Source organism: Pyrus communis, chromosome 9, assembly GCF_963583255.1.
Source record: "Pyrus communis chromosome 9, drPyrComm1.1, whole genome shotgun sequence".
Taxonomy (NCBI): Eukaryota; Viridiplantae; Streptophyta; class Magnoliopsida; order Rosales; family Rosaceae; genus Pyrus; species Pyrus communis.
In genome coordinates, this window is record NC_084811.1 from 19637023 (window position 1) to 19697970 (window position 60948).

General features: G+C 37.1%; 3 protein-coding genes and 1 pseudogene across 4 annotated transcripts; 2 read left to right on the forward strand and 2 right to left on the reverse strand.

Annotated features, from left to right (window-relative positions):
• Positions 1–7885: 7885 nt before the first annotated feature.
• LOC137746194 (pentatricopeptide repeat-containing protein At1g05600-like) lies at positions 7886–10840 on the reverse strand. Its single transcript, XM_068486268.1, has 3 exons — positions 9355–10840; positions 8823–8914; positions 7886–8129 (listed from the first exon to the last, which is right to left on the reverse strand). The coding sequence occupies exons 1-3, from the start codon at positions 10825–10827 to the stop codon at positions 8006–8008; spliced, it is 1689 nt and encodes a 562-aa protein (XP_068342369.1). The 5' UTR covers positions 10828–10840; the 3' UTR covers positions 7886–8005.
• A 21440-nt stretch (positions 10841–32280) lies between these two features.
• Positions 32281–45802, forward strand: LOC137744469 (probable inactive purple acid phosphatase 16; annotated as a pseudogene).
• Positions 45803–48692: 2890 nt separating this feature from the next.
• On the reverse strand, positions 48693–49142 carry LOC137744471 (uncharacterized). The gene has a single exon (XM_068484275.1). It carries the CDS (start codon positions 49140–49142, stop codon positions 48693–48695), a length of 450 nt encoding a protein of 149 aa, XP_068340376.1.
• A 4064-nt stretch (positions 49143–53206) lies between these two features.
• On the forward strand, positions 53207–58507 carry LOC137746021 (probable inactive purple acid phosphatase 16). Of its 2 annotated transcripts, none has more exons than XM_068486069.1 (5): positions 53207–53582; positions 54383–54607; positions 54715–54985; positions 55218–55386; positions 58168–58507. In XM_068486069.1, the coding sequence occupies exons 1-5, from the start codon at positions 53324–53326 to the stop codon at positions 58378–58380; spliced, it is 1137 nt and encodes a 378-aa protein (XP_068342170.1). In that variant the 5' UTR covers positions 53207–53323; the 3' UTR covers positions 58381–58507. The 2 variants fall into 2 exon arrangements, with proteins under 2 accessions (XP_068342170.1, XP_068342169.1); XM_068486068.1 differs by having other exon boundaries at positions 53210–53582; positions 54709–54985.
• The last annotated feature ends 2441 nt before the right edge of the window (positions 58508–60948 follow it).

Consider the following 60948-nt stretch of genomic DNA (forward strand, 5'->3'; position numbering starts at 1 on the left):
GTATGACAACTTAAAACACAAGGGGCATAGAAGCCCAATGAACCCACATGGCCGGGCATAGAGAATGTGAGGGAGAGTTGGTTTTAATTTCAATTGTGTCACTCAATGTAAGTGGGTATATAAAGGTAATTATCCCATTCCCTCATTAGGGTTTCATGAGGCTTAGAGAGCAAAACGCATGCTTCTCATCCTCCATGAAGCTACTACACTTGAAGCCCTAGTGAAGAATTTCATCCCCAATGAGATGAAAAATTAGGCTAGATCCACCACTTGGGCTAGCTACTTTCTTCCTTGGGTAGCCAAAAATTAGGCTACATCTAGCCCTAAAAAGCAGTGGGTCCCACGAGAAATGTCACTATTCATGTAAGCCAAATTCTATCACTCTCCCCCTACTTGCGAATACACTTATACTCTCATTTTATTCTTTCTTTTATTCTTTTTCTTTACATATTTTTGTTCCAAAGGTCCTCCTCTATTTTATTTGTATGTTTAATGCTTAAGAGATAAAATGATATAAGATGTTTTACTAAAAGGGCTTAGTTTTATTAATTTCCAAATAAAAACACACTATGTATTAAAATGACATTGAAAGTTTAGAGACCCAAACTGAAAACATAAAAAACAACATACCTAAATTGCAAGGACATTACAATTTAGTTATGAGATATAAGACTTCTCGTCAAATTTTAGAGAAACAAATCAACGGATAAGATGAGATAAGGGAACGTAATCCAACAATTCATAAGTAATAAAATCTAACTTTGTTATATTTGGAATGTTTTAGGTTGAAATGTTCTAAATTTTTTTTAAAATTATTTTGAGATAACAAGTCCAAAAATTAACTTAAGAAAAATTAACACAAAAAAAATAAAAAATATCGCGTAATCAAATTATTACATAAATAAATATATACAGCCCCATATATAGCCCCAAAATAAATAGCCCATCATTGGGAGATATTCTTTTATAGAGCCTCAAAGATTCTTCAGAGCTCTCAAATGGGCTATATCCCCAATTTTCCAGCCTCATATAGAGCTCCTTATTGGGGATGCTCTTAGGGAAGATTTACTAGCATCAAATCCTCCCCAAAACACTCATCTTCTTCTTTAATGCATCTCCTAGGTGTGGAGACTTAGAGGTTTCCTCTCTTGGGAACTTGGAGAATCCATTCATTCATCCTCCTCCAAGCAATCCATGAAACAAAGAAGCAAGGAATGAAGGTCCTCTCTTATGGGTGATTAGCCTTTGATTATGCAAAGAGGATTCAACAAAGGTATAAGAAATCTCAACTCCTTTCTCTTTGATTGAGTTGAGTCTTGGTTAACATATTTGTCAATTCAAGGATATAACTCATTTCTAAATTTAGAACTTCGATTGGTTTGGTTGCTAAATAAGATTGTAACCAAGGATATAACTCATTTCTATTTAAGTTGATAGTCTAATCTTATTTATTATTGACATGTCGGTCTATAGGTTTGTCTAGTTTGGTTGCTAAATAAGATTGCAATTTATTATTTTTATCCAAGGATATAACTCATTTCTATTGTCAATTCAATTTTCTTTGTGGTCTTCCCATTACCTACGATGTAATTTGTGGAGCAAAAAATAATTTATAAAATTCTGAAGCTGACACATGAATTTTTGCCCACAAAAGACGAGAATGCTCTCATTAAATTGGCAAGGCCCACATTTGTTCTACGCTCAACTCAACCACCAAAAAGACCTGAGTTGCTGACTACGACTTCTCAAGCTCCTCTACTCATGGCAAGGAGATAAGGCAAGAGAACTAAAAGTATAGTTGATAACTAATCTCTACCTTTAAATTTTTCTCATTGAAGACATATTCCTTTATGCAGGGAAACACAATCACATCCAATCAAGGATTATCCAATTTAATTCTTAGGATATTATTAATTAACTTTTATAATAACTTTAAGGATTATTTGTGATACTGTCATTGCGATTTCAGTAGTAAAAATTTTTAACCCGAATTTTCCCATAATGTTCCAAACTTATTCCGATAAAAAAACCTCCGAAGTATTTTGATCTTCTATAGTTATTTACTTAAATTTTAGGGTAAAGTACAAAATACTACCTCAACTATTGGTGTCACAACACTTTCATACCTCATCTTTTAAAATTGACAATGTTATACCTCATCTTTAGAATTTCGTCCAATGTTATACTTTTCGTTACTTGGCCGTTTACTTTTCAGTTAAATGATGACGTGGCTTGATTCGGGACCCACTTTCTATTAAAAAATTAATAAAATATTATTAAAAACTAAAAAAAAATTATTTAATATTTTTTTAAGATAATAAAGAAAAGTAAAAAAAAAAAAAATTTGAAAACCCATCAACCTCCCCTGCGGAAGAAGAAGAAGAAGAAGGAGAAGGAGAAGCAGAAGGAGGAAGGAGAAGAAGAAGAGGAAAAAAAGGAGAAGGAGGAAGAAAAAATAAAATAAAAAAATTTAAAAACCCATCAACCCCGCCTTGCGAAAGAAGAAGAAGGAGAAGGAGAAGGAGAAGGAGAAGGAGAAGGAGAAGGAGAAGAGGAAGAAAAGGAGAAGGAGGAAGAAGAGGAAGAAAAGGAGAAAAAATATATTTGAAAACCCATCAACACTCCCCCCTGCAGAAGAAGAGGAAGAAGAAGGAGAAGATGAAAAAAAGGAGGAGGAAGAAAAATTGGATTGTTTTTTTCTTTTTTTCGGGGTTTGCAGGTGGGGGAAGAAGATGAAGATGGGGAGAAGCGAGAGAGAAGGGGGGAGGGGAAGGGACGAACTAAGCGTTATTTTATTTTTTATTTTATTTTATTTTTACTTTTTATTATTATTTTAATATTTAAAAAATATTAAATATTTTTTTTAGTTTTTAATAATTTTTTAATACAAAGTGGGCCTCGAATCAAGCCACGTCAGCATTTAACTGAAAAGTAAACGGCCAAGTAATTCTTCGAAGTGATTATTTAAAAAAAAAAATTTCTCGTGTGAAATCTTCTGTCTTGTTCTCCTACCATTTCTCTCCTCCAGATCCCTTTCCTCTCTCCATCTCTCTCCCGATCGTTCACTCCCCTTCTAACCTCTTGAGTTTTTTGCTTTTTCCAGGGAGAGGGGTTTTTTTTCAAATTTATCGTCGTTGTAGGAAAATTTCATATGGAAAAGGGGTTCATGCGTTCATTTCGAAACACAATCTCAATTTTTTTGGTGCTTTGTAACTAATTGGGTTTGAATATTATTGATAAATAACTGGATGAAATTGGATGTTGAAAGTTATGAGGGCTTTATGTAATTGGATATGCTGGGTTTTGATATTCAACGAGTATAGTAGGTTTTGCAGATGGAAGGGATTCGACATGACGTGAAATCTTTTCTCTCTTCTTCTTTTTTTTGTCAATTAGTAGTTTGTTTCCGTGTAATAGGAATTATTTAAGTTTATAACTTAATCTACATGAAGATTAATTTGAGAGCAGCTCTGTTTCCAAATATGCTGAAAATTACGAATTAAATTGTGACCGATACGATTCGATTTCAAAATTTTGGAACGAAAATTGGAAACATTGTTTCTGATCGAATCCTTCCAAGAAACACCTATAGGTGAAGAGCATAAAGTATCTCAAATTTGAAATATAAGTTTTAACAATAGGAAATTGTAGCAATAGTCCTTTAACTTCAACTCAAATGGAGAAATGGTCCCTCAACTAAAAATCATGGATCAATGATCCCTTAACTCATCAAAACATACGGCTATGGTCATTTTTGTCAACTCCATTAGAACTTTTGTCAAAATGAGTTACCTACCACGCACGTGAGGCTGAATCAAGAGGCAAATATGACAAACCAAATGAGAAAAATTGTAGCAATGGTCCTCAACTTTAAACCAATTGGAGAAATAGTCCCTCAACTTTAACCCAATTGGAGCAATGACCCCTCAACTTTAATCTAATTGTAGCAATGGTCCTTCTAATTTTAACGAAATTCTAACAGAGTTGACGAGAATGACCACAACTGCACATTGATGAGTTTTCTTTTTCTTTTCTTTTTTTTTGAAAAAAATGGGGACAAATAGTGGCAAGCCATGATTATCTACCCCTTCCAGGTCCGGAGAGGCTATGGAGAATTTCACCCTGCCCGTGGACACAATCAAGCAGACCCACTAGCTCGGAGCATTGAAACAATGGTCATGGAATTTTAGTTGAGGTTGAGGGACCATTCCTCCAAACAAATTAATGTTGAGGGACCATTTCTACAATTTTCACATTTAACAAAGTCATACTAGGATATGATGTTGAACAAAATTCTCGAATTGGGATTGGAAAACTTCTTTCATAAAAAGAAGACATATATTCTAACTAAATTGCAAGGAAAAAAATTCGAACTTGTGTACAATGAAGCGAGCACACTGCTCTGCTTAACTCATGTCGGCACATGAAACACATTCCTTGTATCTTGTATGGACTAAATTAAGCAAAGTGATTTGATGGAAGGGTCCGAGAAAAAATGTTCACTTTCATCTGTGACATAAAGATGGAATCTAACTGATTTGGCTTTGTTAGCTAGCTTATGTCTCCTTCATCCCTATTAAATCATGATATACACAAGTAATAAATGAATTTGGACCACACTTATTGTGTGTCTCTCCTCTGAGTATTTTGTATTATGTCTCTTTCTTCTTATTAATATTTTTTTTGTCAAGTATTTTGTTTCTCTATAACATGAATTATTTAAGTTGGTAGCTTAATCTACAATAAGGACCTCATATGTCCTCAAAATGAGGACCTTAGGAGAGCAGCTCTATTTCCGAATATGCTAAAAATCACGAATTAAAAAATTGTCATCCAATACGATCTGATTTTGAAAGTTTGGAATGAAAATTGGAAACGTTTTTCTGATCCGATCCTTCCGAGAAACACCCTAGGTGAATAGCATAAAGTATCTCGAATTTAGAATATAAGATTTTTGACAAAGTCATACTAGTATATGATGTTGAACATAATTCTAGAATTGGGAAGGGAAGACTTCTTTTACAAAAAGACGACACATATTCCAACTAAATTGCAAGGAGAAGAATTCAAACTTGTGCACAATGAAGCGAGCATGCTACTCTTCTTAACTTATGTCTGCACATGGAACACATTTCCTTATATCTTATACGGACTAAATTGAACAAATTGATTTGATGGGTCCGAGAAAATGTTAACTTTCATTGTGACATAAAGATGGGATCTAATTGATTTGGCTTTGTTAGCTAGCTTAAGTCTCCTTCATCCCTATTAAATCATGAATGCAAAAGTAACCGCTCTAACACATGGATTTGGACCACACTTGTGTGTCTTTCCGCAATGGGGCGTGGAGATTCTAGACAACATCCACTCAGGGGTCTCTTTGACAACCACTCTGGTGGACAATCCCTCCCTCAGAAAGCCTTTATTTCTGTGTATTATTGGCCAACCATGAAAATAGATGCAAAAGATTGTGATCAAACTTGTAATAAGTGCCAAAAGTAGGCTCCGATGAATCATCAGCATGCAGAAGAGCTCAACACTATATTAAGTGCATGACTCCTTACGCAATGGGACATCGACTCAATCGGTCCACTCAAGAAGGCTAACATATTACTTTGCCAAGTGGATCGAGGCCAAAACTTTTTAGCAGATAACGGCATCTATTATCAAATCCTTCATTTGGAAAAATATCGTATGTCATTTGGCATCTCACACATCATTATCTCTGATAACAGGCTGCAGTTCTCTGATTCAGTTGGTACGGATTGGTACAAAGAACTTGTCATCGAGCACTTAACGTCCACTTCAAAATATCCTCAGGGGAATGACCAAGCCGAAGCCTCTAACAAAACGATCCCTAATTGTTTAGTAAGGAGACTTAAAGCAAAGAAAGGTAAATGCCCAGAAGAACTTCCTGGTGTTCTAATGAGCAAGCCAAAGCTTCCAACAAGTAACAAGATGATCCTTTTTTGAAGGAAACGATAGTAACAAGATGATCCTTAATTGTTTAGTAAAGAGACTTGAAGCAAAGAAAGGCAAGTGGCTAGAAGAACTTCCTGGTGTTCTATGGGCCTCTAGAATCATTGCAAGGACGGCCACTGGTGAAACTCCCTTCTCTTTGACATACGTAACTGAAGCTATCATTTTGGTCCAGGTCACCACTATGCCAATATGCACGCGGAGAAACAAATGTAGATCAAAATTGAAGGAATACTCCGAGCGAAGCTGGACTTCCTTGAGGGGCGGAGAGAGCAAGCTAGGATCCGGCTAGCGACTTATTAACAAAAGATCCGTTTATACTAAATCAAAGGTGTTGACCAAGAAGTTTTCAAGTTGGGAATCTTGTTTTAAGAAAGTGTTGTCACATCCCGGTCCAAGGTCCACCACATCCCGAGCCCGCTCCACTATAGTAGCATAATATTGTCCTCTTTGGACCCCGACTACGTCTCACGGTTTTGTTTCTGGGAACTCAGACGAGAACTTCCCAGTGGGTTCGTGGGAGTGCTCTTGCGCGCTACTCGCTTAACTTCGGAGTTCCAAGTGAGCTCTCAAAAGGCCTCGTGCTAGATAGAGATGGGAATATACATATAAGGCTTACATGATCCACTCCTCTGGGCGATGTGGGATGTTACAATCCACCCCCCTTAGGGGCCCAACGTCCTCGTCAGCACACCACGACCAGGGTTAGGCTTTGATATCAAATTGTCACATCCCGGCCCAGGGTCCACCACATCCCGGGCCTGCTCCACCACCGTAGCACGATATTGTTCGCTTTGGGCCCCGATTACGCCCTCACGGTTTTGTTTCTGGGAACTCACAAGAGAACTTCCCAGTGGGTCACCCATCATGGGAATACTCTCGCGCGCTACTCGCTTAACTTCGGAGTTCCAATAGAATCCGAAGCCAGTGAGCTTCCAAAAAGCCTCGTGCTAGGTAAAGATAGGAATATACATATAAGGCTTACATGATCCACCCCCCCTGGACGATGTGGGATGTTACAAGTGTTCCAGAATACACAAATTCCCGACAAGTGCAAAGTCAGGGAAAACGAGGAAGGACCTTATCGTGTCATTGGAGTTGATGGTAAAGGCACGTACAACCTTGCCGCCATGCAAACGACGCTTTGAACCAAACCGTGGAATATCGCTAGGTTAGATGCTATCCGTTTGTGCTAATTAGTACTACAGTCTAGTGGTATTCCTCTTAGCCTGTAAGTGAGAAGACTTAGATTCGAGTCTAGTTAAAGGCGAATTTGAATCACATTATTGCTAGCCCATAACCCCTTAGTGTAAATAATTTCATTTGTTTGTTTTAGCTTTCAAAGTAGGAAGTAGGGCTACTCCGCCTAACTGTTTTAAGTCACCAAGAGCTGAGCTATCGGACTTTCCAAAAGTATGACAGTCCAAGTGATTGTGAAAACCAACCCTTAGCTCTGTGGTCAACAATCGGGATTAGGGAAACAGCCAAAATCCAGGACCCCAAGTCATGTCGCCTTTGAGCCAGCATGTCCGAAGAAGGTGATAAAGCTTTAAAGTGGAGTGCTCAAGGTGGACTCTGACTCGCAGACTGTTCCAGGCATCCGATTTAGAGTACGTCCAAGTCCGTTCAACATAGGATCTGACAAAAGGATTTCGATACATGTTTCCAATCCAAGGATTTTGATAGGTGTTTCCTATTAAAAACCTTCGGTATCGTGGTTACTAGGAGCGTTAAGTCAATCTGGTGCCGAGGGATGCCCCCTTAGGTAACCACGTTGCGAAGTCAGCCTTTGATGACAGATTAACTGAGCCCAACGCCGCGGTGTTCAAACGAAAGCAAGCAAGGAACAGGAAATCATGCTGATTGATCGATATTTATGCAACGGAGCAAGCCGAAAAGATTGGTTTTGTACCTATAAATTAAACAAAGTGCTCAGGTGAGCTTATGTCCGGATTACTATGGGCAGGAAGAGTTCTGTTCTCGACAAGACCAAATGATCACGGAAAGCATTTCTCAACCCCCGTTTTTAGTATATCTCTTCATCGGTTAGCCTAAATCCCTTGGCACTTACAAGTCCATCACCCGAACGTAGCCTTACTGAAAAAAAGGAGTAATTTGCCTCCGAATTTGTGGCGTGGTGTAATGGACGCCTAAAACAAAGAAGCAGCAGTGCAGCATCAGTATGAAAACATAATTATATTTCATCAAAACATTACTTGCCTGTAATCAAAGTTTCCGCGGACGAGCAGCTTGGCAAAATATTATGAAAACAACAAAATCGTAACTAGCTTCTTAACATTAGTGAATAAATAAATCTATGAAATTATGCCTAAACGTCTAAGTCTTAATTATCATATTATCTTGACATGCGTTGGTCCTTTCCAATGAAGGCAATTAACGAAATGGTTAAGATGTAAACGATAGATACATAGCAAAGTGAGATATTCCAATTTTTCTTTTTCTTTTTTTTTCTTCTACAGAAATAGTCCTTGCAGAAGGTCGTTCGAGATAAGCAGCAGTAGTTTCTATTAAATTTTGTTAGATGAGTTTGATTTAATCTATTAACTACACACCGAACGAAGTAAAATTAAATGTTGATGGGGCAATTCCGTCCCGAGGCTCTATTAGAGGAGTGGGGGTTGTCATCCATAATGAGGTAAGGGATTTCATAGGAGGTTGTACCTAGAAAGTCCAAGGTTCTGTTTGTGCGTGTGCTACAGGGCTGGGTTTGAATTTTGCAGCAGACTAGGGTTTCAATCACGTTAAAGTTAGACTATCAAACCCAAAATCAAGTCCAAGTCGTAGCATATCTACCACAAAATTGGTTATCAAGTAAGAATTACCAGTCTGATATGGTATCTGTTCCTGTAACAAGATGATCATGCATTAACGGTCTTCCAAATTCCGTCAAAACAAGAAGACCCTCACTGCAATTCTGCAACAAAATATGTTAGAACTTTTCAAATTTCATTTATTGTGTCCTTAAGATGAGCCACATTGTAATAAAAATCTCACCATATAGGTTGTGAATATATATTCTGTTCCCTAACAAATCAAATCAGATTTCATTGAACAACAAGATACCACAGCATCAGCATCCAAAACATAACAAAGAAGGATTAGATATCTTCAAAGCAAATCATACCCTTTTTATACAAACACAATCCTTCGAATTTGTTCCCTCTTTGGAATCATAAGAAGTATCATACGAAAGTGAAGAGCTATGCTGTTGTTATATAAAATTCATTTTTACAGAACAAAGAGGTCTTCTTTTACTATAACTACCAATTAGATGGTGTACACAAATGAAAATGCATAAATAAGAGCAAGAAACAATTAAGAATTTCGTAGTCGGTTATAGGTCTCATAGCAAACCTCAACATTGGCTATGTTAGAACACACAGATGCCACCAATGAGTTCCATAGCAAATGCTCCGGTAGCATAGCCCGACTTAACATCTCCTCCAACCACATAACAGCTTCATATTGCCTGCCCACTGAGCAAAGACCCCTAATCACTCGACTGTAAGTCTCAGCACAGGACCAATGTGACTTGATCAACATCTCTTGCAATACTTGACTTGCTTCCAGAAATCGTCTCTCCTCACAAAGCCCATCCACTAAAATGCCATAAGTTTTCTTGTCAGCAACACAACTCACCTGCTTTTCCATCTTCTTCAAATATGTAATGGCAAGAACCGATTGCCCTTCACTACAAAGGCATCTAATCACAACATTGTACACTCTTAGAGTTGGTACACAGTTTGCCTCCACCATCTCCTTTTCAATCACCTCCACTGCTTCAACGACTTTCTTTTCACTACTCAATGCAGCCACCTTTGCTTCAAAGACCCACTCTGTTGGCCTAAAGCCGTTATCTCGCATTTCCTTGAGTACTTTGTCAGCCTCACCAATCTTATTTTCATTGTAGAGATCAATTGCCATAGCACTATAGCTTGCCAAGCTGGGAATCCCACCTCTAACCAGAGCTTCATTAATCAACAGCTTCACGCCTCCCGTGTCTTTGCCATTTCCATAACAACTGAGATCAAGATTGTATCGAAACCGCTTAGGGGCCTTGAGCCCCTTCCTTAATATCTTACCAAGAATTTCGACAGCTTTGTCAATCTCCCCATTATCACACAAGGCATCCAACAAGGTTCTATAAATTACAACATCTTCACCACAACCCTTCTGAGAAATCCTCCAAAACATAGAGTACAACAAATGGGTTGCCTCATTGAGCCTCTTATCTTCACACAACCCTCTCATCAAAATCCGATAACTTTCCCTATCCGGATTACAATGCTGATAATCCATTTCTTGGAAAATTTGCAGGGCAATATCTGAACGACCCTTCCGGCACAAAGCAAGCATGAGCAAATTCAAGGACCGAACCCGAGAGCTCACCTCCCACCCACAACAATGCTCCACAAAAATGCGATGAGCAGCTTCAAGCTTGGACTCATTCACCATAATCTCCAAAAGGGTATTGAAAGAATGCGTCCAGTTCACACAGTTGAACTTGGAAATGTTATTAAACAGAGACACTGCATCCTCCAGCAATCCAGCTTGCGCGTAGGTTTTAATTGCAGTTGCAAAAACTGAATCTTTGCATTCACAGGAATCATTTTTCATCTTGTTAATCACGTCCTTCATCTCAGCAATTCGGCCAGAGTTTCCGAGAATGCTGATCATGGTGGCGTAGACTGGACCATTGTGACGGTAATTGGGGTACTTGGATTTCACTTGAGTGAAAATTTGGAGGGCCGTCAATGGGTTTTTCTGCTTTCGTATAATCTGAGAGAGATGTGTGGGTGTTAGCAGCCTCGGCCATCTTATACCCATGCTTCGAACTTTGAACTTTGAACTTTCGGTCGGGCAATTTGTCAAACAGTTGGTGTGCAACTGCAAGAGAGGCTATTTCAAGAGACTGAAAGCGCAGCCATTGAATCACCGGGGCGGTGCCATAGTACCTGTTGGCCTGCTTCGAGATCCATTTTCGCTCCGACAGACTCCTCCTCCTCGTCCTGTCGAACTAGTTGCAGTGTTTTTTTTTATTCCCAGCTAGTTTTTGGTCGAGCTGCTGTTGTGTCGTCTTTTTGCTGCCGTGTTAAGTCAACGAATAATTGGGTGCCGCAAGAAATTGCCTCGGATCATGAATATATATGTCAAAGATGGGTTCGTTAATCATGAATGGGCATCGATTTGGATATTGCGAGTCCCAAATAAAATAAAAGTTTTCATCAGCCGGTACTGCAACAATATCTTGCGGATGATGTAAACTTATTTATTAGATTTTATTCAATAAAATCTGTTCTTTGATAAAAAAAATTAATAAAGATTCGGTTAAATCACATAATAGACACACTCTGGTTAGAATACGCCAAAGTAGACAATCGAATATAAAATCTTCTACTCTGTAATTAAAAGAAAATTGTGATATTGCATTGTGAAAAAAATAAATCCAAAACAATTACAAATCCAGTGATAATTTCGCCATTTTAGCCTCTTTCCCACCAAAAGCCCTTAAGACAATTAGCCATGTCCTTGCCTCATAAGGAATGAAAATGCCAACAACACCAAAGCGCGCCTGCTGTGCTGCCTACCGAGTGATGACATTGACAGAGATTGGACATTTCTTGTTCTTCACATCACGTCCGTACATCATCATCTTCTTTCTGCTCATCTTCACCATCATTGCTGCTCTAATGATTGTTTGCACTTAAAATATGCACAATTTTACTTATTTAAGTTTAAGGCGAAAATATGAATTTTGAGGGATTTGTGTGCAAATAGACTAAAAGTTGCATGTGGTAATGTTTCTCTATATGGTTTGAAGCGGTGGCCTTATTGCAAGTAAGGATGTTGGTAGACTTGGGAGATGGACATGTGATAAAAAACCAACTTGCTTCTTTTAATATTATTTCATATGCAAGTTGGCTTCTTTTTCTATTCTTGCAAGTGGAGTCGGCGGTGGAACTTCTTTGTACAGGTTAAATGTCTTCAGCAAAAGAGCTCTCTTAGTTCTCTATATAAAGAAGCAAAGGTAAAAGGATTATAGAAACTCAACCAATCAATCAAACAACTCTACTCAAATCAATTCCTCAATAGATTAGCTTAGCACCCCTTTTTAAAACTTCAATTCCCTGCACAAGCCTTGTATTTCCTTTCAAAGCCTTGTATTTCCTTTTAAAGCTCTGTTGTTCACTTGGCAGTACCGATTTCTTTTGTATTTTCATTTCAACCTTCAAACCCATTCCCCAAACCACCATAAATTACCCTCAAGACTAAAGCAACTTGCCTGATTCCTTGAGAACAAGCTCCAACCTTGTATTTGGCATCTATTTGTACTTCTAATGCTTTGTACTTTAAATAATTATATTTATGTACAACTACATTTCCATTCATTTAATTTACAAACAATCTACAATACTAGTCATTCATTTTCCCTTGTCATTTAGCAAACCTACCATTTACATATTGTTACATCTCTCCTCATAAGTAAAGTCCTTATCATTAAGGCACAGAAATAACCTTGATTTGAGCCACTCTCACTCAATGGTGCAATCTCTTGATTAGAAGTTGAACTCAGATGCAATCTTAATCATTTAAATCTCGTCTACTAACGGCAACTAGTAGTGGGCACGCTCGCAACCACTAGTTTTTTGTTCGAGTAAATTCCCAGTATACTCGCAAGGCCCATAACGAATTTAGGGGGCGAACACCGACCAAGCCGAAAGGTTACGACTAGCTACATCTGCAGCCGTTGTCATAACTCGGTGTTGGTTTTGGACCACAGAATTTTGGGGTTAACTATATTTTCATTAATGTTCTAAAAAACGGCCTAGGCGCTGGGCGGTGATGAGCCGAGGTGTTTTCTTGCAAATCGGTGGGAAAAATCGGATGGGCTCTAGGCGACTAGGGGGGCTAGGCAAGGCTAGGTAGTGCTAGGCGAAGCTAGGTGGTTTTTTTTTAATTTTTTATAATGAAATTAAAAAATAAAATAAAAAATCCTATCTAAGTCTAAGTGGCTTAAAATTATGAACTTGTTGTACATGTGTCATTCTACAATACTCCTCAATATGGTTATGTGGCATATATGCTTAATGTGTTTTTAAATTTTGGACTTGTTGGATACTCCTTTTGCATTTTATCATTATTTTATTATCATATCCATAGATTTCATACAAGTATAATTTTTTGTAAGTGTCAATATGCACTTATTTACAAAACATACAAGAAATTTACCTAAATCCACCTAGACCCCTCCTAGCCGTCTAGGCGCTAGGTGCCAACCCGCCGCTCGACTAGGGCCTAGCGTTTTTTGGAACCTTGGTTTTTATCATTACACCAATGTTCATATGGCAATCATATATATCTTTGGGTATTTCACTTAACTACGGCTTTTATTTACATTTACAAACATTTCTTAGAAGATACTCAGTCTCCTTCACCAATTTAGATCTAATTAACATAATGATAAAAGCTTAACCATCATACAACTTCCTTTTTCGACAAGCCTTCTGCAGTGCGCTCCTTTGGATCCGACCAATATAGAGGCGAGTTCCATACAATTTAATCTCAATTCTACATTTTCTTAATTGGAGGGGAGTTATTATTACTCAATATACTAGTGCATTCAATCCTCAAAAAAGAGGATTTAATTGAGTATCGGAGGGTCAAGGAATTTAAGCCAAAATATCAAATGAAAGTAGATCGATTTTTTTTCATTCCCGGGGAAGTGCATATTTTACCCGAGCCTTCTTCCATAATGGTACGGAACAATAGTCATTTTCAAACCAACGTAAACATTGGGTGACCATTAGGTTAAGTTGATGTCAGTCACTTTGCAAAAAGACTGGCTGTTACTGCTTACTGGTAGACGTTTTGTAGAGTTGAATCTGATGCTACATGCAATGCTATGACCATAGATGTCATAAATGAAATGAATATAAGAGTTTGGTGTCTTGTTTTCTATAAACTACATTCTTCCCTTACACAGAAAAAGGTTTAAAATGAAATATGTACACCATTATGTATCAAATATATGTTCGTTTTTCACGTTTCTGTTGTCGTGAAGCTAGTAAAAACTTGAAATTCTTATCTGGTCTAGCTTGTGTATACATGCATGTTTCAAGGAAAGAAGGAATGAAACATTGCACTGTCAATTATTTATTGAAGGAAGATTTGTGAAAAACAAGTTCATTTGAGCAACATCAACAACATGCAATTAACAATTAAAAGGCGGAATCATGTTTATATGCACTCAAAAACAAAACTTAACCCATGAACTTCAAAGCCTAGTAGATAGGTGAACCAAGACTCAACTCAAAACAAAGTGAGTTGAGAAATCAATACCTTTGTAGATTCCTCTTTGCATAAGCAAAGGCTAATCACCCAAAGAGAGGGCCTTCATTCCTTGCATCTTAGATCCATGGATTTGGATGGATGAAAAGGTTTCTCCAAGTTCCCAAAATTGAGAACCTCTAAGTCTCCACACCAAGGCATATTGTAGAAGAAATGAGTGACCTTGGAGGAGTTTGATTGCTAGATGATCCCTCCAAGGTGGCCGGCCTCTTTGAGAGCAAAGGGAGGTTTGTGTTCTCATCTTTACTCCTAAGAAAACCCTTAGGATGAAATGGCTATAAGGATGTCTTTATACCACCTCACAATGGAGTGGCAAACTTGCAATTAAGCCAAGTTCACTACCCTCCTCTAAATGGCCGGCCTAAGGGGATTTATTGGGCTATTTGGGCCTTTGTGAATCATTATTCATTAAGTTGTCATACAACTTAAGTCAATGGACTTGACGTTCGAAGCCCATTGGGCCTTAAGGTCAAAACTATCCCGAGGTCTTTAACGAACTTATTCGTTTGATTAATTAACATATTAATTAATCCTTGCCATAAATAATTAAACCATTTAATTATTCTTACTCATCTTCGTTGAATCTTCAATCTCTACCTTACACGGTGTACGATCCATTAGGTTCATTTTAGCGAGGTAGTGGGCGATTCAAACTCTTTCAAATCGATTGTGAATTGAAACTTACTTTCAATTCTCCCGTTAGTGATAATACACTTTTAGGGCTTCCACAAACCATGGTTGACGCCTAGCAGCATGTCATGGTTACCCAAGCTATTCAGAAGAGGTGGAGAACCTATTCAGTTTTAGGATTACAAATGCAATACGGTCTTTCTCTAATACAATACTCTTGACCACATTGTTTGGTTTGATAGTTTATTCATGTCTACTATCCAATGTGAGTCTTGTGCTTATATGATTACCTTGAATGTGATTTGGAACACATTCCTAAATCTCATTCATACTTTGGCCAAAGATTCTTAATCATATCATAGAGTATTCTCCCTCAAACAGTTTGAAGGTTAGAGATCCCTTGTTGCGCATTCACTTGCCTCCATGGCTAAGTGGCTTAACCCCAACGATGCCGTGGACACCCTCCTGATGGAGTGACTTTGACATAATCAAAGATTAAGGACCTAACCACAAGACAACTGTGATGCCTCAGGTCAAAAGACTAATTTGCATTATCCCAACCATGAGTTCTCATGTGACATGAATATGAGAACTCTTCGTTGATCGTGTTCAGTGAACTCATTCTCTATTGAGCACCTACGTACTTGTCTTGATGTCACACACACCAATGACTCGAGACTAGTCACTCTCCCTGAAAGAAGACATAGCACGTACTGATCTTAACGGACTGTCAATGCCCAATTGACAATCCTATGATCAGGAACGTTTAGGATGTGTCAACGAAAGAATGGTCTCATGAATCTAACTTCTTTAGATCGCATTCTTCCAATCACATATTCCTTGGACTTATCGTTTAAGCATATAACATTTATATGAGACGGCTCAAACAATAATGTTTGCCCTTAATATTAAACTAGATTAGTTTAACATGTGAAATGTCCATAAAGTATCATCATATGATTGGTTTTAGGGCACATTTCCAACAATCTCCCACTTGCACTAGAGCCAATCAGCTTAGTCATCAGTGATGATACCTCTTGTGTAGTCATTTCATAAATGGCTGAGTAGTAGGCCTAGACAATGGATATCTATATGTTATCCATAGAAGCAACCTTGAGAATAACGACGTCACCATTATACATGATTCTCAATCATGTGGTTCAGTCTCTCATTTGAGTTCGAACCTTGATGAGACCTTGATTCCCTGGCTTGAGCTATCGCCCCATTAGTGTCATACACTTTCTGGTTGGAACCGAATAGAGAGTTCATAAATGAACTTTCCCATCCAAACAACATTGTTGTAAACTTCTATATGGCAATATATTTTGCAATCATAATGGAACACACTAAAGTCATTACTTTAATGTTTCCATCCAAATACCTTTTTAGTCATAATAAAAAGATATCTGTTTATCTCTTCATTCATAATGAAGAAATATCCAATGATGGATTAGATTCATAATCTAATACATTTACGCTTCCATTACGTTACTCTAATTCTTTCTCAATTATTGAGTAATATATCCTTTAGTATTTCTCAAATACTTAAGGACTCACTTGAAAGTTGCCATGGTTCTGATCCTGGGCTTGCACTGATATTGTCTTGTACCTTTCTAGGTACATCTTATATCAATGTTTTTCATACAATATGAAATACATAAATCACCTTTCTGCTTATGCATAAAGGATTCTATTTACGCATTATTTCTTTGGGAGTCAAAGGGTACATTCCCTTTGAGAAGAACAACTTCCTAGTCTCACTAGAATTGTCATTCTAAGTGAAGTTTATCATCAAATGAGAAACTTCCTAGCATCTCTTATCTATTTTAGGGATTGATATAATCCAATTATATCTTGAAATATATCATTATAGATTTCCATTCCATTATATAGACTATATCTCCCATATACATTCTATCGTTATAGAATAACTTTAACGAAGAAGTACTCTTTTCATTTCCAAAAATTAATATATCATATATATATTTAAATTTAGGAATAGGATTAACTCCCACTAATCTTTTGTAAACCTAGTAAACAAAAGATTCATTTACATCTTTATGAGAAATCAAACAATTAATCTTTTCTCATAAGACGCTTATAGCTCCCACTAGCTTGCTAAGATCCATGATGGATGGATCTCTACAACTAACCTGCCTTGTGATTTATAGTTTTAGACATATATTATCAAGACTATCTTAATAATGGTTTCGGAAACCCATATTATGTCCAAACATTAAATCACCATTTAGTTGTAGCTAGCAATCTTCAAATTAATTGAAACCAAGACTACGTCAAAGATGGTTTCTTCAAAGTCAACCATTCTCTTTGAGTGTAGTCACCTTAAGCTACCAATTAGCTGTGAAGGTTTCATTATTTCGTGTCAAATGGTACTTTACCATTTCCTTGAGTATATATCGTATATACACTCAATGTAGTCATAAGGATTTTCATTCTTATTTCTTTCGAATTAAGAGGTGCAACTCTATGACATAGTCATAAAGTTCAAACCATTCAACTGAGACGGTTTATAAATCCTTCTGGACTACCTTGGAGCTTGTGGTATAGGAACTAGGTTGTCTTAGAAGTATATATCATATATATATGGGTAATTGATAATGTCCAACGAACTAAATCTTATTCATGTTCATTCTTCTCCTAATGGAAAAATTCATTATCTTACGATGCTACTTTCCTTGATATTTTTCAAGGAAATTAATCTAAAGTGTTACTTTTTCCTTGGATCAAATCTAAGGAGGTAAATACTTTAGACGTCTTACTCATCTACTTACATTTCTTGAATTCTTTGAAACCTTTTGCAAAGTATTCGGACTTGTGTTTATTCAAAATAAACTATAGTCCAACCGAGAGTGATCTTTGGTGAATGTCATACAACATGAGTAGTATTATGTTGTGGACAAGTGCCACTAACATCTAAGTGAATTAACCTTAACAACTTTTTGATTCTTTCTTCTTTCCAAAAGAATAAAGATTCGAACATTTCGCCTCTATACAATTTTAACAAGAAGGTATTGGATCCGGATCTAACGATCCAAAGCATCCATCTATGACCAACTCGTAACTTATGTTTTAGAGGTATCACAACTCAGTTGGGATTAGTCACTACCTTGCAACCTTTTTGGGTTTTAAGCATCATCGTATTCTAAACAGTTAAACTACCACATCATCTCTACTATAGAGACAACCAATTAAATTACAATAATCTAATTATTGATTAATAAAGAACAATGTTTTGTCAAACAAAACATTTATCCATCTCTACTATAGTGACGGATTTAAGTTCCTTAAAATTGGAATGTAAAGACAATCTTTAGTATTTTCCAATTTCTTTGGTAGTTCATATGAGGAAGTAAGTACAATCCGCTTTCGCAGAGATCTATATTTTATTCACTTTCCGAATGTGAAGTACTTTCTCTTCTCTCATTAATCTTCTACTTTTTATTAGCACACTTTTACAACAATTGTAAAACATAGTTACTAATACGGAATCAAGCATTCAAGTAGAAGAACCAATTGTTTTGAACTATTTCAAGAACATATTACAACACCTTCGAAAGGTGTGTTCTTGACACTTGCAAGACATTTCTTGCAAATACCCCTTCCAATGTCCATCCTTTCATAAAGAAAGTTTGTTCCCTTGGAGTTATTTTGCCTTCTTCATTTGACTTCTCCTTTGACTACAATAGTCATGGTCCCTAAACTCCCACTATCTCTCTTGAAACTTATTTCAATTGTGTTATACACATCAAACAATTTGGAGAGTGTGTGGTTATTGTTCACTATATAGTTTACAATAAACTTAGTGAACCATTAGGATAGGGACACAAAGGTGAAGTCCTTGCCTAATTTCCGTCTCGTTAAGTGGTTTAACACTTCAACACTCAATGATTCAAAATCATCATAAGTCCATGTTAATGGACTATTTTTGTCAACCAACCATTATGTTCTAAACATAATTACAAACTTTCAAGAGTTGTTCAAGGCAACTCTCATTTCTTCATACAACAATTTGTATTTGAAGAATTATGACATTAAAAGTGTTGTCCTTCTCATGTTAGACTTATCTAACATATTCTTCCAATGATACATTATCAATAGGAAGATTGTGAGGATGAGACTACTTAGTTACATCTACAAGCCATTAAAGACAATCTATGGGATTGTAGAACTAAGTCCGGAAATTAAAGCATTCGGCTTTTCTTTGTCAAGTTTTGGATAGCGTTTGCAAATATATTGGTAAACAAATACATAACGAATATAAATTGATTGATTTTAAGCCATTTGATTCAAGTATTTAAATCAAATAGCACCACCCACTATTTTTGGCAAATTCCATATCCTTCATCGGAATTCGAGAGTTTTGTTGAACTCTTAGCGGGGTATGGGAGACTCACCATTACCAAGCCCACCTCAGAATTAAATCATGTTGGTTAGCAAAAATAATGATGAGAGAATAACACTTTAGTCATTTACAACTCTTGTAATTACCCATCTAGTTTGGCCTTTAGAGAATGAATGCCTCAGAATTATATCATTTTGGCACCATTGCACTTAGTTAAGTTATTCCCACCATGCTTAGTTTATGTAGAGGTTCAAGCATAACCTCAGAATTATATCATGTTGGTCATACTCGTTGTCTACACTCACCTCATCATATGTTTATGGACTCCTCCTGGATGTAAGCACATACTTTGAACTTCCCCATTATAGGGTGAAGCCGGTGTACAAGTCACAAACGATTGGAGCCCACCACGGTGGAAGGCCTACGAAGAAATGTTCAAAGCATCTCTCGCTTATCAACTTAATAATGGTTTGGTTGAGGGTTTTAGGTCTCATCACATAAATATACATTTTAATCCAATTAAAACATTTTGGTCCTATTACAACTATTGGTCCATATGATTGATTTAGTAGTATATAATACTCCCACTATGCTTTTAAAACGGTTTTTAAAGTAAGACTATATGGTACTACTAACATAAGATTTGCATTCATTGATGGACTATATAGTTGCCTTAGGGCCTTAGGATGACTATGAACCTTTGATTCGATTCAACACGAGCCTAGTGTTGAATCTCGGTCTAGGGATGGTGATTGATTTTAGTTACGCGTTTAATCACATTAAGGCGTGTTGTCTTATTGGGCGTTGGACCCAACTACTCCAATTTCATGCATATCGAATAAAACAAGAAAGGAGTACTTCAAAGTAAATAAGAGCTTATGCTCTTTTACAACAATTGATCAAATCAAATTACTTTAAAGTAAAGAAGAGCTTATGCTCTTTTACAACAATTGATCATATCAAATTACAACCAAAATTTAATCTACACATTCCCATGTTTCAAACAAATTTGAAACGGCCTTTCACATAGCTCAATTATAGTAGGCTTAGGTTCATAATCACCCTTTCTTTAATTAATTAACGCTTTAACTAATTAAACTTGAATGCAACATTTTCATTTGGTTTTTGTATCCATAGAATTGATTTAAATGGAGCTAAATGAAATGAAAATCCAATTCTCATTTAAAGAGACAAAACAATTTTGTTCTCTACCTAATTTGGGCCATTTTGCAAAAACTTAAACTTTTGGGGTCACTTTGTAAAAACACAAAAGTCCACTACTTCATGTAATTACAACTAGAACCCAAAAATTTCCACAAAAGCTAAAACTTCATTAAAGGAGCAAAACAATTTGTCCTTTTAGTGATTTTGGACCTTTACGTAAAAACGTAAACTTTTGGGTCAAAGTACAAATACACAAAAGTATCAAAACTTTATGTAATTGCATAAAAGCCCCACAAGGACCCTAATTGAGTAGGGTGGCCGGTTTTGAAGCAAAGTAATAAAAAAAAATTTCAAAGTTTTTGTAAGTGGGGTGTGTGAAATGGAATAAATCATTACACACCTACCCACTAAAATTTCTTTAATTTTTCAAAATAAATATCTAATATATTTAAACATAAGAAATATTTCAAAACAAAAACTTTATGAAATAAATCAAAACTTTGAATCAAAACACCAAACCTTTTGTTCTTGGCAAAAACATATCAAGAACAATGAAGAACATTCATGAAAAACCCATAAGAGCTCCATGAACATTCTTCACCCAAAAACATCCCAAAACCACTCAAACTTAAGGGAAATAACATACAACCATACTAGGGTATATAGGGGTTCCAAAAGTCACTTTAAAACACTTTTAACAAGTCAAACAAGAACCCAAAAATCCACCCTTTGGATTTGGCCGAATTTCCCCAAAAACATGGCACCAAAATTTAGCTCCAAAATTCATGCTCATATGAACTACATCTACAACATTTGAGATGGCAAATTTTCTAACAAAATTTACATTCAAAGAAGCAAGAATAAAGCTTGTAACAATTACAACATTCAAATCACAAACTATGAACTACAAAACCTAAAAGGATTCACCAACTACTAGACTTAGGCTCTGATACCACTTGAAGGAAGATTTGTGAAAAACAAGTTCATTTGAGCAACATCAACAACATGCAATTAACAATTAAAAGGCGGAATCATGTTTATATGCACTCAAAAACAAAACTTAACCCATGAACTTCAAAGCCTAGTAGATAGGTGAACCAAGACTCAACTCAAAACAAAGTGAGTTGAGAAATCAATACCTTTGTAGATTCCTCTTTGCATAAGCAAAGGCTAATCACCCAAAGAGAGGGCCTTCATTCCTTGCATCTTAGATCCATGGATTTGGATGGATGAAAAGGTTTCTCCAAGTTCCCAAAATTGAGAACCTCTAAGTCTCCACACCAAGGCATATTGTAGAAGAAATGAGTGACCTTGGAGGAGTTTGATTGCTAGATGATCCCTCCAAGGTGGCCGGCCTCTTTGAGAGCAAAGGGAGGTTTGTGTTCTCATCTTTACTCCTAAGAAAACCCTTAGGATGAAATGGCTATAAGGATGTCTTTATACCACCTCACAATGGAGTGGCAAACTTGCAATTAAGCCAAGTTCACTACCCTCCTCTAAATGGCCGGCCTAAGGGGATTTATTGGGCTATTTGGGCCTTTGTGAATCATTATTCATTAAGTTGTCATACAACTTAAGTCAATGGACTTGACGTTCGAAGCCCATTGGGCCTTAAGGTCCAAAACTATCCCGAGGTCTTTAACGAACTTATTCGTTTGATTAATTAACATATTAATTAATCCTTGCCATAAATAATTAAACCATTTAATTATTCGTACTCATCTTCGTTGAATCTTCAATCTCTACCTTACACGGTGTACGATCCATTAGGTTCCTTTTAGCGAGGTAGTGGGCGATTCAAACTCTTTCAAATCGATTGTGAATTGAAACTTATTTTCAATTCTCCCGTTAGTGATAATACACTTTTAGGGCTTCCACAAACCATGGTTAACGCCTAGCAGCATGTCATGGTTACCCAAGCTAATCAGAAGAGGTGGAGAACCTATTCAGTTTTTGATAGGAGCATATTCATGCGACTTAAATGGCTTGTTCTCGTGCATTTACGTTATGTTTCTTTAGTTATTTTAGTCCTTTAAGCTATTTTCGTGTGTTTGTAGGTCCAAAGGGCTAAAGGAGCAAAAAGATGCATTTTGGAGACTTTTGGAGCACTTTTGGGCTAAGGATGGATAGCTTATGCTTGGCGCCAAAATGTTGGACGAAATTGAAGACCAAGGTGTTGGAACTTTGTTCCCTTTAGTTTTAGGACATTTAAACCTTTCCAATTCCCTTATGCCGTGCATCTCCACCTTTCTCCCAAAACCATACACATGCTCCCATTACTTATCATAATCACATATCATATCATTTATCATTCACCACTTATCACTTATCATATCATTCACCACTTATCATTCATCAAACACATGCATTCACATGTTTTCACAATCTGCCATCATTCCAACCAAAACCGTGCACATGCTATCACCATGCATTCACATGCACTTGTTCCTCCATCATTCCATCCTTTAAAACATTGCACATGCACTTTAAACATTCACCCACATGCATTTCCACCCACATGCTATCCCATTTCAGATTGTCATTTCCCCTTTAATCAACACATGCATCCCCTCACCAAGAAATCATTCATTCCACATGCAATCAGAAAATCCACTTCATAACACATGCATCTTGGCAGATTTCACATGCACTCATGCACATTCACCTTAATCATTCACATAGCTTTAATTCACATGCAAACACATTGCATTACCATTCACCACCAGAAAATCACCATCATTGCCGTGAGTTTCATACACTTTCCAGCCATTCCACATGCCATTGTCATTCCACTTCATTTCACCTTGCATTTTCAGATTATTCCTTCATCATTGCACCACACATTCATTGCACATGCTTTCACATTCAACACACATGCAATTCCAGATTTCACATGCACACACAAACATTAGCACATGCAACCTAGCTGTCATGTTCCCCCCATTTCACCTATAAATACTCATTCATTCATTCTCATTCATCCACAATTCATTCACAACAGAAATTGGTCCCTTGGGGCCGTGCCCTTCACAAAGTCCATCCATTCCATTCACAAACTCATCCATTGCAGAAATGTAGTCCATAAACCCCTCTTTGTGCCGTGACTCTCCCTTACAATCCAAACATCATCCTTCCATTTCCATAATTCCCCAATCCATTCCACACACCAACAACATCCCTTAGACCTTGTGCTACGACGAAAAGGAAGATAAGAGGGCCTAAACGTTCATACAATTCAAGTTTGAGTTGTTGGAATGTTTAGGTGTTTCTTTGATTCTACATCAGTTTTGCTTCAAGGGTTCTTTCTTTTTATTAATTCTATGTTCATTCATGTTTTTATGTTAAATCCTTTGCAAACATGAATTGTAACTAATCCTCCTCTATGGATTTGATGTAGCCTTGCAAAGTTTGCCATGTAGTTAATTCGGAATTCTCATTTAATCTATCTATTTCTTGCTTCATTCTCCGATTTAATTGTGACTTAGTATGTTGATTTTAATGCTTGATCACCATTTGAATTAACCACAGGTTGTTTAGCCAAGATTAAAGCACACATCATGCATAATCTTGGTAGATGTGTGAATGAATGAAGGGAATGTTTTGCAAACATCCTGCCGAGTGTTCCCTTTGGTTTTGTGAAAGTTTCTTGTGCACTACATAGTCTTGATTAGGAACCAAAGTTGCACATCACAATTAGGCTCATAATTAGAGACATTTGATCAAATCCACACATCATATGGCTGATCATATCTAAGTGAAACAAACCCAAGAAATAAGTAGATGGATGAGTATAATCTGACTTAACAAGCATGGACTTGGCTTAGCAATGGTGAAATCGAATCTTTAGCTTCATCTTCATTGGTACTATCTTATTTTATTAGTTGTTGATTCATTCATCTTGTGTTTACTTCATTTCCTTATGCTTTAATTTACAATCTGTTTGTTTCCAAGTTTCTGTTTTTATTTCAAGTTTCATTCAAAACCAATCCCCCATTTCTTTTAAAGTGTTAGATTAGTTAGAAATACATTTAGTTTGTGTTTGTAAGTGTTTTGATTCATTTTGTTTCTCAAATTCGTCCAAAGTACTCAAGGTGCTCAAAACTGCCCAGAAAGTGATTTTAAGGCAGTTTTGAGTGTTTTGGTGCTGTTTTGAGTCTTTTGGTTTGTTTTAGTGTTTTAAAGTTTAGTTTTGCATCCCTTGAGTCTAGTATAGTGTTTCATATTGTTATTTTACGTTTTTGAGTCAAATCCAAGTGGTTAACAATCCCTCCTAATCCCCGGTCTAGAACGATCCCTACTTATACATATACTACAATTTGACGAAAAGAGGGTTTAATTTGTGTGCGGATAAATCTCGCATCAAATTTTGGCGCCGTTGCCGGGGATTAGAAAATTTGCTAATCCCTTGGATTGTTTTATTTTCGTTTGTTCTTTTTATTTTATTCCAGATTCTTAATCTTGTTTTTGTTTCTTGTTTTAGGTACTAGTTTATGACTCGGAGTTCTCATCTGATTCGTGAACATATTCTGGAGTGATTGGGTTCTTCGTCCGGCCGCAAGATGTAAAAGAAAGCGCTACTTGGGAGGTAACCCAATGCACTGAAAAAAAAAAAAAAAAAAAAAATTTCATTTATTAAAAAAAAAGATACTAAACATGGAGAAAGGTGGAGCTTCACAAAGGTTGTTTACGTGAAGCCCCACTACGAGGCGCAGAAGCGGAAGGCATAGAAGCAGAAGGCATAGAAGCGGGAGGCATCGGAGCGGAAGCCATCGGAGCGGAAGCCATCGGAGCGGGAGGCATCGGAGCTAGAGCATTCCAGGCCTCAATACTTGGCCAAGCGCTGGATGACCCAGGAAAAAGGTGCCTCTGGAGATAAGCCGCAAGCCTTTGACGGTCACTTTGGATTCGACCCTCAGATTCGTGCAGCTCATCAAGCTTCCTCTTCATCCCCGACGAATAGTTATTTGCAAGCACATGCAAACTTCTATTCTCGTACTTAAGCTGCTGGATCTCTTGCTTAAGTCTTTCCACCTCTGCCATCAATGATTCCACCTGACGGGACCGAGCAAGCAGGCGTTGGCCCATGTTGGACACAGAACTCGCACACTGAACACTAAGTGCGAGGGACTCTTGAACGGCCAACTCATCGGACCGTCCTGACAGCAGCTTGCTATCTTTTGGAGTGAGGAGGTTCCTAGCTACTATTGTAGCTGTTGTGGCGTCCTGCATCATGGAGTCTTCACCTGTAAGAAGACCGTTAGAAGATAAAAAAGAAGGGCGCCATACGTTACCTTGACGCGGCGCGCCCGTATCACTGCTAAGGCTCAATTCCAAGCTAAGGTTCGATGAGTTTGCCATTTTTCAAAAGTGTTCAAAGAGAATGGATGGAGTTAAATTTCAAAGGGCCGGAGTCGATTTTCAAGAATGGGAAATCTTCAGAGTGTGTTTGTTGTGGTGATCGATAGCTCAATAAAAAAGCCAAAGCGACGCGTCCACCGATTCAAAAAGCCGGAATTTCCGGCGTAATTTGGGCGACGCTCCCTCAGCTTTTCAGAAAACGCGTTCAACTTTGTCAAAAGATTTCTGACAAAGCTGAAAACACGTGGAGGCCATCATCGCAACTACACATCTTTAGCCGACAAGCGCAAAGTTCGGCGACGCTTTCTCTGCTTTTCAGAAAACGCGTGCAGCTTTGTCAAAATGAGCCGCATCTGCACTACCACGTGTCGTTCAGAAAAAGAAAGGGCGTCGTTCAGAAATCGAAGGGGCGCCTGCTCAGAAATCGAAGAGACGTCTTCAAAGATCGAACAGGCGCCACTATTTCAAAAAGCCGGATTTGCGGGATCAAAACATTTGTCGAAAAGGGTAAAAGAAGAGTACCACCACTTGATATTATCTCTATATATGTTGACCTTCGTCTTTTATGGCAAGGAAAACCTGAAGAAAATGCCCAACTCTCCCTCACCTTTGAGGGCGCACTCCCAACAAAGCCTTTCGAAATACTCAATTCTTTCTTCTTCCCCAAAGATGATACCAGATGCCTGGAGTACAGATGACCCAGGAGGAAACGGCGGATTGAAGTGTGCTGATTCATTCACCGCTTCTTCAAAAGCAAAGGTATCTCATATCATCAAGGTCAAAAGCAAAAGTATCTCATATCATGCTCTTTCCCTGTCTTTTTCTTTGTCCTTGTTCTTACTCGCATGGCAAAGTAAAAGAAGCAATCAGTCGGCACTTGGAGTCAGTCTTCCGATCTGGAGCCAACTGCCTGGAATCTATTCCTGATTGCTTACCTAGCGTTGCTCTCGAGTAGTCATCTTCAACGGTTGATACACTTCCGGAGAAGGGACCACTTCTGCAAAGGGGAGCGAGTAAGGCAAGTGAAAATGATACATTGAAGCATGTGGAGACAAACATAGGCTGAGTTCTCCTCCAACCCTTTTCAATACGAATTGGAAAGATTGAACAAAGAGACAGACCAAAGGGGTAAGCTCAGACCTTCGGGGAAGACCAAAAGAATCCTCCAGCCCAGTAGCACAAAGGAAAATCAATGATGGGGGAAACCAGTTCAAGAGTAAGCCTGTGGAGTCACTATGATCAAAGCCTCAATGCAATTACCAAGAAGAAGAGGGAATTTAAACTCCATAACCAGATTTGCGTCCCTAAACTCTTCTCTTTGTTAATTACATTCTGCCATGCTTAGTATGTTTAAATTGCTTTTTGTGTGTTTACTTATGCTTAAAACATTGAGGACAATGTTTGATTTAAGTGTGGGGGGGGGTAACTAAGTATATGTAATGCAAATTCGTGGGATTTTATCACCCATAACTTCAAATGTTGTTCCTTGCTGTTTTAAGGTGTTTTTAAGTTGTTTTAGTATGTTTTGTTTTTATAACTCCGAAAATCACATAAAAATTTGAAAAACATGTTTTAAAAAGCCTAAAAAGAGTGTTTTGAGTCGTTTTTGTGTGTTTGTGTCTTAGGGTACCTTCCAACACAATGATAAGGATTTGGTTTGTAATTGCATGACGGTTAAAAAGAGTTATAAACATAGAGAAAAGTTTGATTTACTCTTGGTATATGCTTGGATATGGTTATAATGTATGACTTCACATGCAATCATAAAAGAAAAATTCGTTTTTGTAACATGCTTGAAGGAAGGAACTCAAACAAACGCTACATCCCTGTGAGACTCGAGCCATTACTTTCTTTGGAGAGTTATTTTCTGTGATTCTTTGTTTTCTAAAGTTGTTGCATGATCTCATTATTTCTTGCTTGGTTGCTACTTAGAATGCAATTGTATCATGATAGAACTAAATGCTAGAACTTATATCCGTTTCATTCAAAGCATGACATTGAGTTGCATAACATATATCAAGATGAAGTTGTGTAGTTGCCACTATAGCCAAATAGCCTTACTTCCCATATTTCGTATATATTAGTTTTAACCTCGTTGAGCCTCGTTTAGCCTATTTTCTTTGCTAACCACATCACCCCTTACCTAGCCTAGAGTAGGACTTTCCTATACCCTTGTTCTTGAAGTATAGTGAGCATGACTTAAATGAATTCCTTTTGATTAATATGTTGCAGAAAATAAGTGTGGGGGAAGGGATTTTTGTGTGTATGTATGTGCCTAAGTCTTAAAGGAGGCACGGGAAAAAGAAAAAAAAAATGTGAGAAAAAGAAGAAGAAAAGAAAGAAAAAGAGTGAAAATAAGTAAGAATGGACTCACAAGTTTGATTGTTGAAGAAAGGGCCCAAAAAGTTTGAATATGGCCCTAAGTTTTGTGTGACTTCCCCTTGGGTGTTCAAAGTTGACTTCTGCGTTCTAAAGGGAATTCTAAGTGCCTAATTCAATACTTTGCTCACTATTGCTTAAAGAACATTTGTTTTCCCTATCCTTTCTTTGTTAGCCAAACACCTTTAGCCCCGTTTCAACCCTTATGCTTCTATCTTGATCGTTATGTGTTCAATAATGTGGAGTTTGGAATTGATATGAGCTTATGGAATCACTGGTTCTCGTTCTAAGTAGTAGCATTCCATTCATGAGATCATATATATACATGTTAATAATTCCAGAAAATGCTTTCCTTTTTATAACATATGTGAGTGTTCGTCTACATGTTTACATCAATCTTCTCACATATACCTAGTGTAGGGTGTGTAGTCAGAAAATCTGTGTGAAAAACGAGTGCATATCTTGTAAGGATTTGGGCAAATTCTCTAAGGCATGTTACTACATTCAAAACATAGTTTTAAATGCTTAATTGTGAAATAATATGTGGTGACTATGAGTAAGAATGTACTTAAGTGTGAAGATGACAAAAATCTATGGGACTAATGATTTTTTTTAACTTGTCATGTGCATTGGAAATCCGTGAGACGATTGTTGGAAGGTGTAGGTTGTGTTTTGTTCGTTTTGTCTAGTTTCGTGTTCTTTTGTTGTTTTGTTTTGCTCGAGGACTAGCAAAAGATAAGTGTGGGGGTATTTGATAGGAGCATATTCATGCGACTTAAATGGCTTGTTCTCGTGCATTTACGTTATGTTTCTTTAGTTATTTTAGTCCTTTAAGCTATTTTCGTGTGTTTGTAGGTCCAAAGGGCTAAAGGAGCAAAAAGATGCATTTTGGAGACTTTTGGAGCACTTTTGGGCTAAGGATGGATAGCTTATGCTTGGCGCCAAAATGTTGGACGAAATTGAAGACCAAGGTGTTGGAACTTTGTTCCCTTTAGTTTTAGGACATTTAAACCTTTCCAATTCCCTTATGCCGTGCATCTCCACCTTTCTCCCAAAACCATACACATGCTCCCATTACTTATCATAATCACATATCATATCACTTATCATTCACCACTTATCACTTATCATATCATTCACCACTTATCATTCATCAAACACATGCATTCACATGTTTTCACAATCTGCCATCATTCCAACCAAAACCGTGCACATGCTATCACCATGCATTCACATGCACTTGTTCCTCCATCATTCCATCCTTTAAAACATTGCACATGCACTTTAAACATTCACCCACATGCATTTCCACCCACATGCTATCCCATTTCAGATTGTCATTTCCCCTTTAATCAACACATGCATCCCCTCACCAAGAAATCATTCATTCCACATGCAATCAGAAAATCCACTTCATAACACATGCATCTTGGCAGATTTCAAATGCACTCATGCACATTCACCTTAATCATTCACATAGCTTTAATTCACATGCAAACACATTGCATTACCATTCACCACCAGAAAATCACCATCATTGCCGTGAGTTTCATACACTTTCCAGCCATTCCACATGCCATTGTCATTCCACTTCATTTCACCTTGCATTTTCAGATTATTCCTTCATCATTGCACCACACATTCATTGCACATGCTTTCACATTCAACACACATGCAATTCCAGATTTCACATGCACACACAAACATTAGCACATGCAACCTAGCTGTCATGTTCCCCCCATTTCACCTATAAATACTCATTCATTCATTCTCATTCATCCACAATTCATTCACAACAGAAATTGGTCCCTTGGGGCCGTGCCCTTCACAAAGTCCATCCATTCCATTCACAAACTCATCCATTGCAGAAATGTAGTCCATAAACCCCTCTTTGTGCCGTGACTCTCCCTTACAATCCAAACATCATCCTTCCATTTCCATAATTCCCCAATCCATTCCACACACCAACAACATCCCTTAGACCTTGTGCTACGACGAAAAGGAAGATAAGAGGGCCTAAACGTTCATACAATTCAAGTTTGAGTTGTTGGAATGTTTAGGTGTTTCTTTGATTCTACATCAGTTTTGCTTCAAGGGTTCTTTCTTTTTATTAATTCTATGTTCATTCATGTTTTTATGTTAAATCCTTTGCAAACATGAATTGTAACTAATCCTCCTCTATGGATTTGATGTAGCCTTGCAAAGTTTGCCATGTAGTTAATTCGGAATTCTCATTTAATCTATCTATTTCTTGCTTCATTCTCCGATTTAATTGTGACTTAGTATGTTGATTTTAATGCTTGATCACCATTTGAATTAACCACAGGTTGTTTAGCCAAGATTAAAGCACACATCATGCATAATCTTGGTAGATGTGTGAATGAATGAAGGGAATGTTTTGCAAACATCCTGCCGAGTGTTCCCTTTGGTTTTGTGAAAGTTTCTTGTGCACTACATAGTCTTGATTAGGAACCAAAGTTGCACATCACAATTAGGCTCATAATTAGAGACATTTGATCAAATCCACACATCATATGGCTGATCATATCTAAGTGAAACAAACCCAAGAAATAAGTAGATGGATGAGTATAATCTGACTTAACAAGCATGGACTTGGCTTAGCAATGGTGAAATCGAATCTTTAGCTTCATCTTCATTGGTACTATCTTATTTTATTAGTTGTTGATTCATTCATCTTGTGTTTACTTCATTTCCTTATGCTTTAATTTACAATCTGTTTGTTTCCAAGTTTCTGTTTTTATTTCAAGTTTCATTCAAAACCAATCCCCCATTTCTTTTAAAGTGTTAGATTAGTTAGAAATACATTTAGTTTGTGTTTGTAAGTGTTTTGATTCATTTTGTTTCTCAAATTCGTCCAAAGTACTCAAGGTGCTCAAAACTGCCCAGAAAGTGATTTTAAGGCAGTTTTGAGTGTTTTGGTGCTGTTTTGAGTCTTTTGGTTTGTTTTAGTGTTTTAAAGTTTAGTTTTGCATCCCTTGAGTCTAGTATAGTGTTTCATATTGTTATTTTACGTTTTTGAGTCAAATCCAAGTGGTTAACAATCCCTCCTAATCCCCGGTCTAGAACGATCCCTACTTATACATATACTACAATTTGACGAAAAGAGGGTTTAATTTGTGTGCGGATAAATCTCGCATCAGTTTTAGGATTACAAATGCAATACGGTCTTTCTCTAATACAATACTCTTGACCACATTGTTTGGTTTGATAGTTTATTCATGTCTACTATCCAATGTGAGTCTTGTGCTTATATGATTACCTTGAATGTGATTTGGAACACATTCCTAAATCTCATTCATACTTTGGCCAAAGATTCTTAATCATATCATAGAGTATTCTCCCTTAAACAGTTTGAAGGTTAGAGATCCCTTGTTGCGCATTCACTTGCCTCCATGGCTAAGTGGCTTAACCCCAACGATGCCGTGGACACCTTCCTGATGGAGTGACTTTGACATAATCAAAGATTAAGGACCTAACCACAAGACAACTGTGATGCCTCAGGTCAAAAGACTAATTTGCATTATCCCAACCATGAGTTCTCATGTGACATGAATATGAGAACTCTTCGTTGATCATGTTCAGTGAACTCATTCTCTATTGAGCACCTACGTACTTGTCTTGATGTCACACACACCAATGACTCGAGACTAGTCACTCTCCTTGAGAGAAGACATAGCACGTACTGATCTTAACGGACTGTCAATGCCCAATTGACAATCCTATGATCAGGAACGTTTAGGATGTGTCAACGAAAGAATGGTCTCATGAATCTAACTTCTTTAGATCGCATTCTTCCAATCACATATTCCTTGGACTTATCGTTTAAGCATATAACATTTATATGAGACGGCTCAAACAATAATGTTTGCCCTTAATATTAAACTAGATTAGTTTAACATGTGAAATGTCCATAAAGTATCATCATATGATTGGTTTTAGGGCACATTTCCAACATTTAGCACGTCTTAGCATTCTGATTACAACACTTTTTATCTGATATATTGTCATATATTCTAATGAATGGTACGTACATTGCAGATTTTATTATCCATCTCGGAGGCGTCATGACATCCAATAATATAGTAATCAGAAATGCAGGCTTGTACTGGGATCATGCATTTGAAACCATGACGATGCAGCATTTGAGTGGCCGTTGAGTGGTTTTCGGCTCCTGGAATTCCTAAAATTCATCGTCCTATAGCCAATTCATCATGCTCAGGTGAATTACAAGTTTGATCTATTATGTGTCCACAATTTTGATCAACTTGTTTGCTTTTGCTCAGTACTTCTTAATAGTGACTAATTTCTCCACTTTTAGCATTGACGACCTCTTTCATGTAGGCCTATTTCAAAAAGTAGAATGGAAACATAAACACATAAACGAAAATCACCTACGTCAACTTTTTTTCCATGAACATATTCACGTCGAAGTGCCAACTCTTATTTTTTCTGACTGTTCGTTCTAGACTGCAAAATTAATGTTGTTATAAATTTGAATGAAGGCATTCAAATCTTTGTTTGATGAACCGAAAAGCAGGAGACTCTTGACAGTTTCTGATATCTATTAGTTTAGGAGTATCAACCACTGTTCAATTAATTCAATCTCTTTAAGTTGTGTTGCCCTCAATTGTTATCATATTTCAAGTTTTGAAACTTTGAGTTTGATCAATGCAAATAAATATGTCAATGCTGTTATAAAGTATGATTCTCTTGATTTAGGTACATTGTCGTCGTTTTAGGAGGATAATCAGTAAGAATTGTTAATAATTTTTATACTAGTTCTTTTACAACACCTTCTAATTTGTAGGGCAAGAAGATTGTAGCTTCAGGGGCACAAAACGTCTGGAGCTAGTGAAAAATGAGATTGAGCTTAATACGCTATCATATTCTCAACATGGCCCAAAAGATCTTTGGCCTGGTATATCCAACTATGTCCTCCAAGTTTTGTCATCAGAAAATCCCAAGTCACCTGTGGCATTTTTGTATTTCCTGGATTCCGGTGGTGATTCCTACCCAGAAACAGTGCCCAAGCAGAATGGTTCCGGCAGAAAGCTCTAGAGATTAACCCTGATTCAAGGTAGAAAAGTATGGAAGTATTACCTGATACTATTGTCTTTAACCTTATTAACGAGTACAGGTTTACTGTTCTTTTCTTATCAATGACAGAAAGCTTTATTTGACAGGGCTCCAGAGATAATCTTTTGGCATACACCAAGTCGTGCTTATAAGAAAGTTGCTCCAAAGTTCGGCGTACACAAACCTTGCGTGGGTTCCATTAACAAAGAGGAAGTAGCACCTCAAGAAGCTTAAACGGGTATCATGAAACTTTAGGCTAGAAGGAAATCTTCCAAGGTGAGAACAAATGTTTTACCTCCCAAAAATTTTGCTATACGTAGGTGTGGTCATAGATGAGCATGCTTACCCTACATGTATTCACCCGGGTGGAAGACATCCGTGAAAATTCAAAAAAGGGTACAATGTTCCAGTAACGACAGACAAACACATGCGTAAAGAACTTATACAGGCACACAGACACCATCTTTACATTATCTGAAACATTAGGTTAATAAAATATAGGGACAAACAAGATTTAACTGTATCATAAACTAGGTATGGTTAGTATGGATTAACTTGTATGGATGGTAATCTCGGGAACGTTAGACTTTAATATCAGAAGTTTATATGAAATTGTTAAGTTCTATATGCTTTTGTTTTTCTTTTGAAGTGCATCGACGGGGTGAGGAAAGTCTCCTTGAAGTTCAATAAGCGTCTCCAGTCAGCCCATCACCAATTGGTTTTGGCTTTAAAGCTCCAACTTTGCAATGTATCAGAATGTGAGGCTCTCTCCACTAAACCATGTGTTTGGTTTAGTCTAGCTTCAGGTGATGGGACGTGTTGAGAATTAAAAATCTCACATCAGCCTTTTAAGCCTTGCATCATTTTATACGGACTATGGCAAATTAGTTTTAGGTTTGAATTTCCAACTTTAACATCCTACTACACCTGCTCTGAGATGGTAAATTGTCTTCTTGGAAATTATGGAAATCTTTCATGAAAATCTTCAAAAATCGTGAATTTTTGTGAATGTACCCAATTAGGAAATGATTTTCCTTACTATATTTTACCCTAATCTTAGTATTAATTTATTGGTTATTTTGGTAGACTTTTGATACTTTGTTATGTATTTTCAAATGTAGGATATTAGACTTCCTCTAGAGCAAAACATGATCAAACGGAAGAATTTTGGAGTGATTCCAATTGAATGAGGTTTGTGAGTCTTTCAAGATGATTGTGTCAAAATTTCAGATTTTTCTACCAAGCCGTTTGACCGTGGCAATGAAATAAACGCCCAGGGCATAGCTTTCCTAGATTGACGTTTCTGGACGTTTTGGGTATTTTGAAGGTCAAGATGGCATATTTTAAGGAAGATTCCTTCTTATTTGTAGGGGACGTCTTCAACTTTCAAAGGAGATCTTTTGGGACCAAATTGGAGTCGATTTGGTTGGTCAAAAGGCTAATTTTCTAGGAATTAGTTCGAATAGGAAACCTTTTATTTTCTGTTTTATTATTTTATTATGTTTCCTAATTTTATTCTAAGACCTTTTAGGGTTTTATTGACACACCCCGATAGGAATGTCCACTAGGACTCCGAGTCGAGCTGTGCTGGTCGACAACTGGAAGGTGACGAAGCCATAAAGTATAGTGATGTGGAAAATGTGAATAAATTTGAACCTAAAAGTGCCTAAAGACCAAAGTGCGCTGTGAGCGGGAATGAACCCATTTCACACGCGACGTCAAAGAATAAGTAAACTACAGTAGTGTGGGTAAGGATCATACCCTCAGAGGTAGCCACCCATACTGAGATTCGCTAAGAATCCTCGTCGTTACAAACTTTCAGTGGCTAAAACCTGAAGGGGCGAAAAACAAAAAATGTGAGTGGGCAAAAACAAAGCTTTTTAGAACCATTTCTCTTTCCAAAAATAATAACCCCTCACCGTAAAACCCGTATAATTTCCTAGAAAATAATAATACATACTTATATAAAAATCAGGCTTGAGAGCAATGAAAACCAAAGTGAGTGCCATGTCAAGTATCTCAGTAATAAATATGTATGCCATGTGATGCAAATCAATATAAAAAAATATATCAGCTGGAGTCACCAAACGTGACCTGTACGGCTGAATCTATAGCTTATAAACAATTCTTGCACACGAGTCAGAACCACATAATGTGGTATGTACGACAGGCTATGTGTAAATAAATACGCTCAAGTGCTACGATCACGTGAAGGCTGTGCGAAGTATCACAAGTCACCTACGAGTCAGAACCACCTAATGTGGTCTGTACGACAAGCTAGCACTTGCCTTGGATCTAAGGTGAGCGTGCGGTGTGGGAGGTGAACGATCACGTAAAGGCTAGGCCCTGACCTTAGGCGGAGTACTAACATCGGGGTGCAGGATAATGAGTACCAAATGCATCCAGGCATAACCATATACATCACAACCACTAACATTATAATGTGCTCACTTGTAGCTTACCTGGGCTCCGCAGCATCATGCAACATTATGCATGACTACACTAATGCATATACTAAAATATAACGCAAGTATGACATGGCATTTCAATCACATTTCATTTAAAACAATTTCTGGGAAAAACGTAAAGTATACATACGTATATATAGAAAACCAAAAGCCCACTCACCTGGAGACCGCACTACAACTCCCTAACATGAATATCGAGATGTCTCGAACGACAGTTGCCTAAAGCAAATATCAAATCACACCTCAGAATCTTTACTGATAGAACATGTAATTTACATAAAACACATCCCCCAAGGATGATCTAGAATGATTTGAGACCCATTGACCAAAAGTTAATCGTCAGTCAAAGATCGACGGTAGGGTCCACAATCCTACGTAACTCAATCCGGAAGATCCGCCCCTCGGATTTCCAATCAGTAACTTTCTAACATCCTCAAATATTACGTATTATAACGTATCAAAGTTTGGCGACAATTTAACGGTCAGATCGTCGATTGCTATAATAATCAAGTGGCGGACCTTAATGAAACTACGTTCAAATAATGGAAACCTGTCAATCAGACTTCACCAATGGAATCAGGGTATTCAAATTTAGCCTAGGAAGGTCAGGGGACGTCTCGGCCCACGCACCACCACAGGTGGCGATCGGCTACCCCGACTCGTCGGAAAATTCAACTATTTCTAAAAATTCTCAAATTTTACAGGAATGAAGATCTCAATAGTGGAGTAACTTTCATACCTATGACTAAGGCCAATTTGACCAGGAAAAGCCCCAGTTTAGCTTGAACCGTACGGAACCCTAAACTTGGGTGTGTTTGATTCAACCTCCAAATTCACTCCAACACCTCAAACATTGCTTGGGCTTTGTTCCTGGGGTTGAGGGGAGCCTAGTGGTGGTGGTAATTTGTTGGGTTAACTTCACGATCATCAGATTTCGCCATGGCACCCACGGGTTTCATTATACTCGAATTCAAGCTCAAACCCAATAAAATTTAGTTGGAAATGGAATAGGGGAAGATAAGGATTAGTTTTTACGTGGTGGTGAGGGTTAGATCGCCGGAAAACCGATGGAAAAATGTCGGGAAGGCGGCGGTGTGCGTAGTGCCCAATGGGTTACATGGGCCAACCCGTGTCTCCCCCCTTTTTCTTCTCTCATTTCTCCTCCTTGCTCCTATTTCTGATTGGTCACCTTCCTCCCTCCTTTCCTCCTTTCTCTTCTCTCCTTCTCATCCCAGCCGTCTATTTCTTTCTTTCCTTCCATCCCAGCCACACACGTGGCCTCACAGATCTTTGCTCCAGAAATCTGGAACCTTCCAAGTTAAATAGAATTACCAAAATATCCCTAACTTTAAACATTAATAACTTTTCCGTTATAACTCCAAATCACGCCCTATTCGCGCCCACGCGTCCGTAGCGATGAGTGCTATAAGAATACACCAAAAAAAATGATCCTTACATAACATGACACGACAATCAACAAAAGTCAACACTTTACCTCGAAGGGCATTTTCGTAACTTCACTTATTCAAATTATAAAAATCATAATTTTTAGGAACGGGCTGTTACATTTATTTTGTAGTAGTATAAATAAGGCTTTTTAGCCATTAGGTTGAGGGAGAGAACGCACGCACTACTTTAGAGAGTTTTTGAAGTTTATTTCCTAGGTGTTTTCTATCCTTGTTCTTAATAATATTTTGTTTTATGGTTGTTTGTAGCTAATTTTCATTTGCTAAGGTGATGCCTTGAGCCTTAGCATGAATATGTAGTTTTTATTTAATTTCTTATGATATTATGCATGCATATTTTGAATTATTAATCACTGTGTTTAAACTGTCTCTATATCTTAATGCTTAGCTACTATTAGGATGTTTTGATAAGTAATCGGATGCAATTTGGTCGGAATGCCACCAGAGGATTGAGTATTGCTTCTTGTGATTGATAGTTGTAAGTTCACCTAGGGCGAATGCCACGTCTTAGGGGTTGCATGGTTTTTCAAAGGCTTTTCACATAGCGTAATGAGTCATGCATGTTTATATTTGATCTGAATGTCACAGAAAAATTGCATGTTTGATATACATTCTAGCTTGAATGCCACAAGTAGAATATGCATAAGGAAAACCTAACCTTCAAAGTTGAAAGGGTAATTCATAAGTAATTGGCAAATCTATATGAGATTGTTAAGGGGACGGTAGAACTCTAGGCTTTTACAATTTGGTTTTCAAAACTATTTTCTTTTGTTTCTTTACTTTGTCAATTTATTTAATTGTTTTTAATTAAATTCGTTTTTAAGATTTTAGGTCATAAAATCACCTTTTTCCAAACTTTGTTTTCAAATAATTAATTAAGATTTGGTTTAAATACAAACTATTCATTCAATACCTGTGGAAACGACCTTGCTAGAGCCGTTTATACTATAACTACCTTGTTCTCTTGCAAGTACTTTTAAGTGGTTTTATCCCTATTTTTGCAAGTGGTAAAAATCCCCATCACTTACAGTCTATGAACGAATTCCTAATTCCATGAACTTGAACTTAGCATAGACTAGAATCGAAGAACAAGTGAAAACTTGAAGACCTTGAGGCAGTGGCGAAGCTAGAATTTTAGTCTAGGAGGGGCCCAAATGTCGAAATCCGAAACGCTCAATGAATCTTACAAAAATTAATCTGCCCTGTGGTGAGCAACCCACCAACATCGTTTAGGTCTAGTATGGCGTCCATCTTATCATCCTCTTCCTTAAACCTAAACCCCAAGCCTCTTTGACGTTCTCCCTCTACTGATTCCCAAGCCAAAGTCCTCCTCAAAGCTCACAAGCAACGAATTGCCTGAACTCCATAGGAGTCACCAACCTCAAATCAAACCCAATGAAGGAAATTAGAGTAAAAACGTCGGATTGGGGCTCTGAGCCTATGAAAAAACCTCGAAAATCATAAGCATAGCACTAGATTGTTCTATGTAAAAAAATATCAGGATGGTCCTGAGATCATCCTAGTCCTTCCATGGCTCCGCCCATGCCTTGAGGAACCAAGAAAAGGAAAGAAGATCAAGTCATATGCAAGAAGACTTGCATCAGCAGAAGGAGGCCATCGATAAGTTTCGGAGACATTAGGCTGAAGGTTATGTCTAGAGAATGCAGGACCTTGCTAATATTTTTTGTATAGGTCACATCTAGGACTCAAATAGCAGCATAGCCGGAAGCCTGGAAGAGAAAAGGCCAAAAAAGACCCAGCCTTCAGTAGGACTGCTATGATCAACCTACCATGGAGCGTTCGAGGCCGGTCACTCTGGCCAGTGGATTATTTGAGAGAAGGAAATGTCCTAGCTGAGCGCCGAGAGTGAGCAGTCTGAATGAAATGTCCCTACATCCCCAATGGACTAGTTGAGAGACTACTTAAGAAAGTCAACTGCATAATGAGTTCGGGTAAAATATAATCACTGAAGTTGCTTTAAACTAACTGTTGCAGAGATGTTTTTCAGAAAATTTGAGAGTTAAGGCATCTAGTCCATTCCTTCTTTAAGAGGGATTTAAATTGCAGAGCATCTGTTTGTTCTAGTTTGTTGAGCTATTCCGGTTAATCCCACGCCCCGCCCCTTTTTGCATTGGTAGGATAGGAATAAAGAAAACACCCTAATATTTCATAGAATTGTGAAAAACGGTAGCTAGCCACTCTTGCCGGAGGGTGTTGAGTTGTAATGAAGTTTTTTGTTGTCCCAGTGTGAACAAAACTAATTAGTTTAAAAATCTTTGGGCTAAATACTTGTATTACTAATCCTATAAATTCTTTAGAGTTATAATAATTTGAGCTGCCATGGTGTTTGTCAAGACATTATCCGTTTACTTTCAATGTTGTTTTTTGCGTTCTGGAAATTGATATTCATTTGTTCTGGTGACTTGTGTTGATTTTTCTCACTTATTGTATGACATGTAAAACAAATAATTTCCTCGCGATTTCTTGTCCAAAACATGTCAATGCAATTATCGTTGTAACATTGTTTGTGTCAACCGCAACCGATGAATTTTCCTATCGTGAGAAAACTCGAAAATTCAAAACTGGATTAGGTAAGTTGTTGAGTAGAAAGTAAGTGGTCCTAAACACAGAAACTGCAAAGAGTAAAAAGTAAGGAAAATCACCCCTCTCCAAAGTTCTAGGACAATTTTACTTCAGGAAATGCATATAAGAACCATGCAAATTGCCGAGTCACGCGGAACCTTTTGTACCAGTACACTTTTGTTTGCATAGCAAGCAAACCAATCCAAGAGCAACTTTTGTGTTTTTCTTCTTACAAGGTGAAGAATCCGTGTTGAAGAAAATGTTTAAGCTGAATGGCTAGTTTGCTCTCAATGTAGGAAGTTAGTTTCCTATTCTGTTTGGATAAACTGCTATTTTACCCCCTTAAACCTATTATCCCAGTTGAAATTGACTTCCTGAATTTTTTTTGTTTTGATAAATTAACCCCTAAACTATTTGAAATTAGCCAATTAACCCCTTGTTGGTAGATTTCATCCACTATTTCGTCAAATTCAAGGGCAAATTAGTTTTTTTATCAATTTACTTGTCAACTATAACTACCAATAAAATTATAACGTATGGACACAAAATAATGTTTAATGACAATGTGAAATGGTCCGTTATGTAAACATTGGTTTTTTTATATTTTCTTATTATACTATATGTTTTACATATCATTTTGTGTCCATGTGTTATAATTTTATTAGTTATCATTAACAAGTAAGAATTGATAATGAAATGACTAATTTGCTCTTGAATTTGATGAAATGGTGGATGGAATCTAACGACAAGGGGTTAATTGGCTGATTTTAAATAGTTTAGGTAATTAATTTACCCAAAAAATAGTTCAATGAGTCAATTTCAACTAAGATAATAGCTCACGAGGTTAAACCGCAGTTACTCATTTTGTTTCTTGTAAAAAGTTGGAAAACAAATGCTATTGTAAAATGAAAAGAGGCCCATTTAATTAAGCACTAGTAAATGTTTTTAATTTTCTGAGAAAGGCCCACTTTTCGTGGATAGTCATTGTATCCTGATTTTCAGAAAAAAGTTCTCAAACACTTTTGTCATGAAAAACTCCTACCTAAAATCACAACTATTTTATCACTTTGGACATGAATGTTTTGTGTCATTTCATCTTTTCATGATGGTCAACAGTTGATTTTTATTTAAAGGTGAGGTAAACAAATGGTATCTTGTCCAGTTTCAAACTGTTCGTTCGTTAACGATATAATTAATTTGCTAAATGTTGTTTTTCATACTAATTTTTTTTGTTACCGAGTAAAATATTGGAGGAAACTAATCATGAATTGGGACTATGATCCTCTTCGGATCAGTCTTCTACGGATCTTGCGGACCAATTGGTCATATCCGTTGGTGCAAATCCAACGGCTGAAATTGGTTACACGTCAAATGAGTTGCCTTGGATATGGACATAGTCGCCTATAAGGCCACTGACAAGCAACATACCTCCAATTTCTCGAGCTAGTTTATCGTGGTTTTTATCTCTAAACCTTTAATGATAAGCATTGCAATTTGTTTATTGATTTTTTGGTCGAATTGCAATTTGTTTCTTTGGTTTAAGCAGAAATTTGATTATATGGAGACTTTAATTAATCAACAGCAAGAGCAAGAATTTGCAGATATGGAAAGAGAGGAAGGAGAACACGAGATAGCAAAAAAACAGAGAAAGGAGGGAGACCACCTCGTTGTACATGAAACTAATTAAAAAAAATTCAAAAGTTGGATTTGTACCAATACTTATGATCGATTGGTCTACAAGATCCGTCAGTATCTCAGTCCATGAACAGTAGGGCATGATACTAGGCCTGGCAAACGGGTCGTGTCTATAGTGTTCGTGTCGTTTTCGTGTAACACATGTTATCTTAATGGGTCGTGTCGTGTCACACCTGTTATCTTAACGGATCCTTAACAGGTTGGGTCACTTTACCCGTTCGTGTCGTGTCACACCCGTTATCTTAACGGATCCTTAACAAGTCGGGTCACTTTACCCAACGGGTAAAGTGACCCGACCCGCTATGACCTGTTAAGAAAAATGTATTTTTTTTCATTAAATTTTCACATACCACACATTGCCACATAAATATTACTTCAAAACAGTAAAACACATTTGTTGTTTAAGTACTAGATTTACACTTGAAAATAAGAGCCTAATAAACAAACATCCATACACTACTAGTCTATTACAAAATATTAAATGTGTAAGGATATGCAAAATGAAAGAGTTTTGTTTTCAAGGTTGTGAAACTTTTCTCAAAAAGTTTAAACCTTGCCAATGGAACTCAAAGCTTGCATGTTATTCCTTTTACAAAATCCTCAATTTTCATCGATCATCATGACATAAGATTTTGTGGTGTCCACTAGTGTAAATATTTTAAATTGAATATCGAATTCATTCATTGTATTCATACAGGGTCAAGGAGTGTACCTGTAAAAATCATCAAAATCGGAGTTAAAATAACCGTTAAATCGTGATTTTTTGTTGATAACCGTTGAAAAGTTTTGTCTCGTTACTTGATCTCTGAATGTCTATTTTTTGGGATTTTTGGCGTATGCGATCTTGAAGCATATACAAACAACTTTGATGGTTAGATCATTGAAATTATTTAAGCAGAATGCGTATCCCATCAAAATGATAGATTCACTAACACTTAGAGTTTATTTATAATTTCATTAAGTATAACATAAGATTTTGTGGTATCCACTAGGGTAAATATTTTAAATTCAAGATCGAATTCATTCATTGCATTCATAATCATCAAAATTAGAGTTAAAATAACCGCTAAATTGTGATTTTCGTTGATAACCGTCGAAAAGTTTTGTCCCATTACTTGATCTCTGAATGTTTGTTTTTTGCAACTTTTGGCTTATGCGATCTTGAAGTATATACAAACATGTTTGACGGTTGGATCGTTGAAACTAGTTTCGTAGAATGTGTATCCCATCAAAACAATAGATTCACTAACACTTTAGAGTTTATTCATACTTTCATTAAGTATAACATAAGATTTTGCGGTATCCACTAGTGTAAATATTTTAATTGAAGATCAAGTTCATTCATTGTATTCATATAAGGTCAAGGAGTGTAGCCGTAAAAAATCATCAAAATCGGAGTTAAAATAACCGTTAAATCGTGATTTTTCATTGATAACCGTCGAAAAGTTTTGTCCCTTTATTTGATCTCTAAATGTTTTTTTTTGTGATTTTTAGTGTATGCGATCTCAAAGCATATACAAACAATTTTGATGGTTGAATCATTGAAATTAATTTCGTAGGATGCGTATCCCATCAAAACGATAGATTCACTAACACTTAAGAGTTTATTCATACTTTTATTAAGTATAACATAAAATTTTATAGTATCCACTAGTGTAAATATTTTAAATTGAAGATCAAGTTCATTCATTGTATTCACATAGGGTCAAGGAGTGTGGTTGTAAATCATCAAAATCAGAGTTAAAATAACCGTTAAATTATGATTTTTCAATGATAACTGTCGAAAACTTTTCTCCCGTTACTTGATCTCAAAATGTTTGTTTTTTTGCAATTTTTGGCATATTCGATCTCAAAGTATATACAAACATATTTGACAGTTGGATCATTGAAATTAATTTCGTAGAATGCGTATCCCATCAAAACGACAGATTCACTAACACTTAGTTTATTCATACTTTCATTAAGTATAACATAAGATTTTGTAGTATCCACTAGTGTAAATATTTTAAATTGAAGATCGAGTTCATTCATTGTATTCACATAGGGTCAAGAAGTGTAGCTGTAAAAAATCATCAAAATAAGAGTTAAAATAACGGTTAAATCGTGATTTTTCGTTGATAACCGTCGAAAAGTTTTCTCCTGTTACTTGATCTCAGAATGTTTGTTTTTTGCAATGTTTGGCGTATGCGATCTCAAAGTATATACAAACATGTTTGACGGTTGGATCGTTGAAATTAGTTTCATAGAATGCGTATCCCATCAAAATAATAGATTTACTAATACTTAAAAGTTTATTCATACTTTCATTAAGTATAACATAAGATTTTGTGGTATCCATTAGTGTAAATATGTTAAATTGAAGATCGAGTTTATTCATTGTATTCATATAGGGCAAGGAGTGTAGCTGTAAAAAAATCATCAAAATCGGAGTTAAAATAACCGTTAAATCGGGATTTTTCTTTTTATAACCGTCGAAAAGTTTTGTCCCGTTACTTGATCTCAGAATGTTTGTTTTTTGCAATTTATGTGTATGCGATCTCGAAGTATATACAAACATGTTTGACGGTTGGATCATTGAAACTAGTTTCGTAGAATGCGTATCCCATCAAAACAATAAATTCACTAACACTTTGAGTTTATTTATACTTTCATTAAGTATAACATAAGATTTTGTGGTATCCACTAGTGTAAATATTTTAAATTGAAGATCGAATTCAATCATTGTATTCATATAGGGTCAAGGAGTGTACCTGTAAAAAATCATCAAAATCGGAGTTAAAATAACCGTTAAATCGTAAATTTTTTTTTTATAACCGTCGAAAAGTTTTGTCCCGTTACTTGATCTCAGAATGTTTTTTTTTTTCAATTTTTGGCGTATGCGATCTCGAAGTATATACAAACATGTTTGACGGTTGGATCATATCCTGCTTATCGTGTTACCCACGTGTACACCTGAACCAACCCGTTATCTTAATAGGTGCTTATCGGGTTACCCGATAACGACCCGATTTATTATCGTGTCGACCTGAACACCTGTTAATTTCGTGTCGTATCGTGTGGGGTTATCAGGTCGTGTTAGGAATTGCCAGGCCTACATGATACATGTACTACGTTAAAAAAATTAAGATTTCCAGATTATGATAATAGTGGGAAGATCACCTTCATATTGTCATATTATGACAATTCGAAGTTTTCAACGGGTTAAAGGTGTGGATTATTACCCAACAAGTACACAACACTTGGAATGGGGGTCGAAAGCAACCATCGTACATTGTGCCGAACTTGCACCTTCCTATCATCCTTCTACTTCTTCCAGAGTGAAATATCGTTAGTTCTCATAAACATTCTAGGTGAGCTAGCTTGACCTGCTTCTGAGGTTCTGGACAATTTTTTTTCTTGTTACAATGATAGTTACTTATTTCTGTTGGTGCTTCATAAAAGTTATCTAGGAACGCTCTACTCATATCAGTTATGTTGATATCTACCTAACATAAAAAATATGAAAGATGAAATTTCTAATGCTTTGCAAAACCATGATGTATTACAAACTCCGATGTTTTCCCCAGTTTGGTTTGATTTGTTTTTACATTTGTTTTAATATGGCTAGTTATTGTTGGGAGTAATTGGGGTCATAGAGAGACCCCTATAGGCCTAGAGGTGGTGGATGCCCCCACTTTTTTTTTTTGGCACAAAAATTGTACAGTATTGCATCACAATGACCAATCCTAAATAAAACACAATTAAATCCTATATGTTAATTGGTATTAAGCGAAATGCTAAGGAGACTTTTTTAAAAGTAGACCTCTTCAAGGATAATGCGCCACGTCATGTTTTTAGCATAATTTCCATACCAACATTATAAAATATTGTGCAAAAAACATGAGGTATTGACATTGTGTCAAAAACATGAGGTGGTGCAAAGTCCGCAAAGAGTTCACGGAGAGTCTCCCTAACATTTCTCTTGGTATCAATATGATAGAACTGAAACATATATTCTCCCATGCTCTTATATTGAAGTGAATTGATTGCACTGCATCGCATTGCATTTTTGGGTATGGATATTAACTAACATACTGGAAGGTATTCTGGGAAGCTTGTAATTATTAACTCATCATAACTGGATTACTTAAGAGTAGGTCCTAATTATCAAACTACTTATGCAGCTACCACCAGCTCCACCACTGCCACCATTTCCAGAAGGCTATGTTCCCGCTCCAACTGCAAAAGCTGAGAATGGCACTGAAACCTAATAGACTGGAGAGACACAAAACCTTCAGATAGATCCCATCAGTGATCAAGGCCCAGCTAAAAGAATGAAATTTTAGAGCCCAACTGCCATATTCTCAAGCTCGTCCAACTCCTCCGATTCTTGTCCTTTTTCAATGGTTCAATATTATGTTAAGTAAAAGTAGCAAGTTTGTAGCAAAAACCAGCACTTATTCAACAAATGTTTAAAGTTCCAGAATTGGATTGATATCTCCTTGATCAAGCAGTAGTTCATGTCCACATGTTAGTTGTCGAAATTTATCATCCATAGTAGCTGAGTTTTACACAACCACTTGTCATTACCTGTGGCTACAACCCTCAAGTTCAACACGGACTCAGCTGCTCCTACAGTATTGGCTAACCACACAGATCCCTTAGGCCTCCTCCAACCCTGGGCTAAAACCCAAATTTCCCCTTCCCTCCCCCACCCCACCTCCCCAAAAAAAAAAAAAAAAAAAAAAAAAAAAAAAAAAAAAAAAATCCAACCCAACCCAAGTCCTAAGCCAAACCTAAAACCTAAAACTCAAAAAAATACCGAACTGTTTTTAGGCCAGAAATTGAAGTGGAGCCCACGGATGAGAGTGAAAAGTGGGTTGTGAAGCCCAGACTCCCCACCCCCACTCGCCCAACGCGTTGCACGCGCCAGGCCAGATCCCAGCGGGAGCTCACCCACGTAGGCGTGACCCTCCGCGTGGCAAACGCCAATGTAGCCCAACGACTAAAATAATTCAAAAAAAATTATTTAACTCAAAATTCACCAAAAAACTTTATAAATACGTATGTATTTGTTCAAACATCCACATAAAACTCACTTTTCTCCTACAATTCTTCCAATTTTTCTTTCTACCATTTCTTCTCATTTCTAAATTTTTCAAGATGGCAAAAATGCATGTTAGAGGTCGTAATTGGACCTTTGAGGAAGATATTGCTTTATATTTGGCATGGGTTTCTATTAATTAGCGAAGATGGTGTTGTCGGCACAAACCAAAATAAAAAGGTTTTTTGGGGAAAAATCATTGATAAGTTCCATGAAAGCTCCAACGCCAACCGAAGGAAAGGTGGTGGTGTTTATGATCGGTGGAAGGTTATCAACAAAGCGTGCACTTTGTGGTAGGGAAGCTTGGAGAGAGTCACGGTTGGCATGGCTCGTGGAAGGAGCTCCTAAAAAATTGTGAGTTTCTTTGTTGACATTTTATTTTTCATGTACATAATAGTATTTTTCAACTAATTGTTTTTACGTAGTTGATGCATAGGGTGACAAAGCAATGGCAATTTACAAGACAAGAACTACACCAAAAAATCAAGCTTTTAAGTTCCATCATGCTTGTAACGTCCTCAAGGATTGTTCGAGGTGGGGAACCGATGCGAACCAACAATGGGGAAGATTATTTCATAGTGAAGCCCCACCCCAAATGATGTCAATGAAGGTGTGAATGAAAGTGTCAAACAATGACCCCAACTTCTTCTTTTGCAAGGCCCTCGGGAAGAGACAAACAAAAGGAAGTAAAGAGAAAAGGGAAGTCCCAAGATCCCATAAGGGAACAAATTGCTACCAGATTTGCAAGATTGACCGAAAGCCATAACTCTCAGGAGAAGGAAGCGGCCTGATTGCGTGTGGCTCTAACGCAGCTAGGGGATAGGGAGCAAGAGAGGTTCGAAATAAATTTCATGATGGAGGGCCTCAACAAATACACTACAGAGAGGAAGAAGTACTTACTTGGTAAGCAAAAGGAAATTGTGCAAAGGGATGCCATAAGAAGTATATTTCAAGATGATAATTCATCTCAAGGTTATATCCCAAGTCCACCACCAAATCAAGATAGTGGATATCATTATTAAGTTTATGTAGTTTATGAATTTTCGATTGTATTAAGTTTAGGTAGGTTATTAATTATTGTTTTTTTTTTTTTTTAAGTTTATGTGGTTTAATTGTCCTTTGTATTAAGGTTATGTGCTTTTATTAAATGTTGTATTAAGTTTATGACTTATTAATTATTGTTTATATTAATCTAGATGCCTTCAATAATTATTGTACTTATTGTCAGTTGTGTCTACAGAGCACCCATTAATTATTGTACAATATATGCCTTCAATAATTCAAACGACCTTCAATAATTTGGACAACGTTCTAGTGAAAAGACTTGTCACAAGAAGACAATTCAATTTATTACTAGAAATACCAACATAGTACATGCAAAATTATTACATAACATAACACATTATTACACTTAAGATCATCCATCATCAACGTTCGCCTTCTCGGCGCCATACATGCTCAACCAAATCCTTGCGGAGTGTGTCATGACCTTGAGGAGCTTGAGTTCTATTTAAGCGTCTCATATACTCACTCAATGTGACCTTATCCTGTCGGGTCTCATATGTGGTTGCAGCAAGATATTCAACATCTCTTACCATAGATCTCGCATGTGTTGGTTAGTCATCATCCACATCTTCGTCTGAATCTTCTTCAATTTCGATGTACTCATCTTCCACAATCATGTTGCACAAAATTATGCACGTCATCATGATTGAATGGAGGTCTTCAGTATGCCAAAGTTATAAAGGCCCTCTAACAATGGCCCATCGAGCTTGTAAGATCCTGAATACTCTCTCCACATCCTTCCTGTAAGACTTTTACCTCAATAAAAATATTTTGTTCTTTGCATTATCGGGATGGGAAAAACTTTTGACAAAGGTAGACCGACTAGGATAAATACCATCAGTTAGGTAGTAACCTAGCTCATACCTATTACCATTAACCTTGTACCTCTATTTTAGTGCCCATCCATTGACAACTTCATCAAACAGAGGAGAAGACCAAAGAATATTGATATCGTTGTTTGATCCAAGAGCGCCGAAGAATGCATGCTAGATCTATGTATAGTAAGATGCCACAACCTCGAGCACGATGGTTGGCTTGTTGTGATAGCCCTTGAATTGGTCGGCCCAAGCAGTAGGATAATTCTTCCACTCCCAATTCATACAATTGAGATTTCTTATCATGTCAGGGAAGCCACTTTTATCTGCCTTGCTTATAAGCCGCTTTAAGTCTTCACGATTTGGCTTGTGGAGGTATGTAGCTCCATATATGGCTTCAATTACCTTATAGAAGTGCTTCAGGTTCTCAATAGTAGTACTCTCTGCAAGTCGGCAATACTCGTCAGTTGAGTCTGCAGAGTACCCATTAGCTAGCATTCGAAATGCAGATGTTAGCTTCTGATGATGTGATAGGTTTTGTCGGCCTACGACATCTATCTTTCTTGCAAAATAGTGATCATGATGGACAACTGCATTCAAGATGCTTTCAAAAAGCTCACTCCTCATCTAAAACCATCTTAAAAAATCATGAGAAGAATACCTCGGACGTTCGATGAAATAATCTTTCATCATCCGGTCATGACACTTTTCTCTATCACGCTGCACAAATGAACACCCCGTGACAAAACCACGATGGCTAGATTCAGCATGGTGCTGATACTACATAAGCAAGTTTGCAAATTCAGCTTCTTCTGCGTTCATTTCTGCATTGGCATTTGCACAACTTGCTTGATATTGTGTCATCCGCATTGCTAAGCTACACCTTCTCCTATCACCCATTGATGAGATATTGATGATTTTTATGAAACAAAAACACTTTAAAAGTTGAAAGATTGGTGAATATAGAGGATGACTAAAGGTATGAATGTTGTGTGATAGTTAGATATTCAGCATAGGCTTATATAGAAGATGGTTGAAGGTTTGAGTTTCATGTGTGTAGGTTTGTGTTTCATGCGTTTCATGTGTTTTGTATGTATTTGGTATGTGTTTCGTGTGTGTCATCTGTTTCACATGTGTTATGTGTTTGCTTCATCTCTATCATGTGTTTTGTATGTCCTTCACATGTGTGTGTGCTTCACATGTGTTTTGTATGTCCTTAACATGTGTTTTGTATGTGTTCCACATGTGTTCTGTGTGTCTTGTGCATTTCATGTATTTTGTATTTATACATCTCTATCATGATTTTCATATTCTTCATAGTGTTTCATGAGTTTCATGTATCGATTTAGTGATTTTTCAATATTTATCGGATTTTAAATATTTTTAGATTAAAATGTTCATAAAATTAATTTATGATAGTCTACATAATTTTTTTTGAAAAAAAAAAAAGTCGATTTAAGAAAAAAATTAGCCCAAATTCATTCTTTAATAATTTGGGGCTAAAATTTTAAGCCATAAGGGTTGGAGCAGAAAAGTTGTTTCTAAGCTAAAAATTTTAGGTTTAGGTCAAGGGTTGGAAACGGCCTTAACAACATAGATCTGGGCATTGTCTCATAAAGAGGCTCGGTGAAATAGACATGTCTGTGAATATGAGGACTACCTGCACCTGGACAGAAAGACCCTATGAAGATGCTCCTCGATCAGTTGATTATACGGTTCTAATGCTGTTTATTCAAACTGAAGATGTTGCCAGTTATTTCCATAGTGCTGTTTATCCAAACTGAAGTGTTGGTGGGAAAAATAAAAATAAAAATCTCAAGGTCTTTGAGAGGTTTCGTGTAGAGTGAGAGTTTGCACATGTCAGTTTTGTGTGTTGATTTGGAAGGCTTTGAGTGATGCATTCCCTTCTCTATTTATAGTAGCAATTTTCTCAATACCCGAGTCATTATTTCACTCGTATTAGAATTCCTCAACCCATTCTGATTAGGGCTTGACCAATCCTAACTCCTGTAGGATTCTAAACCAAGCTCTTTAATTAATCATTCAGATTCAACCCTTGACTCTCAGCATCTTTTCTGATTCGAAGCATCCTTAGCTTCTGAAAAGTCATTATTATACTAGGATTCGACCACTTCACCCTTATCCAGGCAGAACCATCTTCTGATAGGATTCAGCCGAGCTCTACTAGGCTAGGCCCAAGGTGGGAATATTCCTGGTACTTCTTACTGGATCAAGAACAATCATGGACTCGGCCTATTGTATTATTTTGGGTCCAAACAGTATGATTGCATCAACTGTAAGATTTGCAAAATCTAGACAAAATCCAGTAAAAATGTAACTTTGATCATGGAGTTGCAAAGGCGTGCAGGCATATTCCTCCCATTTCTGTTCCAAAATGTAGAAGCTCTCACACAAACCCAGAGTTAAAATAATATAATTCCAGTTAAACATTGTACCACCCTTTCTCAATTCCTATTCTTTTACTATTATACTTTATGAAGGAGTAGGGTTTCAATAATTAAATCGGAGTAGGATTCTCTCCTCTCCTATTCCCATCCTCTTCCTTCCCCTCCTCTCACATATTTTTTTTGTCTTATTGTCTCAATAAAAAAAATTAATATAAGATGTTGATGTGGCTAAATAGTAATCGTTCAAATAAGAGGGGAAGGAAGGGGAGAGAGATTAGGAGGGGAGAAAATCCTCCTCCAATTATATATTCCCAATCAATACCATGTCCTCTCTTTCCCTTCTTCCTAGTATGTACCTTTTCAAACATGCTAATATCACTGCTGTCACTTGAACGATCATTTGATGGATGCATAATTCTATCAATTCGCTGCTTGGCAGCATTTATCTTTTCTTTCCTCCTCTTAATTACCACACAACCATTAACAAAAGACGGAAGCGTAGCAACCAATCCTACATCTTTCTCTAATATCTCTTAGTAGAGTTTGCCGTCAGTGCAATCCCACCTGCGATGGCACATGTTCAACTAGAGCTTGTTGTCAGATTTGCAGAGCAAAACGAATCGTTTCAACGTGCAGGCAAAGCCGACGATCTCGTGAGGCGCGAGGAAAGAGAGGATGCAAAGCTGGACATAGGAGACGAACACCAGAGTAGGAGGAGAAAGAGATGGTTTTAGCTTAAGGGTAATTAAGTCTTTTTAACTTCAATTTTGATTAATTTTATAAAAATTAAAAAACAGAGGTTAGATTTCATTAAATGTTTTCAAAATGGTTATATTTCCAAATTTCCCCTATTAGGTATTGTAAAATTGAGTGATCTATGAGATTAACAGAATTTCTAACTTTGGCCCTTTGATTTCAAAATCCATTAATTTGGGGGGGGGGGGGGGGGGTTAGATCAATTTGGATTTCACAGGATTTTAAAAGACCTTTTAACTGTATTTTTAAGGATTCTTATGGATTTTGATTAAAGATTTGAAACGATTCTTATGGACTTTGATAAAAGATTTGAATGAATTTTGAGACTTTCTTGTCATTTTAAAATTTATGTTTAAATAAAAAAATGAGAGTAAACTTGAAAATAAATGAAGAACTATGTCCAATTCTCCTGTGTAACCCCTATCCTCCATGTCCATGGTCCTCCACGATAGAAACCATCCACCATAATCATTCACTCATGAAAGCGCATTCGGCTTTTGATTTTTTGAAAAGGTGATTCCTTTAGAGAGAGAAAGAGAGAGAGAATGGATGCTGCAAAGGTAGGAAAAATGGAGAAGTCCATCAACAAGTGCAAGTCAAACCCTTCAATTATTCACACCCCCTCTATCACCTTCTTCAAGTCCTATCTCCAAAGGTATCAACTTTGCTATCTTTGTATATGATTGTATACAATGGTTTATTGATTGTATATTGAGAGGATGGGGTGGGTGGATGAGACGCCCAAAGGAAGGAAGGATGAATTTTTCGAAGAAAAGGAGAGTGAGAAAGAAAGCTCAAGTTGCAGTGTGGGGGGGATAGAGAAAGAAAGTGAGGGTTGAAAAAGAAATCCTAGGGGTGGAGGTAGGATTTTGTTATGCTTACAATCCTTCTCAAATCCTATAAAATCTCTTATTGAAGGAAATCCTTCAAAATCTATGAATTTTTTAATACCTATAGATTTGCATGGACTCTATAAAAATTCTTTAAAATTCTAGTTGACTACAATATGATTCTAAATTTTTTTTAAATCCTTTAATTGATTACCTCTGTATTTGAATAGACTCTTTTAAAATCTTATAAAATCCTAGTTGACTACGTCAGGATTCTAAAGTCTTTTAAAATTCTTTAAAATCCTTATGTGACCACACCCCTTAGTGTTTGACTTTTATTACACATTTTAATGTGGTCTTTCTGTTGAAATTCTTTCAATAATTTTATTAGTGTGCAATTGTGACACACATAATAACATATTTCCAATACCTTTGTAATTACTTTCATAATTAAGTTTAATTTCCACAATACATATCTTTTATTTTCAATCATGATATAATTGCCACTTAATACTAGAGTCTAATGTTATTCCTCTTTCCTTGTGAACCATATTAAGTTTGATTCTCGCGAAAAACGAATTTGAACTATATTAATACTAACTCATTGTGAGATTTAGTCCATTCTCACCCGTTTAGTATAAATAATATTATATTCAGTGTTAGGTAGCATTGGAGAAAAATTGATTAAAAAGACGAAGTTTTAAACACAGGGCCAAGTGGTGGAAGGAGAAAGCCAGGGACAATTCCGTAATTTCGCTATCTTTCCCACCGGAAGGCCACAGCCACTATGAATCTATGATCATATCATGAAGGAATGCCGTCTGTCTGCTGGCTGGTGCCCAGAGTAACTCAAGTGATGATAGCAAAACTCTTCTACTTTCTGCTCATCTCCGCCGTCGCTCTACCGACCAAGGCGGAAGAGGGTTGCCATCAGCTACGGTCCACTGCACCGTTCAAGATCGCTCTGTTTGCCGACCTGCATTTCGGAGAGGACGCATGGACCCATTGGGGTCCACTCCAGGATGTGAAGTCTATCAAGGTCATGTCCTCTGTTCTCGACGATGAAACCCCAGGTGAAGTCATTCATTTTCTCTTTTCATTTCTCATGTGTTGACTTTTGTATATAGTTTTATATTTAGCTTCCATTTCTTTTGAGACTACTTTATCGAAGAATCGTGTAACACAATAAGTCGGTAATAATTTAGCATTTGACTCGTTATTTATAAAAGTTGAGTCTAAGACTTTCGGTTTACAAATGGAGAGGAATACCAGTAGACGACAGTGCTAGTATAAACTTGTTCAGGAAAACATGGAGAAAAATGATTTAAACTTGTGGGTGTGTGTTGGTGCTCTATTGTTATTAGAGCATGTCAACGATTGCTAATGATCCTTTTCATACTAATTGAGATTGATAATCAAAATCTTAACCTTAAATTTGAAGCATATTGTTGCCCTGTGACATGAAATTGGTATTTTGGAAATTGGAAAACAGTGTTAATGTTCAAAATTCGCATAATCTCGGCCTAGATTTTGGGCACTTTGTTTAGTTTAAACCAACCTAAAGAATGGGCGTTCATTAGGTTAAGTTAATGTTAATCAACATGCGAAAGGCTATCGTTTTCTGGTTTCCTACAGTTGAATTTGATGATACATATCATCAAGTATATTGTATATTATACAAGATCTTGGTCTGTTCTTTTCCTTTTCTTTGAACCAAATTTATGTTCTTTTTTATGTTTCACATTTCTAGTTGTGTTGAAGCTGGTAGAGTTTGAAATTTGTTATTTAATCTAGCCTGTAAACCTGCCTGTCTTACCATGTATTCCCGTTGCTGTGTCGTTATAGATTCTAAGGAATGAAAAGTAAATTGCAGATTTCGTTATCTATCTCGGAGATGTCATCACAGCCAACAATATAGCGATTAAAAATGCAAGCTTGTACTGGGATCAGGCAGTTTCTCCAACAAGAGCTAGGGGTGTTCCTTGGGCAAGTGTGTTTGGAAACCACGATGATGCAGCATTTGTGTGGCCAATTGAGTGGTTTTCATCCCCTGGAATTCCTGAAATTCGTTGCCACGTAGCCAATTCATCATGCTCAGGTGGATGAGAAGTTTTATCTATTATGTTGTTAATTTGATCAATACAGTGAGAAAAACATTTGGATACTAGTTAGTCTAACACAAGGCTGCCTGTTATGAAGGAGAAGAAGAGTGTCACTTTGAAGGCACACAACGTCTGGAGTTAATGAAAAATGAGATTGAGCGTAACACGCTATCATACTCTCGATATGGTCCTAAAGAACTTTGGCCTAGTATATCCAACTATGTCCTCCAACTTTTGTCGTCCGACAATCCCAAGTCACCTGTGGCATTATTGTACTTCCTAGATTCTGGTGGTGGTTCCTACCCAGAAATTATATCCAGTGCCCAAGCAGAATGGTTCCGCCAGAAAGCTCTAGAGATTAACCCTGATTCAAGGTAGAAAATTGTGGAAGGAACATCATTTTATCCTTTTTTTTCACCTTATTGACAAGAGGAACATGGCTTAGCATCTGATTTTTCCTGAGTGCAAGTATATATCTCATACCAGAATTTAGAATTTCGACTTTTTGTATTTTGTGCCTGTGCTGAAAGAGATTTACCTGACTGCTTGCCGAGATTTATTGTTCTTCTCTTATTTCTTGTCAATCAAAGACTCCTTATTTGGCAGGGTGCCGGAGATAATCTTTTGGCATATACCAAGTCGTGCTTATAAGAAGGCGGCTCCATGGTTCGGTATACACAAGCCTTGTGTGGGTTCAATTAACAAGGAGAGAGTAGCAACTCAAGAAGCTGAAATGGGTATCATGAAACTTTTGGTTGAAAGGCCTTCTGCCAAGGTGAGTTAGGTCAAATACTTATCCCTGTTAAAATTTGGCATGCATTCATGTAGGGCACATCCACCATCATTAGATTACATGTATAATGAAGTTATTAAATATTAACAAACATGAATGTTTAACCGTATCATAAGCTAGGTTTAGTCTTATGAACTTAAATATCAGAAGCTCATAAAGATTTTTTAAATTCAATATTTGCTAAACAAGCTTTGCAACTGCATTATATAAAATCAGGGGCTTCTCAGCCCATTGTGATTTGGTTGAATGCTCTGACTTTAACATTATACCTGAATGTGGGAACCACTTTAGTCACAGATTCTCCATGTTACTGACTTGATATAATTCATGAACATGTTTGGCTAAGTCTTTCCATACACGAGAGTTGTGTTATGTAAAAATTCCAGATGTTAGGTTGGATAGATGCACTGGCCCTAAAGCCTATAGTTTGAGTACCAAACAAGAAGCTAGATTGCTTCTTCCTCGCCACCGTTTGTCAAAGTCAATACCCATGGGGCTTGGAAACCTCTTACATCAGCGGTCATTGGAGTAAAATCAGATGCTAAACCATGTTCCTTATTCTTAACAAAGGCGGTGTCTTGATTGATGTTGAACATTCCCACCTTAACCAATCCTCTGGGGAAGTGGAAGCTGAGGCAATCTTTGTTGGCCTTAATTTAGTGAGTGATACTAGGGTTCTTAATTTGGTTGTGGAAACTGATTTGAAGTCGTGATTCATTTCATCTCTCGCAAGTCAATCAGGGGCCTTTGGAGAATTTTTCCAATCGTTGAAGCTATCTGGAGGAAAGCTGCATCTTTTAACCAAGTGTGATGGAATTCACCGTGAAGCAAATCAAGCAGCTCATGTGGCGGCATCATTGGGAATCAAGAGGGTGAGTTGTCAGTTGTCACCATTGGGCCTCAAGGCCACCTCCCTCTCTTTTGTTGGTTCTGTCTCGAGGTGGCTTGCCATGTCTACCTGTTTAAATCTGTTGTAGAAGGGAAGATGGAGCGTAATTCCTCTTCCCTTTTCTTTTGGTTGCCTTTTGGCATAGGTAGTTGATGTTAGCGATCTGTTGGTGTTGTCAGTGACTACACTGTGCATCACTAGCACTTTCTTTTCTATTGTATCTCCTCTCTGCTCTTTGCTTGACTATGTTTGCCAGATTTATGAAATATTTCCATTGACGAAAAAAAAAAAAGGTGGGGCGGTGAAGCATCAACATCTACATAAAATGGGTATAGCGGAGATGAGAATGCTTCATTGCATGTGTGGGCACACGAGAAAGGATAAGATTAGGAATGAGGATATCCGAGGTAAACTAGGAGTAGCCGAAATTGAAGGAAAGATGGGAGAAAATCGGTTAAGGTGGTTTGGACATGTGAAACAAAGGCCTACTGACGCTCCGGTTAGAAGATGCGATTACAGGATAGAGGTTAGGGATGAAGGGGTAGAGGAAGACCTAGGAACACTTTGGAAGAGACTCCAAGAAAATACTTGGAGTATTTGGATATAACGGAAGACGTAACATAGAACCGAGCGCAATGGCGTGCTAGGATTCATATAGCCGACCCCACTTAGTGGGAAAAGGCTTTGTTGTTGTTGTTGGTTGTTGTTATTGACCAAAAAAAAAAAGGTTTAGGTTGGATGTTCCAACCTTAACATCCTTCTGCAAATAGAGGAATATCGAAAGATAAAAATGAATACTGAAGAGTGGGCAGCCAACTGAAATGCTCCTATGTAGCATCCAACAGGTCAACTACATGTATTACTGTAGGGATTGGCGTTATGGAATGGACTAGTTGAGTGATCACTTAGGAAAATCGTTGTTTTAAACTAATTGACGGAGCTCAGGAATAAAAACCAATACACCCATTTCAGAGATGATGGGAGGGAGGGAGAGAGTTTAATTTCACAATCAGACTGCCAAACATCGTCAAATGATAACCAAGATACATTGACTGAGTGTACCACTGGTTGTGAAAAAAACGTGGCAAGCAACTTGCAGCCAAAGGTATTGGTGCTTAGGTTTAAATTTTCTGTTCAAATCCTAGTTGGTTCTTAGCAATTCTAGAGTCTACAGAACCATGGTTTGCTTTGTACTGACATTTTTGGTCGAACCATAACTTTCATCATAAGTTTTTGCATGCTGCTGGAGAAGGCAATATCCGTCTGTTCTCCAGTGACTTGCGCTGATTTATCTTTCTTGCTCGCCTTGTCTGATATATGTAAATGATAACTGTCTTTGCTTATTGTGTAAAATGCAGCAGTGCAACTATCGTAGCAACCAATTGATTTTCCTATCATGAGAAAACAGCGGAACAATTTAGGATAGTTCTATTCAGACACACACACACACACCCCTCTCAATTCTATGACAATTTCCTTTAGGAAATGAATATTCGTTAATAAGTTATTAGTGATAGAAGTATATCAAATTGATGATTCCTAAAGTTAATGTTCTGTACTATTCTGAATTTCCGACAAACTCAGTCGTGATCCTTCCAGTTGACAATCGTACATTGCAAAAGCATGAAACTTGCAATCTTCTTGCAGTCTTCCTGAAGTCAATGTTATGTTTCTTTCTCTGTCTTGTCTTAGTTTTGCCCCTTAAATTTTATTTATATGATACTCTATATGTTTCTATTTGTTCCCACCTTGAATTACTCTGTCTGAATCAAGTCACCGAAAACTTATAGAATGGCGAAACGTACTACAGGATACAGTCAGATGATAAACTTTTATGTCAAATTGATCTATTCATTTTCTTTGGGTTGTTGCAGGCAATATTTGTAGGACACAACCATGGATTAGACTGGTGTTGCCCCTACGAAAAACTGTGGCTATGTTTTGCTCGGCATACCGGTTATGGTGGGTACGGAAACTGGGACAGAGGAGCTAGAATTGTGGAAATCACCGAGCAGCCTTTCTCTGTTAAATCTTGGATAAGAATGGAGGATGGTAGTGTACATAGTGAAGTTGTCTTGAGTCCTTGAAAACTAATCCCTTTTAATTTAAGTGCTACTACCAATAGAAAGAGTAAAAATCTTGAAAAAAAATAATACATGTATATTTACGAAAACCATATTTGTATGTCTCTGTGTATAAACTGTATTCATCTTTTTTTTTTGTTTATATATATATATATATATATATATATATATTTCAGTGCTTCAATTCAAGTGTATTATTTTACCTTTATGTTTTCCATTTTGAGTAAAAAAAAACCCATTTTGTATTAAGGGTAATGCTAGGGAGGCTAATTGGTAGATCATATATTGTAAACCAAATGACATGAAAGTTTATAATTAGATTATTACTGAGAGATTAAAAAAATCCACCAAAAAAAATTAAATTGGGCTTCATTCCAAGAAAAACCCATTGATGCCTAAAGTCCAAATATCAAGTAAATAAAGTCCAAATATGGATTAAAGCCCTTTTCTGATATAAAAAAAATAGTAAGTGGATGAAAAAAAAAAGGGAGCAAGTTGCTCCACGTTGGAAAGAAAACTGAAATGGGAGTTTTCTCTTCCTATCTCTTAAAAATGCAACAGATAGTGGAGGTGGTTCCAATTCCACTACCCACACCCATTTTCCTTCATCCAAACTGTCAAGTAAAAGTCTATAAAAGACTTGTCTCTGTCGAGAAAGGAAGGGGGGGGGGGGGGATTGGAAAACTAACCAAAAATCCAAGAAAACTTTTCTTTTAATCATCAGGATAGAATTTTGCAAAAATGCCAATCCTGGCCTTCACACATATAGACAAGATTGCTTAAGCAATACTCACAGCAAAATTCACATGACTTCACCAAAGAATACATCCAAAAGAAGAGAGAAGAAGACTGACACTTTCAGATTACATTGGAATACAAAAACTAAGGTGGCAAATATTGCAGCAACTAAGACAACATGGATTCACATGACCTTCATTAAAGCAAAGACAAGTCAGCTAGATTCCAGAAACAGTGCTGACAGCTTTCAGAAATAGTGTGCTGTCACTACTCAAAAAGTTGTAAATAGATAAAAAATTATTTTGTTGTTTAAGGAATTAGGTTTTGTATATAAGGGAGTTTTTTATTCCATGCAGAACATACCTCTATCTTAACACCTCACAACTTCTCAATACCTTTCAACATCTCACACCCTACTCTCACCATTTTCATACTCTCAAGTAGCCATAGTCTTCATAGCATCCTTGTAAACACTTTCTTGTAAACAATTATCCTTGTAAACATTTTATATATCAATAAAAGTTCAAGTCATATTCAAGCAATCTCCAAGTCTTAAGTAAGTTTTCTTTTCTTTATTTAGTGTGTTTGTTTAATTAAGACTTCTAGTCCAAAATAAGGAAACACTATTTCTGTATTGCAGAAGGTGCTCGTCAGCCATGTCTGTTCTTCTCCTCTACCACAACCCATATTTGGGTGGTCCTTAGAGGTTTTTATAGCCACTTTTCTGAGCTTTGGGGTGGTCCTAAGACCACCTTGGTCCCTTAATAGATATGACTCTGGTTCCACCAAAAGCTTTTTGTGCTAGGCATTCGAAAGAGAAGGAAAAATGAAGATTGTAAAGTCTGCAAAAGAAAGCTATAGCAGGGAATAAAAAAAATAAAGGAAGTTGTCTTCTAAGTTGCTAGAAGATTTGATGCAAACACAAAGAAAAGATGAGATGAAGACAAAATGATAGAAGCTACAAGTCAAAAGTAAAGGAAATAAATAAGTTTTCATTAAGGAAAACTTTGTATAGTACTCTAGATGACGATACTGTAGCAGCTTTGATGTTCTGGCTTCTCAGCTTTAGTAGCCGTTCTTCCTTCTTATTCCACTAAAAACCTTGCTATTAAATGGTGAGTTGATTCCAAAGTAGTGGAGGATTTCAATAAAAGACAAAATTGGGCAAGTATGCTTGCAGGGAAGTCAAAGTCCCCTGATCCTTTCATGTGGTTAAACGAGCAAACTCAAAGGAAAGACAAGTCAAACAAGTCTTTTTCACAATGAAAGAAGGTCCAGCTTTCATGCTTTCAAAGTCCTATTTCAAATAGGATTGAATTCCTACGAAACCTATTAGAGAAGGAAAGTGCAAAGGAAGAGGAAAAGTAGAATACCTCTCACGTGAGTTTATCACAAGCATGGTCTCCATCAAGTTAAAGTTAAACATGGAGCAAGAAATGATACCAAGCCAAAGATACAGTACTGAGCCAAAGTCAAATGCCAAAAAAATTAGTGGATTAATTTCACTTAGGAGCTCAAACGACACAAAGCAGCGCTCCAAATTTAAAGGGCACGAAGCCGAAGAAAAGTCTCAAATCACATGAAGCCATATCAAATATCAAATGGCACAAAGCCGCTGTAAATGGCACAAAGCTGTTACAAATTTAAATGGCACAAAGCCGATACAAATGGCACGAAGCTGCGTTATGCTCTAATAGCACAAAGTCCTTGCCCGCAGGAGCTGAAACTGCATAAGGCATCAAATGCCCCAATGGCACAAAGTCCTTGCTCGCACGAGCTGAAACTGTATAAAGCACCAACCACTCCAATGGCTCAAAGTCCTCACCTGCACGA

What these genes read in the sequence shown, in the direction of transcription:
- LOC137746194 (XM_068486268.1), bottom strand. Translation starts at nt 10,827, where the DNA reads ATGGGTATAAGATGGCCGAGGCTGCTAACACCCACACATCTCTCTCAG. An exon ending in CTAACATAGCCAATGTTGAG is followed by an intron (nt 8,915 to 9,354) that starts GTTTGCTATGAG and finishes ATTTTGTTGCAG; the next exon opens with AATTGCAGTGAGGGTCTTCT. An exon ending in ACAGATACCATATCAGACTG is followed by an intron (nt 8,130 to 8,822) that starts GTAATTCTTACT and finishes TCTTTGTTTTAG; the next exon opens with GCGTCCATTACACCACGCCA.
- LOC137744471 (XM_068484275.1), bottom strand. Translation starts at nt 49,142, where the DNA reads ATGAGGAGTGAGCTTTTTGAAAGCATCTTGAATGCAGTTGTCCATCAT.
- LOC137746021 (XM_068486068.1), top strand. Translation starts at nt 53,324, where the DNA reads ATGCCGTCTGTCTGCTGGCTGGTGCCCAGAGTAACTCAAGTGATGATA. An exon ending in TCTCGACGATGAAACCCCAG is followed by an intron (nt 53,583 to 54,382) that starts GTGAAGTCATTC and finishes AGTAAATTGCAG; the next exon opens with ATTTCGTTATCTATCTCGGA. An exon ending in TTGAAAGGCCTTCTGCCAAG is followed by an intron (nt 55,387 to 58,167) that starts GTGAGTTAGGTC and finishes GGGTTGTTGCAG; the next exon opens with GCAATATTTGTAGGACACAA.